We start from the raw sequence: 68530 nt of genomic DNA on the forward strand, positions 1-68530 counted from the left end.
TTATTAGTACGTAAGTTGTACCACACTAGCTAAGAGTCGCACTTGAAGACGACAACATTGATGGAGAAAAGGTCAACAAATTCTGGATGAGGAAATGTCTGATACAAGTGATCAAGAGAAACTCCAGCAGTTGACTCCACACCCTAGCGTTGTAGTCTTGCAATATGTGGAGTTCGATTTGTCTAGCACGAATTGGACAATTCCATAAGGTGTACATGATAGCAATAGTGCCCTAGAAGTGAAAGAACTTGTAACCATTTGGGGTCGAGGTCGTGAGGGGAAACGCCACCTTTGTCCACCCTTCAGCACCAATATAATATGGAATGCCAAAATTCCAGCATTCCAAAGAGACCAGTGTAGATGTCCCTTTGCTAAAACTCTAAGCTGCATCTAAATGTGTTAAGTGTTGAAGGACAAATATAGGTTTTCCAACCTTCTCCACTTCAAAATGTTGGAGTTGAAAATTTCAACGAAATAGACAATGACACTCTTGTTTTTATTATCTCGGCTTCGAACTACAGTATGGTGGTTTGGTTTAGACAATCGGACTATAGTGAATTGTAAAGGTTCAATTAAATGCATCGACATGCCCATACACTCTGTCTATAATTTAATCTTAGGCCTACTTAACATACGTAATTGATGAGTTGTAGGTTTGAATACATAAAATTTGGTGTCTCTAAAATGCTCTTCACACAAACAAATAATACCTTGACTAGAAGATGCCATGATCCGAACACCATTTGGGCAGAAGTCCAAATTTGGAGTAGGAATTGGTGGAATGTGAGTAGGAATTGGAGAAGGAAGTATACAGTTCATCAAAGTGTTGGGTCTGAATCACGTAGCCCAGAAATGCTTTGTTTTTCAGAACAAAATCGGTTATGAATGAACTTTCATAACCGAGCGACTCCCGATCATTGGATACAAATTTGGATTTCTGAAGCAATTGGAGTGGACCATGTGCAAGTATCTTTTGGCATAATTCAGGGGGGATGTAGAGGCTCTAGTTGGCGTCTTCTTCTTCTTCTCCAAGAGATAGTGCCATTGTGTGAGAAAAAAGTTTCAGTCTATCTTAGTAATGAAAAGGTTTTCAATTAATTGCCTTTGTGTGAGAAAAACGTTTCAGTCTATCTTAGTAATGCAATGCATTGGTAACTAAGATTAGTAATGCATTGGTAACTGAAAAGGTTTTCAGTTAATTACCCGTCCCACCCAATTCCCATAGTGTGAGGAAAAAGTTTCAGTCTATCTTAGTAATGCATTAGTAACTGAAAAGGTTTTCAGTTTTACTAGGCCTTCAGTTAATGTTAATGGAGATAGTGCCATTGGCAACTGAAAAGGTTTTTAGTTATTATTTTGAAATTTCAATGTGCAATTTCAACTGTATTTCGATATATAATCACATAAATATTGTGGATAGGTGGAAACATTGTGGACTGTTGTAATGTACTGTAGGTGCAATGTGGTGTACGTGAATACAAGTTTGTAGAACAGCTTATATAGTGTCTGGGACAGCTTATATAGTGTCGTTCATAACTTTCTAATTTACACTTATTAACTTGTTAGTAAGCACTTGATATAAAACACTCGATAAGCTCTAAACGACACCATATAAGCTGAGAACGACACTATAAGTGTGCTTCAAAATATATTGCAACAACACATATAGGCTCAAAATACTACCAAATAGATTACATCTTCACAGTCCCCACTTTACACATCACAAACCTACATATTCACATCACTTACAATGTCCTACTAGGGCATCAAAGAATGCATCCACGATACAACAAAATATACACAATAACATGCGGCTTGGCCTACCACCGTACCAAAACTTCAATCCACCACTAGTAGTGGTTTTCCAATTCCACTCTTCCACAGGGGAGCGTATAAATTATGGAGCGCTTCTTTGGCATTGGAGGATACTAGACGCCTTGGACGATTTCTAGTCTTCGTCTTTTTGTAAGCAAAAAAGCATCAAATTTTATCTCCTCGAAAATGCTCATCTCTGAATCCATGTCAGAGTGTTTTCGTTTCATCGACTGTAACAAGTAACAACAAACAATACGACTAATTCATACCAAATGTAATCAAATTACAACCATACATTATATAGAAGCTCCCGACACTATAAACTGACAAGGACATAAAAATTACCATCAATCCAGTACGAGGTGGTGGGGAATATGGTTGTGGTGTAACCTCTCGATAGGGTGCATACAAAGAAAATTCTTCTGGTGTATCGAATCCACCTAGAAAGCTAAATGCTGAAATAAAAGCGGGAGAGCGAAGAAACATCACTGTCATATGTCATAGTCATTTTGATATTTTTGGCCGCACAGAATAACTCAACTCTAACAGGATCAGTTTCTTTTCCAAGTCCACTAGCATGACATTTACCGAACAGACAATCTGTTAGAATTTGTACCCATCGCAACTTTTGTATTGTCATAGACTTGTGCTTACTTTCAAACTTCGCAAAACCAACAGAAAACTTTCCAAAAAGTACATTTAGGCTCTAAATGTTCTTTTCAATACAATATAAGTATACAAGTCCAAAACTTCTTCACAATCACATACCATTTCCCAAAGATATTTAACCATGAAATTGACGTAAAAACCCCAGGACCTCAACAAATCTATTTCCACAACCAGATTGTAAAAGTATTTACTAACTACTGTTTTCGTGTCTAGCTTGAACTTGTGCAGCATATTCACAGCCACAATGAAAATCTCCCACAAATGAGCCAGAGTATCAATATCCGGACACTTTGGTGACTGGGAATGCCATTTCAAGGAATCCTTAAAAGCAGGACCATTCACAATAGGCAGGAGCGCAACCGAACTCTTTCCCACTATCCAGTATTCATCAAAAGTCCCTTCCTCTATATGTCATTTCCACCACTTGTTCGCCTTCTCTCTTCTATAAAAAACCCTCACAGATCTCTTCTCTTCATGGCCCTCACGAGAATCATAAAATTTCATGAATATACTGATACTGGTGATTTGACAGAATATAATACGGCACTATACTGGAATTATAAGATACTAAATTGGGCTGGAAGTGTGGGGATAAGGGTTTCTCCTGCTCCAAGAACAAGTGTTCCAAAGAAACAGAAGGAAATATAGGGAATATTTGGCGGGAAAGACAGGGAAAAGAGAGAGAAATGTGTTTTATTGGAGTGCGTGGAAGAGGGAGAAGAAGATCAGGGCAAGTCCTCTTTTGAAACAAACTGCAGAAAATGGGTAGAGAAAAAAGAATATGAGGTCCTAATTTGGAAGAGGCTAATAAAGTAATTACGCATGATTCAACACAAGGGTAAAATAGTATTAACACTAGAGGGGAAGATAGGAAATTCACATTTGTTTAATGACATTAGCAAGTGGGTCGGATAGGACGACATGGAATTGTAGGGCCTACAGATGTACACAAGGGCTTTGAGTAAGGATGACTCAAAATACAAGTTGTGTAATATCTAAAAATGTAGTTGCCCCAGTGGCACTCCTAACTAAACCCAAATTCTTTTAATTTTTTGTTATTTAACCTAACCCTAGTTAGTAATCAACAAAAACTATGTAAAACAGAAAAAGGCGAGCTGCTGCTGGACCAAAGAAAGAATCTCTCTTTCTCTCTCATCAGAAGACAAAGGCGGACAACTTTCTTCATTTCTTCTTCTTCTTCTCCCAATTCCGTCTTGTCTTCAATTTTGGATGCAATCTGAATTCCCTATCCTATTATCAAACTTTTTATTCTTATCTACTAAATATGGGAATTCTCCAATTGGGCTACTATTATTATCGTTTAGTGTTATAATGATGTTGATTCTGTTAGTCATGATGGAATTCAAATCATCTGGATCATGATCTCGGGTGTAAATTTCTTCATCAACTGTTGTACTATTAGTATTATTGACGGTGATGTTGTTACTGGTGAATTTTAATTATAATAATAATAATTAGTTATGGATGATCCTGGGACTAGTAGTATTTTGGGTAATAAAGAGGATGACCCTGGAATTGGGAAGAATTTGGGATGGAAGCCAAGTCTGAAATCAGCTTTCGGTTTGTATACTAAAATTAATAATAATAATAATATTCAACCTTCATCGTCAATTGGAGCTGCTCAGAAGTCTAGCATTCTACATGTTGTTGTCAGAAGACCGGTGAGTTTCTTATTTTTATTTTTTATTTTAAATATTTTGTGAGCTTTACATTGTTAATTCTTGCATTGAACTAGAAAGCTTTGTTTTTTTTTTTGTTTTTGTTTTGGCATTATCTGCATTTTAGTTTCATGGTAATTTACGGTGTAGAATCTGTTAACATTAAGAAGAGTCTTCTTTTTGGACCAGAAAACTTCATCTGATGAGTTAGCCACCTCATTAGTGAACAGTATATAGAGTTGTAGTTTTTGAATTCTAATAGTTTCAGAAGGTTTCTACTACGCGAGGAAAATTGTTTTTCAGTGTTTTGAGAAGGATTCTGAGATTATCTATGTAAGGACTTAAGGAGCTCTTCATTATTCTTGATCAAAATTTATGAAGTTGTTCTCAAACTTATCTCCTTCAAGTTCTATTGAACTATTCTATAGCTAACGATATGTCAATAAGAAGGGGTTTAGAATATACCAAATATACTTCGGTTCATTTTGCATATTGATAATTGTACGCTTAGGGTTGGAGCAACTAAGCTCCAATACATGTTAGGCATAGAGAGATAATTCCACATCCTAATTACTTTTTAATTGGAGAAAGAAAGTGAACAGTAACTGTTCTTCACTCTAACCCATTGTGCCCTTTGATCATATAGAAAATTACCACATAGCCATCAACACTATACCATATCTTGAGACTTGATTCCATGCTCCCTACCTCTCTATAATTATGTAGTAACTCTTCTTAAAGTTTTATTATGTTTTATAAGAATTGTTATTATGCGGAAGTCAGCTATGATGTAGCGCTCAGCATTTTTCATGTTGTGATTTGCATTGCGATTTTCTTTATTTTTGTTGCTTACTTTAGTTGGCAATGTTCAACTTTTTACTGCTTATCATTGTGATCAATGCGATTGCTATTATATCGAATGAGAAGAGGGCAGGACATTGAGTTACATTTCATCAATTCAAGTGGCTCATTTCAAACAAGTAAATTAGAATATATTTCTTTGATGTAAAAATGAAGGCATAGTTCCATCATGTAACCAATATTAGAAGGATGAACTGTGTAAGAATGCCTTTGTTTTTAAAAGTAAAAACATGCCCCTGGCTAGCAGGTGAGCTGGCAAGACCCTTGGAGGTTGTTCCTAGAGATCTTTAGTCGAGCTTTAGTCCCTACCAACAAAACATCGGGTGGGGAGGGTTTTGTTGGTAGGAATTTTGGAAACAATGAAACATGCACCCAAAAAAGAAACAATAACAAAATGCCCATTGTTAGTAACAAGTCAGACCAGTGGATGCTTGGCTAGGATTTGAAATTCTGTGCCCAATTCCTCTTATGTTCTATTTGCAATAAAATTTATTTACGTGTATAAACAATTGAGGAAGAAAGGGAAATCCCTTTGTTGCCGTGTAACGATAAGAGCTACTTGCACTACTAGATTGCACCGTTTAATAGCCTTGTAATTTGTTCAAGTAGGACGGGCCCTGTGCTGACCACCAATTTTCACCTCTTGCAGCTGGCTGTAAGACTTACTAAAGATATAGTGGAAATTTACCAGACATGTAATCCTGCTTTCAAGTATTCTGAAGCATTGAATCCAAAGCGTTTCCTTACTAGCCCGTCAGCTGGAGTTCTGAATGATGGTCATGATAATGCGAACTCGGATCTTATCTTGGCTGTGAATTATGTTTTGGTCAATGGAGAATCACAGAGAAGGTTTGTAATAGGATAAAAATATTTAATGAAGTTCTGTGTGTGTGTGTTTATATATGTGTACATGTGTGTGTGTTTGTAGATATCCCTACTAATTGCAGGGTGATTATACTGATCTATCTTATTGTGTTCCCCTTACATATGTTGAGAGGTATCCTCTTACAATATTACTCATGAAAACAACTTTTTTTATTGGCAAAATGGGTCTATATATATATGTATGATCATAATATCAATACAAGTACAAGAGGATGGGGTATCCCACAGAAATACAACAAGAGGGAACTACAAAACTAAAAGAAATACAAGAAGAGTACTCGTAAAAACATCTCAGGTGTGTTTTTACATGGGAAACCCATTTTTCATTTAAAAAATCTTATGAAATAGGAAACATGCATGGAAGATCTTGTGAAATGCAGGTCACTTATGTGGGATTGGGTGTCGTATTTACCGATTTGCAGGGGATTAAAATTGGATGATCTTCTATTTAGATGGGATGCTGTGATTGAGGATTAGCCTTTTTGTATGCTTGTACCTTTTGTAGTGTGAACCTCTCACACTACATCACTATTATATTGCTACAATCCTTGCAAGATGCAAACCAACTTATCAAATGCATTGGAGGAGCTATGAAAATATGAAGCTGTCATCATTACGTTGAAACATAGAAAAAAATTGCTAAACACATTCGTTGTTAAATATAAGTGATGAAAGAATGATGGGTGATGAGGTGATAGTTAAACTCTTTCGTAACGATCCTTGCCTTTTGACATAAAACCCCTTTTGTTTGCCCCTTTTGTTTGGGCCTGAATATCTAAGATTTATCTAAGACATCAAATATCTGGAGAAAACCAATCCCGAAGGACATTGAATTTTGGAGATGAAATGGTGTTTGAAAATGATTTCAAAACTCTTTGATCAACACTATAATTTGATACAATTCATCATATAAGACGAAACTCCACAGTTGATTAATTGATGCATTATTTAAATTCTAAATTTAAAACACTAGAACTGCTTGTACAAACTATTAGCACCATTATGTGATGTAGTGGCTCTTATCCAGTGGCCTTCTGGTCAAAACTTGGGAAGTTGGGCCAGGTCTTAGGTTCGATTTCCACCTTCACTGGGGGTAAAATGGTTATTTAAGTGATATTTAAGGGTTATGGGGTTCAAAATTCTAACTATCCAAAGAAAAAAAAGGCTCTTATCCAAAGTTAATAACACTATGTGTTAGGCGTAATAACATTTGTGCATCTGTTATCGTTGTGACTGTTTTACTGCAATAATTTTATGTCAATTTTACTCAATCAATTTGCTTTTGTGTTTCCATATGAGAACTAGAGTCATGTATGTTCTTTTGAGATGCAAACTCCTCCACTCTTAGATTGTTTACTTGAGTGAAACAATCTTAGTGTATGGCAACCTTTCTGGTATGAGGCCATATCACTGTATGATAAATACTATAATAATTTATCAGTATTGTCTGAAACATAATAAATCAATGGAACAGCAAGGCACAGTATTTTCTTGTTTTTGTGCTTGACGGAAGTATGCCATCCAATATAGTTGGGCATATGTTGCAAAAAACTTGAAATTTCCCTTTTTAACTTGTGAATAATTTTGTTCTTTTGCACGTGGAAGGTACATTGTCAAAGATCTTCTAGGTCACGGAACATTTGGGCAGGTAGCTAAGTGCTTGATTTCAGAAACTAGCAGTTATGTTGCGGTTAAGATTATTAAAAATCAACCTGCGTACTACCAGCAGGCACTGGTTGAAGTCTCCATCCTTGCAACGGTAACTTCCACTCTCTTAATGTTGTCAATATGACCATTCAAGGGAAAGAAAGTTTTTAATCTGGAATTTTCTTGTACATGTCTAGAGGAGCTTTATGTGATTATTGATTTTTGCAGTTGAATAAGAAGTTTGATCCTGAGGATAAGCACCATATAGTCCGCATCCTTGATTACTTTGTATTCCAACGTCATTTGTGCATATCCTTTGAACTGCTCGACACAAATTTGTGAGTTATTCTATAGTATTTGATTGATATACTTGATGTATAGAAATTGCTAAACCAGTTTTGTTGGTGAGTTGTTATGCGATTCACATAGATCACGTGTTGGGCACATAATGCATTATAAAGTCTTTTGATTTTTATTTCTATTTCATGGAGATTTCCTTCTTAGGAAATATAATATATATATGCGAGTAAAGGGATGGATAAGGTCTTTGGGTAAAAACGTGGTTGGATGACTAATAATGGTGCAGAAGGTGAAACGCCAAGCACCCATACCATTTGTAAAGATCCACGTCATCCGAATACATCGATATGGTTCCCACTTAACAACTGCGGAAATCCGGCAATGTGGGTTCCATACCCCGACGGGACTTTCCACTAGGTCACCCATCATGACACTGCTCCCGCCCTTAGTCACACAAAGCGTGGTCCACCACCCCTTTCGCTCCCATTCTACATCCGCGGTTTGAGAGCAAAACTGTCATGAAACTGCACTCTGTTTTCAATCCACGCTTAGTGATTTTGTTGCAAAATCGTGTTTGAATTTCCTTTATTACAGCTGGTTCAAATTACAAAGTTATGTGTAGATTATTGAACCAATGAACCTGCAAAGCTCTGAGTTGAATTTGTGGCTTAAATGAGAAAAACAATAACATAACTACATTGTTGCTAGGTTGTAAACTAAGATAGATCTACCAGAGTACCAGTAAAGACTAAAAAGTCGAGCCTTAACAAAGTTGTTGATGCTGCAATCTGCTTCGGAATCATTTGATCAATTGAAATCAAAGACAATTTGTGTGAGATGAGTTATTTTATAGGTTTTCTTTAGTTATGTAGGATATTATGTAAGGGTGTCTAGGTACTTGCACTAGTGGTTTAGGTCTTTGGTATTATAATATATAGAAAGTGTTGTAATGGTTAGGTTATCGTTGTTTATTGAATAATAAAAACCTTTTCATGGTGTCGGAGCAGGTAACAATGTAGACAAAATGGATGAATTGTTTCCGGTGGCAGTGGTCTCCTTTTTGCATTGTTGCCGGAGTTGTCTGTGTATATATTGCTTCCGTTGAAATGGGCTTGGTCCTTGTACCCGCAAGATTGTAGTTTTCGATTGCTGGTTTTTCAATTAATTGTTAATCGTAGCATCGACTTGTCTCCCCTTTCTCTGTTCTTTAGTCGTTTTTTTTCTCCTTTGGTCTCAAATTTGCACATGTTCCGCACTAAAGGTAACTTTGATTGTTCGTTGGTTACATCTTTTGCACAAATTTGGCGGGTTCTCTGTTTGTCCATACTTGTTCTGCACTTCGCTTGTTTATAATGTGTTTCGAACTTGATTAATTGTTATGAAGAATGGGGTGAATGAGTTATGTTTAGCATTTAATGAATTTTGGCTGGTGGTGTGAAGTGGTTTAATGCAGGCTGTCTTTTGATTGTTTGGGTTGAAGGTGGATTACATTAGGCCATCAAGGTGGTTGATCTAAGTTCTAAGGGACCTAGTAGTGCTTATGACCTTGTGCTTGGGGCATGCAGTACTATTGTTTGTTGATCATTGTAGGAGGTTGTTTGCACGGTGGTTTGTGGGCATGAAAACCACTTGTTGTATGGTTAATTGGGGCCTTTGAATGGAAGTGGCTATGGTGCATGGTGTTGTATCAAACTTTCTGTTCGTTTTTGGTTTGCTAAGATTGTCGATGGTGGATGCTTTGGAGGGATGGAGTTCTGAACTTGGGTTGTGCATAGACTTACATTTAGTTGAATTTTTAGGAAGTTCAAATCTGTTATGAGGTGTCACTTGGTATAGGAAGTGAGTTGAAAATTTACAGCTTTGAATTGTTTGATAAAATGTTTGGTTGAAGTTCCTTCCTGTTATGCATAGGTTAGTTTGGGTGCTGGCTTGTTCAAGCTGAGCGTTACAAATGTATTTGGCAGTTGGTTGTGATATAGTAGTCAGTAGTATATATTGCAATGGCAAGGTAGAAATAGTAGTATTGACTTTGGCAATGGCAGTGACTATAGCGTCGATTGGTGCTAACTGTTGATAAGTAATGGTGACCAATGCTGGGTTTTGAATATGTGCTTGTTCAAGTTGAGTATTCATATGCTCAACTTGAGTGGTGGAGATGGTGATGGAATTAGCATTGGTAGCACATGGAATCGGTTTGCCATTATGGCATTGGCACTGGTATTCAGTAATGGTAGATCGTTTGTTTGCATTGGTTGGTTTGGTATGTGAAGCGTTAACATTGTGGCAATGGATTGTGTCTATATATGGATTGCATCTTCTTCTCATTGCAGCCGGTACTTAGTGTACGACATTTGGATTGCAACTGGTATGTGTGTACGACATTCTCTTGTTTGCATCCACTAGAGTGTTGGGCATCTGGATTGGCATCTTCTTCTATATGAAACTGGTACTTGATGTACGGCCTTTGTCTCTTCCCCCTTCATACAGTCGGTATTTGATAACTCTTCGTTGCACAATGGTATCGTTTGACTTTGAAAACCACATTGCAGTATGGAGGCTTCATAGTTGCAAGGAATGGACATCTTCACTTGTTACGTGATTGGCAAACTCTTGATACTACTCATCATGAGTTTGAGTGGGAGTGTTAGATATATAGGATATTGAGTAAGGGTATCTAGGTACTTGCACTAGTGGTTTAGGTCTGGTATTAGAATATACAGAAAGTGTTGTAATAGTTAGGTTATCGTTGTTTATTGAATAATAGAAACCTTTCCAGTTTTAAAAGAAACCCTAGATTGAAATTGTTAATGCATATTGTGTCCGTGTGTTCGGCACGGTTGTCTGTGTCTCCGTGTTACCAATCACAAAAAAAGAAAAAGAAAGAGAAGAACCCTAGTTTGTCTCCTTTCATGATTGTCGAAGGGATGTCTTCGTCAACATTGTTGGATCTTGCCCCTGTGCTTCAGCTAGTGATTTTTCTACTCGTATTACCTCCATCGATGAGGATGTTCACAAATGTTTATTGAAAGCATATGCCTTCTATAAGCTCATGCCAGTAAAAAGTGGCGCCATATTTTTTTTCCAGTGGGTGATGTGATTATGGCTCATTAGAGAAAAAGGAACATCAACAAGGAAAAGCAAGCAAGCTTAATATGCACCATTTTCCCTTCGTCAAATGTATTGGTCCCAATGCGTATACACTTCAGACATGTCCAATCGCACTGAAATGATTTTTGATGTTACCTCTACTACTATCAGGCAGGTAACTTGTAGCCATTATTAAATAGGATGAATGCCCCAAGTTATATTTGGTTTAAGAATAAAATTTCGGATTTTTGCTCAGTTGCTTGTGAGGTTATGGATTTCAAACCTAGTTCTCAGTTTTTAGTGCAAATGTAGAAGACCTCTGTTTCCACATCTCAATTTGTCCCAAGTTGTCATTAGTAAGTCACTGCTTTTAAATATTTTGGTCTTTGCTGACCGATACGGTGATTTGGTCCTTCAGGTATGAGCTCATAAAGTTGAACCAGTTTAGAGGGTTATCAATGAACATTGTCCAACTCTTTTCAAAACAGGTGACTTCTGTTTGATTTGCTCCTATTGAATGTCTTATTTTTATGTTGCTTATCTCTTTGTGGTTGGTATTGTTTTCCAAGTGAATGCTGTTCGTCTTTTGTTCCTTATGATGTTCAATTTTTTTATATGCAATCCCCAGATCTTGAGTGCTTTGATTCTTATGAAGGATGCTAGTATAATCCATTGTGATCTCAAGCCAGAGAACATTCTTTTATGCACGAGGTTAGTTATTTATTTAACCACTTGACATTCCAAGTTGTATAAACCTCTTCTTGTGAACTACAAATTAAGTATCCTTTCAATGACAGTGTGAAGCCAGCAGCTATTAAAGTTATTGATTTCGGATCAGCTTGTATGGAGGATCGAACTGTTTACTCTTATATCCAGGTTTTCACTTCATATCCACTTTTTAACTTTTTATATCACAGTGGTCATTGTAAATATTAACGTTCTGATTGAATCAAAGAAACACCAGTTATCTTAGAGTTAACTCCAATTATTCTTCTATGCTGCAGAGCCGTTATTACAGGTCTCCAGAAGTTCTTCTTGGGTACCAGTATCCTAATAAAGGAAATGACGAGCCACCTGACTCTGAAAGCATATTTTATTTATCTATTTGCTGTTTATTAATTTGGGGGAGGGGGATTAGTTGTTTCCTTGGTCATCTGAGGAGGACAATTGGTGTAGCAGAAGCGAATGAAAAGAACCTTGACTAACCCAATGAATGGTTTAAGCCTTGAAACAAGAAAGTCTAAACTAAGACAAACTAGAACAAAGTGTAATGCAAGACAAAATAAACTACTTCCTGAGATGAAATTTTTCTAGAAGTAGAACAACCTATGGGAACATCTCTTAATAGCGCATCAGGTGATATTTCGCTAGAAGTATAACCTACTTCCTGAGATGTAAACTACTTCCTAAAGTGAAATAGATACCTTTCCTAGTATGAACATCTCAAAAATAGATACGACACTAGAAGTGGAAGTTATGAACAACAAACTACCTTCTTGATACTGCATCAGATGCTATTTCACGTAGATTTCTTGTTTTGTTTTTTTTTCATGAGTCACGTGTTATGAGTGGGTCATACTCATATCAGATTGCGAATTTGCAACCATGGTGTTATTTTGTGAATGTGTGCTTTGTGTTTATAGTGTTTCCTTATTCATTGCATTTCAGTCCTGTTTTTAAGATGTTGTTCTAGTTTTGTCCTTGACACATCTTCCAGGTATAGTACAGCTATTGATATGTGGTCATTTGGGTGCATCATTGCCGAGTTGTTCTTGGGGCTTCCACTTTTTCCAGGATCATCAGAGTTTGATCTTCTTAGGCGGATGCTAAAAATACTTGGGTATTTTTCATATTCTCATAGTATATGCTGAGTTCTCTTCACAATATAGAACATATGACATGATAGGCACTTGGCAGATTAGGATAGTATTACAAATGCTTGTCCTTTTTTTTGTGGGTTTGATGATATTAGTAGGCATACAGCAGGCATTTTGTTTGTTTGTGATGTGTAATGTGTTGCTTTGTTTGGGTCATATCTGAGATGTTGTTGATCATGATTTATTAACATAATATCAGGTACTGTTTCCCCCCTTATTTGTTGTAGGATCTATATTGTTTATATGACCAGTAACTAATCATTCTATGGCAATCTTTTTGACATATATGGTTGATGATTATGTCACCTGTTTATAGGTATAAAGATGGAGAAAGAAATAAAATTTTAATCTGCATCCAAGAAGCTAGCATATTTGAACCTTCAAAATTAGTCTATCGTAATTATTTGGAAGAGAGATTCAAGTGCAATAGTAAAGCTTATGAGAATGTCGGTAATTACTGTGAACTAGTGGGTTAAATGTATAATCAACGTCCTTAGGTTTTGTTTTGAAGACATGTCTTTTGATTGATCCTACCAAACACTTGGTTTTTTATCTTGACTGTTCATTCAAATTGATCCTACAGCTAACTCATTGTCTTCCTCCTCTAGCTAAAGCATTTGCACTCTATGTTTATTCCTTCAATAACATTTTTAAATTTGGCAAAGGAATGGGTGGTCTACTGAGCTTGAGAACCTAGCTATGAGATCAAATACGTGGCAAATTAAGAAATAATCTCACATGACAAATTAAAAAAAGTCGTTAAAAACTCGATACCATTATCAGTGAGGTACCAGTAACAAGGAGATATAAGTCGTATACCATTTTAACCACAAAAGAAATGATGTTAGTGTGGAAATTTAATGGAACAATTGAGTATGGAACATTTGGGTAGTTTTCTAAAACACAGAAATTTTATTAGTGTTCTCCCACCACTGTATTTAAACAAATTAGTACCCCCGACTTTAAAATCACAAGAATTGGTAATGGTAACATCAAGGGGATGGTTTATGCCGTTGGATTAAGGTGATAGGATGGGGACTTAGGAACTCAAGTGGGCATTAGGAAGTCCCCCTTTGGTCTTAGGAAGTCAAGTTGGTATTTGGGTAATTTTTAGTTCCAGAAGGGTACTTAGGACATTTCACATTACTCAAACACTAAAATCACAGTCAAACCTTGTTGACTTGGTCGTGCTGTGAGTCGGGGAGGGGGATGAGGTCTAAAAGACGAAGAACTGTGGGTGGGGATTCATTTTGGCAAACTTAGTTGGGGGGAGGGGATTTCATGGTGTTGTGGTGGAATGGGATGATTATGTAATGAAATATATGTGTTGAAAACTTGTTTTCCAATGTATGGACTTCGTTTATTACATTTTTGTCTACCAACATTGCATTTAGCACCATATTTTTTATTATTTTTGGTCATTGTTAAATAAGTGTGGTCTAGGAAACCTTTTGGCACGGGAACCGTGGATTTTTGGGTCTTTCTTCTTCTTTAATATTCCTTCATTTTCTTTTGCTTAGTTTGTCACTCATTTGGATCTCAGTTTTCATATTTTCTATGCAAGGTTTTAACTATTCTCTTCAAGTTATACCATAAGTAAGTTCTACTGCTGAAGACATGGTTATCTGATGTATGCCTTTGTCATTGTTTAGAGGACAGCCTCCTGATCATGTACTAAAGGATGCAAAAAACACAAGTAAGTTCTTTAAACGTGTTGGGAGTACCCATTGCTTTGAGAACAATGAAGCCTCCACAGGTGGAAGTTCTTACCAAGCATTAACCGAAGAGGAATATGAAGCTGTAAGTGTTATATTTTGTTTCCTTAACATGGGAGAAAGAAAAATGAAAACCATATATGTTGCTTTTGAAGTTTTTTTGTTTTTTGATTTGACACATAATATTAATTGAAGTACATTCATTTGCTATAAGCTTAATTTATGTTTTCCAAAATAGCAAATTACCTAAATATGTAATTTATTTTATTTTGCATTCCTTTTTTGATTATTTTCTGGCTGTGGGTTACCATCCAGAGGGAGCTGAAAAAACCGTTAATAGGAAAAGAATATTTCAATCATATGAAGCTCGAAGAAATCATTACAAGCTACCCTCCTCGGAAGAACTTATCCGAAGAAGAACTTGTTAGAGGTTTGCAACTTTCTTTGAATCTGTATTGTGGAGTAAATGAGTAATCATCTTTATGAATAATTGAAAAATCTTTCTTGTTGTATTGATGACACAGAATACCAAAACCGAACAGCAATGCATGATTTTTTGAGGGGCCTTTTCCACTTTGATCCAGCAAAACGGTGGTCTCCTTTACAGGTTTACAAATGGATCAGCTCTTTTTTGTCTCTGTTGGTGTCTGCTGTTTTGAAATTGAAGCATCTAATATTCTGATATAAATTCTTATGTTTCACAGGCCTCAAGACATCCTTTTGTGACAGGGGAACCATTTGTATGCCCGTATAAACCTCTTGCAGAGACCCCTCGGATGGTGAGTATACACCCTGAACATATTGAATTTTTCCCTAGCGCCCAATATTAAATCTAACAGAAAGTCTCATTATATTGTGAAACGCTTCGTATCCTTCCAAGCATGCACCGCTGCTACCTGACTGCATTAAATCCACTTATACTTTATTTTTGGTCTTGCATGTGCGACTTTAGCTGTGTCTTATAGAGAACTCCGAATTTGGCACTAAGGACTTCTGTATTTCTTTTAAAGATGGCAAATGATGGTCCCGTAATGACCATGATATGAATTTGAAACTGAATTCCCAAAGCCTACGTTGATTTTAGGGTTCGACAACCTTGTTCCTCACGAAGAACACTCACACTTACACAAGAATTCACACAAAGAAACCCTTTCTCTAAACTCAAATTTTATTATTCATCACTATGGACAAAGGCCTACAGCTCAATTTATAACTCTCTACAACTTTGAAAAATAGAAACCTATTCTAAAAAACAATTCTAATGGAAATAAATACATGAAATTCGTATTAATAAATACCCTGAAAATAGAAATAGCGTAGAACACCCAAAAACACTAATTATACTCAATTCCTAAAAATTCCATAAAATACTAATATTAATAACAACTAATTTGGGATGATCTCGGGGTTGTAAACCCTAAGATACATCAACTATCCCCCAGTTTGAATAAACGTTCGTCCTCAAACTTAAGGCGTCACATGCACATGCTTCGAGTTCCTTCTTGATCTTTGAATCATCTGCCTGGTGTTGTAGTAAAATCAACCTTGAATTTTGTTCAATTGGGCACACTGATCAACATCACCTGTACCAAATATATGTAAGAACCAGAATCACATCCTCCATCAAGAAAAAGCACATTAAAAGATGTGATAAATCCAAAGAATACAGTTTAAGGCCGACCCCCTTGTCTTCTAGCTTCTTCCTTGAAATCATTGTCTGAGATGCTAATTCTAGCTCTTCCCTTGATAACAAAACCGAAATTTAGCAAGAGAATACTCCCTGCAGTACCATCAAAAACTGTATTCTTTATGCGGTTTATTATATTCCACGCCTATGTCACACAGCATGTTCTTCTGAACTAAAAGGCGACCATATCACACTAAACACTAGCCACATAATGCCCAATCGAGAAAACAACAATTTACTTGCATTTCCAATCTCAGTTTTTCATCAAAAATTCTAGAAGAAATCAGATTCATGTTGATTCCTAATATCCCTTACGAATCACAAAGGTACATATTGTCCACCAATGGAGGAAGTCTATTGGAAGCTTTAATTCATGAGTCCGATCTTTTTACCAATTTTCCAACCAACTATTGTCAAGCATTCCAATCATAATTTCTCAAGAACAGAGAAATCTGACACATTTCTTCCGCTATAAATTTCAAAACACATATTTTCCATCAGGAGAATAAATTGATTGCCAAAAGCCAATCTTTGTACAATTTTGCCACTTCTTTTGTTCCAAAATTGACGGGTGGGTGCAAACGATTGAAAAGAAAAAATAATGTCTAGAAGATGGGAATGTATATTGTTTATTTTTATGTGTTTGCCCTGTTTGGGTTATAACTAAATGCGGTGCTGGTGGCTGATGTGGACAATGGCAGAAGAAGACCAACACAAGTTGGATATTTTTTCTGGAGTTTCACGCTGTGCTACAACTTCTAGAAGTCAGAGGTCCCAAGTGAAATCTGCCTCTCTACCCCTTGATATTTTTAAGAGTTAAAACTTATTACATTTCAATAATAAGTTGTAACTCCTATAAAGTAGAGACTTGAGAGCTGTTCAGTTAAAATTGGTGTTTGCCGATCAATTTCTACGTTGATTACAGTCTTCGGTTTGATTCCCATCTTCACTGAGGAAAAGTAAATTCTAGGGATTAGGAAACATAGTTCTAAAATGTAACTACCAAATGAAATTTTGTTGTGACAATCTTCTCTTCTTATTTCTCCCCGCACCCCCTCCCCCCCCCCCAAATATATTTCCCTTAACTTTCTGCTGTCCTTGCTTATTGTTTATGCTTCTTTTTTCTCCCCTTCTCTCTTCTTTTCTCTGTTCTACACTCTAGTTTTCTTTCTTTGGTCTCCTTCTTCCCTTTATTTCTCTTCTCTTCTATAACCCATTGTTTGTTTTTCTTTGGTTTGCCTTTTTCTTTTGTTCCTAACCTGTTTCTGTGAGCAACCATGAATTTCAAATTTTGAAATTAACAGAAAAATAATTGTTTTTCTTCCCCCCAGAATTTTTGTAGTAGATGCCTTCCTGTGTATTCTTTTTTCAAAATTTAATTATATAGGTGAATGTGGCTTTGTATGTTCTTATTTGAAGGTTTGTAAGCAGTAAGCCAAAGGCTTTTGCTTAGTACCTTCATCACTGAAGTACTTGTGTTGTTAACTTATTTTGCTAATGTGATTATGTTAGTGTTTTGTTGGTATATGTTACTTGAATTTATAAGATATATATGAAAATGTTAGTTTTTGTGTTAGATTAATCCGGTTGACCGACTAATCCCTAATTGCCCGTAGCTCGATTATTTCCAAAAGAAAAAGATCTTTAACTCCGTAGCTTGAGAGAAGAAAATGATATTAAACTCTGGACATCAGTGATAAAACTTTTTTTCGTATTTAATGCTGGAACATAAAACGGCTATCGGAAGTTGCGTTAGTGAGACGGCCTTAAACCAATGCGCTACATAGCCTAAAAGTAACAAAGTTTCGTATCTTTGAATACCTTTATTTTTTTTTAAAGAAACAAATAATAATAATAATAATAATAAATGTATGCAGTGCACAAGTTTAGTCTCACATTTGTGGGCTTTGTAGGTCACATGATTACTTTTTGTTTATGTTTATTCCTTTAGATCTCAGACTTCAAGCTACTGTAGAAAATGATCAAAGAGGAGTTTGTACTGGAGGATTTCATATTAATACAGGTTGAGGTCTTCCATAACCTCTAATTACTTCAAAAAATAAAATGATAAATGATAAATGATAAAAATTGTGGGTTTAGAACCCTAGATTGGATCAGCAAACAGTTGCTTTATATTAAAATGTTAAATGATCGTGGACTTGTGGTTGACACTTAGATTTAGCCATTTAGAGCATGTCCATTAATATTTTGTGGTGGATCAACCAGTTAACTGTGGTGTACTTAAATTTATGTTTCATGTAGCCTGTTGCTCAAAATGTTAAGGTGGACCACCACCCCGGCGGAGGTCACTGGTTTGCGGCTGGCCTCTCCCCTCAGGTATCCTTACTCTACTGGCCATGCTACTATCACTTATTCAGAAGTTATTGATTTTCCCATCATATGTGAAGTTTATTCCTTTTCGGTCTTGACTTTCTCTGTATAATATTTATTTAATGTTGTTGTTGTTGTTGTTTTTTTTTTTTTTTTTCAATTTTTAGGTTTTAGGCATGAACAGAGGTGCACCGTACAATAGTCCGCATTTCCAGATGGTCCCATACTCTCATGCAGGTAGTTATGGAAGCTTAGGAAGTCATGGTAGCTATACAGATGGTGCTGGTCTTGGAAGCAGTTACGGAAGCTATGGGGATGATAATTGTATGTATGCATATTATTCACCGGTTGGTCCATCTGGCTTAAACATCCATGCTCAGGGTGGAATATCAATCCTTGGAGCGAGTCCTGATGCTAGGCGAAGGACAACACAATTTTCTCATGGAAATGGACTTGGTGTCAGTCCATCTGCAGGAAATTTGGGACCGATGTCCCTTGGTGTGAGTCCCTCACAATTTACTCCTCCAAACTCCCATATTCAGGTATCTGCAGGATCTCCCGGAAAGTATGGCCCAACCTCTCCGGCAAGAGGAACTGGTGTGCATGGATCACCATTAGGCAAAGGTGCTGCTGTTAGCCAATTTAATAAAAGAAGAAATTGGGGATATCCAGGAACTGCCTCTGTGCAACCTCATGAGAATTCATCGTCTCCACAGAGGCAAGTGCAACTCTATGATGGTGGCAGCTGTAGTTATCCTGAGGGAAATTCTCATGGACATAGTTGTTCTCCCCGCAATGTGCAATCAACATCTACTGCGCCAAGCTGGAGGCCGCAAAGAGGAGCCATTAGATCCACAACAGGGTCATCTTCTAGTAAACAATCCTTTGTTCCTAGCTCAACCATGCCAGTATCTTTGGCTTCAGATTCTACTTTTGACAAGTCTGAAAGTAGTTCACTGCCTGATCCTGGAGATTGGGATCCCAATTATAGGTAAGTCTTGGAAATTTCTAAAACTACAATCTTAATATTCATGGTGTATGTGTTGAATTTTCTGTATATCATTCCGTACTACCTGTGTCAGTATGTTGGTAATGCATTTCAAGCCTTGAGCATCAGTTTATGGTTATATACTTTCTCTATCCACTGTTCAAGGGGTCCACGGGGAGATGAGCTGTTGTTTGATTTTTTGACATCATCCTCGCCAAAAATCAGTTATGTTTTGACATTTTGGACCTTGTCAAAAGAGCTGGCATATGTTTCCTTTCGTGGCAGTCTACTTCATAATTTAGTTGTCACTTTAATGTTAAATATACCAAAGCAAGCTGAATTTTTGTACCAAAAGTAAGCATCAATAGTCTCCATCTGAATCCCGCGAAAGAGTGTCAAAATGACATCATACCTTTTCTTTCTTTCTAATTTGTCTTATTGTATTGATCTGGCTTTCTTTTGTCGGGGAAGGAAGAAGGTTCAATATCATGAATCAAAGGATGGCATAGAGGTATCTAGTTCTTGATAGTGTTTATGTAATGTGACTATCATTCAACACATTTTATTTTCCTTGATTAAACAGTGTGGAGACATTTGGTGTAAAAAGATGCTTAGATACACATTATATTGTATTGATGATTCCACATTGAACCATTACGAAATTAAGGGCTAGATCTTCTGTAAGTTGAGGATCAACATCTCCAAGAGCATAATTGGAGGCACTGATAGAGCAGCTCGACTTGCTAGTGCATTGGGGGTGTTCTTCCGGTACTATCCGTCGTTGACGCATTGTATCTCCGTTTACCTTTAGGAGCTGGATATAGATCCAAATCCATTTGGGACCCATCGTGAGATTTGAGCGTAAGCTACCTTCTTGGAAAGGGATGTACCTTTCAAGAGGTTGTAGGGAGGTTGTTATTAAGATTTATGTAGCTTGTCTTCCGATTTATTTTATGTCCTTGTTTCATGCTCCTGAGTGTGTTACTAAGCGAGTTGATAACATTGTGAGGGACTCTTTGTGGGGTGATTCTGACGTGGTCCACAATTATTGCCTAATTTGTTGGAAAGACTGTGTATGCCTAAAGATCGTGGTGGTCCTGGACATAAAAAATTCCCACTCAATGAACCACTCTCTAGCAAGTGGTTGTGAAGGTTTTGAGTTGAGCGTGAGAGACCGTGGAGGAGAATCATTTTTTTCTAGGCATGGGTTGAATACTTGAATCTTGGGGGGTTGGAAAAGTCGAGATGTCATTCCCTATAGTTGTGGGGTTTGGAAGGAGATTATGGGGGAAAGTGGTTGACTTCAAGAAAAGTATTTCCTTCAAAATCCAAAGGAGATAGAGTTACGTTTTATGGGGATGACTGGAATGGGGATAGATTTTGTACCATGTATTGATCTCAGGCATGCTTTCAATGATTAAGAGTTTGATGATTTAGCTACCTTGTTGGTGAGATAGGAACTGCACATATTCTTAATCTGCAAGATGATCAACAGGTTTGGGTCCATGATGCCAAAGGTGATTTTGCTGTCGGATCCTGGTATAATGTGATTCTTATTTCCCTCCCTAATAAACCCCCAGGTTTACTTCATCCTCTCTCTTTTTTAAAAATATTTAGAGGATTAGGCAGACCTCAACCTGTATTGGTTGAATTCCTAAGTTCCTCTCTAGTCCTCTTCTATGATAGCATTAAGCCTAAGGTCAAGAAGAGGAATGAAATGATACAGATTTCCTCCTAGACAACCTTAGGAAAAGAGAATGATCATTGTCAAACTTTTGTATCTTTTGTTATGCATCTGGGGAATCGGATGCCTCATATTCTTATTAATTCTTCCTTCTCCTATGCCATTTGGTGTTATATCCTTTGCTCAGCTGGTACACCGTCCTAAGTTGGTGTTGTGATCTCTTGTTAATGTGGTTCAATCTATGGTCACCTACACGGAATAAGAGGAAGATGTGGAGCATTACCTTGTGGCATTTGGCTGGAGCATAACTGGATACATTTTGAGGCGAAGGGATCATAACATTCAGCAAATGATTCTTGATATTAAAGGATGAGTAGGATTGCTTTGCCTTTGGTGTAAGAGGAGGAAGGAATTCAAGGAGATACCATTTGGGGTTTCTGCATTTGCTTGGGCTTGTGTATGTGGATGGTGTCTTGTCTTGTGTATTTTCTTTTGTTGTTTTTTTCTTTGTTAGTAGGAAAGCTCATCCTACATTGTGCTTTCCACTTTTTCTAACATTATCATCCATCACTATTGCATCTATTTTGGTTTTTTAAAGTTTAATAATGGAGGGAAGGAAGCATGATGCTTGGGTAAATTAGGTGGTACATATTTTTTGTTGGTTTCAAGTTACATAATTTTGTTGCAGTAATTTTTTGAGTTGGATGCATTGGTGTAGCTTGGATTTGCTATTCGTTGTTCTAGTTATTTGACTAGAGATAATCGGATCTTAATTTAACTATTTTGCTTATCTCTTCAACTATTACTCAACGTATTCATTGTTTTTAGCTCTATTAAAAGGTGACTCTTGGTTAGCATGTATGTATAGTGCATACGAATTCCCCTTCTGTTTGAACTCTGATGGACTTGCCTTGATACTTTTTTGGGAGGACCTGTTAAACTCCAATGTGTTTTGATAACTGCAATTTGCTTTGGGTTATGTGCTGACTATTTTTTGTATCTAGTGATGAACTTCTTTTGGAAGAAGACGGTTCTGATATGATTGCAATGACGTCTGAATTCACACATGGGATACAGCTTAATCATGCTTTTAGTTCTTCAATTCCAACCGTGGGTGTTGGAAGGCACAACCGTACAAGTTACCAGGCACAAACAAATTCACATGTGCCCAACCAAAGGTTAGTCGTCATTCATTTTTCCTTATCTTATAGAGATTTCTTTAATTTGAGTCAGTCGGGAGATTATTAGGCAGGAAACTTTATGACTATTGTTTGTTCCAAATCTTGCATGCCTACACAGCAATTGTTGTTGGATAGAAATGTATTAAAATTGTAATGTTACACACTTAACTGTTGTTGTCCTTGGTGAGTTCTGGAATATGTAGTAGATTTTTTTGTTATAATGGAGATTGGTTTAGCATTCTTTCTTTTTTAATAATTCAGATCAAATGGATCGCTTCACTCGGGCTCACATGTCGAGGTTGGCAGTCCTCCCTCAAATCACGATATGTATTCTGGTTATGCTCATCCCATGTCGAAGGCGCCACATTTTGTGCCTCATTTTCCACCAAATTCTCCAAGCCGCTTTGCGCAGCCACCCGTTCAACGTTCCAACGCTGGGCAACCATCATTTTCTCGTAGTGAGTGGAATTATCCAAAGGTTCAGCCCCCTCTGCCCAACCGCAACGCTGTGGGTCCTCGTTCTCCCAGAAGTAATACATTCACCAACGGCTCTTCTTGGGGTACTTACTTTAACATGATGTGATTTGACTATGATTTAAGAGTTTGTTTTTATTTTTATTTTTTTTGTCTGTCTCTCTTCAGTTCAACCTTAAGGTACAAAGTCCTACTTTGTATCTCTGGGTATTTATGGGACTTGAAGAGAAGAAGTACCTGTACTTTTGTAAGATAACCTGCTCTGTATTGTAGGAAGAAGGGGCGGACATGCCATCACCCCCAGTCCACCAATGGCCCATACAAGAAAGGAGTACTAAGGGATCGTCTGCTCCCGAAGATCAGTTCAGCTACAGTTAGACGGATTGACTATTCATATTTTGTTGAGGAATCTGTACGGAATGATGTATTTGCCTTCTGAACTTTTTCAATTGTTGGACCATGCTGATACTTGATCCACAGGAAATGTCCTGGATCATGTTAATCCATGTTCTTTCATAATTATAATCTAAATTATTTCATTTGTCTTCTTCGAATTGTGTATGGCCTCTCTCTCTCTCTTTCTTTTTTCTAGCAATCTAACCTCTGCTGAGATATTTTGCAGCCGGACCGATTATTGTAAGGTGAAATTCCTCTGATGTTTTGCAGATATTTAGTACCTTCAGCTCTGGCGGCTGAACTCAAAGTCTATCCTAGTTTCTGTTGGCTGCTTAAATAATTATCATTATTTGTAGTGAGTAAAGTTCGATGAAATTGCATTGTCTGGCTTTTATGCGGAAGAGTATTTGAGCCCAAATGTAATGTTCTTTATGGGCAGTAAACGTTTTTATTATAGTTTTCGCGAGATCCTTGTTATATATAGTCAATAGTGCCTGCTACTTTATACGTTTTTATTTGGCTAAATCTACCGTGCGCGAGATGTACCGAAAGTTTTGATGCGCATGATTTCTAGCCACACAATGGGAGGGTAGAACCGGAAGAAAAAGATTTTACAAGATAGTCTCATAATTTTGTCGACAATGTAAACGAAAAATGGGTTTCCATTTCTAAAACTGAACCTAAACGAATCAAAGAAACTATTCCAAACTGCTGCTGCTTCTTCTTCTTCACTTTCAAACTGGTTTTTCAATATCTAATGAGGTTTTTGGACCAAAGGGTGGTTCTTCTTCTTCAAAGAATAACTCTGCAACTGGGATTTTCGACTCTATTTTTGCACACCCATCAATGGTACTCTTGAACAAATGATTCTTTTTTCTAGGGAGTGTTTGCTAGTTTTTGTTTTTATCATACATTTTGTTACTGGGTTGTTGATTGATTATGTTATTTGATTGGTTGTTTTGATGAGAAAATGGTAACTTAGACTATATTTTACTTTTTTGGTTAGTTCTGTTATTATTTGAGTTGAACTTTACACCATGGAAACTAAAAAGAACTAGAGTTGGATCCTTTTTTTTTTTTCCTTTTGTCATGTGTCTTTGGGTTTCGGTGATTGGGTCATGGAGAAAGCAGGATTCAGGGAATCAGGGGTGTAGCAAACAAGATTTGACAGGTTTGTGAATCTTAGGTAGCTAATGGCTAGTGGTAAAAAATGGTACTTAATTATATACATTCATATTTATGAAATATGATTCTATGACAACATTTAAATAGAAGATCATGTGTATTGATTTTAATTGATGTTAATGTAGCATGAGATTGTATTTATGTTTGTCGGAATCTCGTTCTTCAAATTTCTATGTCTATAATCTATGAAAACCGAAGCCAAGTACAGACAATAATAATCATAAGAGGAATTAAAATAACTATTAGAGTGAGTACTTGTGGTGCTAGAAAAAACTCTTGCTCAAGCTCCCCCAATGATTTCTTCTGTTTCTCAATGCTACAATATGGCATGATGTTACTGTCAAAAATCTCATCTTCTTTTACCTGACCTGAAAATAATATCCACAGTCGAAGTAAATATATCGAATTACCGAGATGATATATTATATATACTAGACAACATAAGAAACTAACCTTGTTGTTGCTCAGTGGCTTTAGGGGAAATAATGAAAACCCGATGCCGAGGTGATAGTTTGTGATTAATAAGTTGGACAAATGGATTGAAGTGAATATTTGAACAAGTTGGTGAAGAATAAGATGATGATGAAAGGGAGAAAAGGGTTTGGAGGGAGGAGAAAAGAGTAAACGATGAGAAGTGAGTGCAACCCCGAACTGGGTCACCATGTTTGAGTGAAGTAATTAGACAAGGGGTTGAAGGAGAATTAATTGGTGCAAACATTATAAAAGTGAGAGAAGAGTGAGACGGAAATAGAGGAAAGATAAGGCAATGAGAATGTGCGGAGGGAAGGAATTCAATAACTTGGATTGGACTGTTTTTCTTGACAAGATATCACTAAGAATTTGCCAAGTTGACTTGCTCTTCTATAAAAGAAATTAGGACACTGGAGCGGTCTTTATGAATTCTTCAAAGTGATATTTCGTAGCATTTCTCAATCATCATTTTGTTTTTTGTTTTTTTTTTGCTACTTCATTGATATGCACACCGTATTGAAACTTTAGTTGAAGAATAATGTGTTCTTAAGTCTAACAATATTTTTTTACCTATATATAATGCTAAATCCATGGTGCGCGAGATGTACCGAAAGTTTTTTGGTGCGCACGATTCCTAACCACACAATGGGAGGGGTAGAACTGGGAGAAGAGGAGGGTAGAACTAGAAGAAAAAGATTTTAAAAGATAACATCATAATTTTGTCGACAATGTAAACGAAAAATGGGTTTCCACCTCCTCTAAAACTGAACCTGAACGAATCAAAGAAACTACTCCAACTCCACAATATTGTAAAACAAGAAGAAGAAGAAGAATCGATCACTCTTTGAATGGCACAACAATGGTAGAATTATGTCAGTCTCTGAGAAACTCACTAAAAATACCTTCTTGCATATTCCAAACATCAGGTAATTCATTCTGATGAACTGTAAGAAGTAACTGTCTATAGAGTTGCATAGAGACCACCTTATTGAAAATGAAGATCTTTGCCTATCATTACAATTTAGTTCTTGGTATTCGAATACAGAGTTGTCTTCTACTGGAGTGGTCTTTATGAATTCTTCAAAGTGATATGCACAATTGCACACCTTATTGAAACTTTAGTTGAAGGATATTGTGTTCTTAAGTTTGACAATTAATATTTTTTTTGCCCATATATAATAGTGTGGTTTGTCTTAAAGTTCCTCTTTACAAATTAGTATAACTAATTTTCTCCTGTGCAACAGCTCTGCCTTGCCACCAATAATTGACCTTAGTTCGTTCAAATTATTAGTAGGAGGCATGGTGTCCAGTTGATGGGTGTTGCTGAATGATAGATTGCAGCACATCCCTTCATGTAGTAACTTTACAAACTCAAACCGTCAAAACCATAGTGAATGTCGAAAAGATTGCACAATAGAGAATACATTTTTTGATTGAGTGCCTACATCAATGAAGTGAAAGTTGGCTCCTAAGCTTTGAACTATTTACTCCTAAGCACCTACTAGCACATTAAAGTTTTAACATGGTTCTTCAGAATATTTGAATTTTTCATTGTCCAAGAGAAACTAACCAGTACTAGTATATAAGAAAGATATGTGAGGACACCACCTATATTATTATTGAAGTCAATTGGCATCAACTCTTATAGGCACTTTCTTTTATGGCATTTAGGAATTTAATGTTTTCACAGAATCAGTTCATTTTGACATGAATATTATCAGAAACCATTAAAGAATGGATTGTTGACTACTTCCTTCGTCAACCTTTCACATGGTTGATTGGCCCTTCAGAATCACTCTTACATTAGTCTCATGGTATTTTTTGTGATGCCAGCGGTACACAACAACCAAATGGCACTGAAGGAGAAGAAAGCGTTATAGTTTGCCATCAACCCATTCTAGCGACAATCCTCACAAACCCATATCTATGCCGCCACGACCCCACCACCCGATTGTCGTCTCCTTTCACAACTTCTACCACCACCTTCCACGGTCTCCTCTATGATTTTGGCAACAAAACTGATAGTGACCAAATCAAGTCTTTTTCGTACCTGACGAATATCGTAAGCTTGGATCTTTTGCCATCAATATAATAGTCTTCCTTTTATTTGACAAACTTGCTTCATTGAATCGGGTGAAGTAAAATCTAAAATATTTTATAGTCATAAATTTTGGTTGTGGGTTAGAGAATGCGACAATATTCTTTAGGAATTCAATCAAGATCGAGGAGTGAAGTTTAGCTGAAAAGGAGTTGTGATTACTATTAAGATATTTACTTTCGGATTTTTATGCTTATGTTGTAAATTATTTTTGTTACTCTTTGGTTGTCAATTTTAATGTTAGTATCAGTAATGAGATAATTGAACCTGTACCAGTTGACCAGTTACTTAGGGAACATTATGATTGTTTCCAACTTATTTTCGAATGCATTTAAGGATTGAACTCTCACAAGTTGGTAAATGCGTAAGAATGTTGTTTGAGGCATTCAATGTTATACATAACATGGTGAAGTTCTCTTTAGGATTTTATTTACATAATCTTGTTTGGTGTTTGATTGTTTACATTTCCCTACCATGTTTGTTTGTTTAGTCTTGATGGATTGTAGTTGGGTTGAGAAAGAAGTCTTGATGAATTGTATTTGGATTCAAATCAAGTGTTGGGGATGCTAAACTTGAGGGGATGAAAGGTTGTGGCAATTGGCAATCATGCTAGTATTGAGCTATAGAAAGTGTGTTTACTCTTTTTCGTTAGCTATAGCATTTGCTCGTTATAGTGTCATTCGTTTTATGCCTTAAATGGATCTCGGCTCAACGATAAAATACTCTGTCTATTCTTTAAATGGTTTTAGTTCACCTTCTTTGTTGAAAAGTTAGGTGTGCAAGTTTTTGTTGGGGAAAGAAGACAACCTGTCCTATTCTAGAAAGTTTTCCGAAATCTGATATTAACTACTTGTTAAAATTTTACTTAAGTTTGTCACTTTACAATATACAATCTATACTGACATGTGTTCTCTTGTGGGAGAGCTCAGAAAACTTTTTTTTTTCGTAGATGAGAAGGATTGTGGTAAGAATTTGGACGAAGAATAACTCATGTTAGGTCTTTTATCTCAACCTTTATAAAAGAATAACCAGATACGTCATAAACTGATATAGTGATTGTCTAGTTGCTAGAGTACTTGAGGATAGGGAAGGTTTAATGTAATCTCCAAAATGGGTGTGCATAGGTCAGGTCGGTTTGGTTCGGTTTTGGGCTGAAACCAATATCCGAACCAACCTTATCGGTTTAGGTGTTACGAAAACCAAACTAAACCGTCACCCTAAAGTTAACCGACCCAAAACCAAACCATCCTATTTCTGCATAGCCAAAAACCAATCCAAACCATTATTTTGTCGGCTAACCGACCTTAACTGTAACCGAACCGAAAATTATTGATGAATAATAGAGTAGGTTATAAGTAAAAATATCTACTTTAGTAATATTGGTAATAATAAGGTTTGGTTCGGTTATATATAATTTCTTATTCTGAAAACCACTAACCGAACCAACTCTGTTGGTTTTGTATTTAATTAAACCGAACCAAACAATCACCCTATGATAACCGACCCAACTCACGTGGTTCGTTTCGCTTCGGTCGGTTTATATGGTTTTATGCACACCCATAATCTCTAAGACTCTAACTCATATATACCATAACCAATAATTCAAAGATTCTCCTTGATACACCATCTAAGTTTACCTTAAATTGTCGTTGGGCTGGAGGCAACTAGGGCAGGGAATTAGGTTGGGTAGACCCGAACCCGATGAATTCGGGTCGGGTTTGGGTCTATTTTCATATTCGATTTTGTATTAGAGTCAGATACGTATACGGGATTCTCGGATAAGGGTTTTGGGTAAATTTTCAAATTTTTAGTGTTATCCAATCAGTTATCCGTTTCGGATTCGGGTTCGAATTTGGATAGAATTTTTTTGAAACATTTGGATTCGGATTCGGATTCGATTCGGATTCGGATACGGATTCAAAGATAGCTATATCCGACCCAATCCCGATTATTCCCTGCCCTAGAGGCAACCAGTAATAATGTTTTGAGCCTAGGTGCTCTACTAGCTCTCCAAAAGCCGTGACACAACTCGGTGTTTAAGAAAGTTGTAGGATGCCCCTTAACTACAAAAAACTCAGTTGAAGATTAATTCTTAATTTTGAATAACTGAATCCTTATGCTGCCATAGCACCACATTTTAATGAAAGACATCTTCTTCTCATAGTTGTTCAGTGAATAGACTTCGTCGTTTAGTTCTAGGTATATAGCCTCATAAATATTGCATGATCCTTAACCAATTCATTAGTCATTCTCTCATTTCACTAGCAAATTTGCACTCCCACTAGAGGCTCCATATATTGCTGGCAACAAGGCCATCTCAGCTCAATGCTAATGTAACATCTCCGCTTTTAGCAACTAGGTTTTCATGTTGTCGCTGAGTTTGGATTTCCTTCTTGTAGTAGTAAATTTATGATGGATGTGCTGGTTCCACATTTTGTTCCACCATCGAACTTTATGTTTGAGCTTCCCACATTTTGGACAAATTGTGGCAAGAGTGTTGCTACAAAACTTCGTCTCATAGAGTGGCATCAATATGAGCAGAGCCTCTACATAAAAAACAAAGTCTTCTAGTATATACTGATGCTTTATCTTCCGTGGTGCTCACAAAACCTTGTGAGATCAAGGCTTGCTTATGGGGTAGTTAATTGAGATGATGTACCAAAGTTTAAAAGTGTTAGGGCATCACCAATGCAGACCTTCAAAATAGAGGGCCACGTCAGCTTTTTCAAGGTGTGTTTAGAGGAGACAAGAAACATAGAGGACCCTTATATTTTAGTTTATACAATGCAAACCTTTATATTGAATGGTAAATCTGGCATAAGCTTTCAGTTGATGTGAAACTGGTATGGTGGAAGTGTGTTTAACCTGTGAATTGCACGTTCTTGGTTGGAGTCTAGAGGTAGCAATCCTCCCAAATTCATTTTCCCTCCTTTTTTTTTTAAAAAAACTTGAAATACTAAAAAAGTTGGTGGCGTGGGGGTTTGAACATGGACTGCTTCAACTGAAATCTTTACGGGCTATATTTGCGAAACGGACCGGATCCTTTAAAATTGTGATAGAAATAAAGATATCTTTCCAGGATGATAACTATAAAGGCCCATATAGGGGCTGCATTGGAAGCCCAGTTTGACATTGGTCCCTCAAATTTAAAGATAGAGAGGCTTATAAAGGCCCCATTGGTGATGCCCTTACACATTTAAAAAAGATAATATCGCAATCTTTAGGTACAAATGCGTTTGCGGATCGTGTCTATTTTTTTAATGACATTACTAATATACGTAGGTTATCTCAGTTGATAGTGGAACTGGAACTGGAACTGGAACTGGAACTGGTGGTGTCAATCCAAACATGACTCATTTTACAATACCCATGGATATCATGAGCCATCCAAAACCACATCCCATACTTCTGAAGAAGCCATTGTGCACCACTGTTACATAATGCAAAAGGGTCGGCTAAAATACCGTATGATGATTCTTATAACAAGAGCATCAGATTATTGGTATGCATTTCATTCATTCATTAGTGGTACTTTATAGCCAGGTCTAAGCTGTGTCTACAATGCCTTTGATAGTAGTATCATACTTTTTCAATATTTTTTCACTATCCTTTTTTTTTTACAGTCTACGAATCTCTACTCTATTCCGCATGGCTTCGGCTACCCACTGGAGTCGACTCAGCAGCTAGAAAGGTTCATTGGACAGTTTACTCTCTTTCTTGTGCTCTTTTTGTTATTTGGTCTTAATCTAATGTTCTAGATGTTTATTAAAGAAGTCATAGAACTCGTGGAGCTAAACTCACTGAGGGGAACACTAGTAGGGTTGCCTGGAGTCAGTGGGCTCTCAACTGAGCAGAGTAAGTGACTTACCATTGCAGTTGAGCTAGTCGCCAATCCCTCTATTACTTTCATGGACGAACCAACCTCTGGACTCGATGCGAGAGCAACTGCTATAGTGAGGAACATAGTGGATACAGGGAAAACTGTGGTGTGTACCATTCACCAACCTATCATTGACATATTTGAGGCGTTTGACGAGGTATGAGATTCTCAAGAGTTGAGCTAAACTCATTTTCTTGTCCTTTTTCCACTATAACTTGGCTGATATTTTAGTCTTATATGCATAATTGCAGCTCTTCCTAATGAAGCGAGGAGAAGAAATATATGTTGGCCCACTGGGACACAATTCTTGCCATCTAATTAAGTACTTTGAAGTGAGTCCTAACCCAAATCTGATCATGTGACTTTTTCCTCTCACAAATCTGTACTGAAAACTAGATATTGCTATTTCAAGGGTATAAAAGGAGTCCCAAAGATGCGAGACAAATATAACCCAACGACATGGATGTTGGAGGTGACTACTGCAGCCCAGGAAGAGAATCTCGGAATTAGATTTGCTGAAACATATAAGGGTTCAGATCTCTTTCACTGAGTAGAGGAAAGTTTCTGCTTGAGATTAACATCAATTCTTCTGGTTCTAACCTGTCTATAAAATATCTTTTCAGGAGAAACAAGCTCTTGATAAAGGAACTTAGTGTCCCTCCTCCAAGTTCCAAGGATCTCTACTTTAGCACTCAATACTCCCAGCCCATACTTACCCAGTGCATGGCTTGCTTGTGGAAACAACACTTGTCCTACTGGCGTGATCCAGCATATACTGCAGTACAAATATTCTTCACAATTGTTGTTGCCTTAATGTTTGGGTCAATATTCTGGAAGCAAGGTTCTCAAACGTAAGTTAATCTCTAACTTACAAACTTTCAAGTCCTTCACCACAACATGTGTATACATCTATTCTTCTTGGGAAACTTGCAGGTTCAGGAAGCAAGTTCAGTGCAATGGGTTCCATCTTTACAACAGTTCTGTTATTGGGACTCAAAATGCTTCAACCGTGCAACCAGTTGTGGTTGTGTAACTGACTGTCTTTTACAGAGAAAGAGCTGCTGGGATGTATTCTGCTTTACCATATGTGTTTGCACAAGTAAGCATTTTCTGCTGGGATGTATTCACGCCAGGTTTTTGTGGAATTTGACTAGTTTAGCTATCATGTTAACACATAGAAACCACGACAATCTTTTTCTCTGACATGTATGTATATAATTCAACTATTTGTTAATGATATTTCTTCTTTTTTCAATTTTTTTTTTTGTGGAGACTCATTTTTTTCGTGGGAAAGTTGGGGTGTGCCCCCCACCAATTTTTTTCCCTCTATATCCGCAGCCAGACCGGAATTAAAAAAAGCATACCCGGGGGCCGAAGAAGGAAGAAAACTAAAGCGCGTTAGCTTTCGCGCATTGGGCGCTCATCCCTTGCTTCTTTCTTCATACTCTTACTTGTCTTGTGGATTCTCCTCCTGCTGCTCAACCAGCTGACCTTACTGATAGCGAGTCGGGTCGATGCGAATCGGTCTTTGATGAAGACTTTACCCTCTCTCAGGTAGAAGCCGCAGCAGTCCGAACCCTAAACGAGTAGGTTAAGCCGGGGAAGAATATTAGCAGTTGGGAAAGTAAGCGGCTTGTTCCTGCTTTTGATCTCTTGTTTAAGATGAATAAAGTAGTCTGCCTGCTCTTGCTTGACTGAGTGGTTGGCCCCCTGCACTATGCCTGCTGCCTGCTCGTCGAAGTTCAGGATATATATGGAGAGAAGAGGCGGGTGCTGCCATAATTCCAGAGTGAGTGGCTGAACGTGGTGATTGCTCTTGCCTTCCGAACTGTTGTTGAATATTTCTATCTGTCTTTTTAGAATAAGAAAACTTGCTTATATTCATACTTTAAGCAATAGACCAATTATTTCTATTTGTAAGTAGGTGCTACCGGGTTCCTGCTAGAGTGGGGAATGCGTCTTTTCCTCAAACTCTAGAGAAGGTGTAAAATAAAAGCAGCCCCCCCTTCCACAACAGGTGGGCAAGGAGCACTTTTGGCGGGGGATGTTGTGAGACATAGGAGGAATTGCATTGAAAGGTGAGCAACCCTAACCCCCATATCTTGGAATCAGATCGACCCGTAAAAGAAGAAAGAGTCTTCAGGCTCGCAACGAGGCCTCTTCCTGCCTATGCTGCCTTCCTATTAGGCTATGGTATGCCGGAAGAGACGTGCTAGTTTCTTGCTACTTCTGCACGTGGTACAACCAGATTGCCTTTATTGTTCACCTCAAGAGCGTAGATCACCCCTCCGAGAGTCATGGTGGAATGCGGGCAATGTATCTTTCCATCCCGTAGAAAAAGCAGGCTCGCTCATCTGTTGGCTCTCTTTCTGGGGCATTTCTTTTTATAAGATCAGAGAGGGAATACCGGGAGGGTAACTACCTTAGCGGGTCACTCAAGTGGTTGGTTGGCTGCTCAATTCGGTCTTTCATGTGGAGCGGTGAACTCTGCCTTAGCGGGTGCTCTTGTCCAATCCCGAATCCTATGCTTGCTGAATATGTAGTTCGAAGGCGGTTCAAGGCGGAAGTTGGCTCTACCGACCAATAGGCGGAGGTAGAACGTGCCTAAGGATGCAACTTAAGACAAAGCGTGCTTCGGGCCGGAGTTGTTGGCTGACCGGACTCCAGTCCATCTCTATGCCTCAAATTCATCTTTGAGGGAGAAGGAAATGCTTGCTTTGAACGACCACTTTGTAAAAAGCAAGTTTCTGCAGTGGAAGTCTGCCTCTCGGATCGGAGTGGGTTGGCTATTTGGTAGTCCCCCCTTTTCGTCGAAGAAGGTTGCGCCCGAAGCCTCTTTGAAGGTCAGCTAGGACTGGTTGGACCAATTGCTTGCTTCGTCTCAAATATCACTTGATTGAACTTACCGCCACTCACTCGAATTATGGAAGCACCCACGGGGATACTGAGGGAGGGACGGTGAAAGAACCCAGACGGGAAAAATCTTTAGGAGGGAATGCTAAAGTGGGGAGGTTTTCTCTTTGCAGGGGATGGGAAAGCAAAGACCGCGACCTTAAAGTGTAACCCTTTTGGGGAAAGAAAGAAGTATGGGAGACTCATTTGCAGGTGAGAAATCTTAATTCAGCATTGTTACTAGGGCATTTGACTCAGCAGAAAGAGCAGCAGACGATCTTGCAGATGATGTTGAAGACTACTTCACCGGCTCAGCTATCCAGAAATTCAGGCAGCAAAGCAGGACCTGCGAAGTCAATTAGTGGGGAAGCAGAGCAGAAGATATGATATTAGTGAGTGAGGCACTTTGAGCTCTAGCTCGCCCCTTACCGAAATACCAGACCGGATTGAATGGAGCCAAGCTAAGGCCCCGTCTCAAATAGGACAGTTCAAACAGTTGCTTCAAATCATAACTAGGATGTTCCCAATGTGGATAACAGTTCAAGAGATCTAATCTCATTCATAGCTGCCTGCAAGTTGTAGAGTAGTCTAGTAGTAGGCACTTCTAGGCCCCTTCCCCTTTACCACACGCCGAGCACTCACTCTTTGAGTAAGGCTTGATAAACAAGGGCTACGGCTTCTTGCAGCTCTTACGCTTTAGTTTCACCAATAGGATCGAAGAATATCGACCAAGAATGAGAGCTTCAATGCCTTCATTCATTAGATTATAAAGGCTTGGTTGCAACGGGTAAGGGTTTACTCCCCTACTTATCAAGTCCACCGCTTTGTTAGTTACGGGCTTCTTCGAACCCTTCCCGGCTTGGGAAGAAAGCAAGACGCACCCGCCGTCAACAAGTCAACTTCTAGGGGGACCGAGGGAGAGACTTCTTTGCAAGAGAGGAGGGGGTCCGTAAAGTGGAGATCCATCGGGACTACACCGACTTTGTTCAAAAGGCCGTGACTTCATATCGCGAAAAGACTACACCACGGAAAGGCACCGCGGCGGTGAACAAGGAAATAGGCTCGCCGCTCCGTTCTTCAAGCAAGTCAAGCGTAGAAGAAAAGCAATGGCGTCTCACTCAACGATAGCTGGATTTCATCTAGGCACGCACCCGCTTAGTTGAAACCTGCGGGGCACTCGATTATGAGGCGAGAGGGAGAGCTGAAACCACTCTCCGTAAAGGCGGCTTATTCATTTCTTGGGAAGAAGCCCTAACCGGATAAGAGGGAATTCACCGTAGAGGAATCTTTTTCGCGAGGGAGTATTCTTCCTTAGCACAAGTGCTAAGCGATAATAATTCCTTCATTTTTCTATTTCTTATTTCAGATTTCAGCCTATCTATCGATAGCGGATAAAACACTTTTAAAACAAAAATCAGACTAAATACCGCCTTCTTGACGTAACAAGAATTTTGGTATTAGTCCCGCAACTTCAATGACTCATATACACTAAAATCGGGCGCATTACGAAGACCTAAGTCTTAGCCATTTGTGGATGGAACTTCAACAAAGCAGCTAGGTCTAGAGGGAAGTTGTGTTCATGCATAACTTCCATACCAAGGTTAGCTGTTGATGATATCTGCCAAGTGTTAATTACACGACCTTGACTATCAACTACTGATTGGTTGAAATTAAAACCATTTAGGTTGAAAGCCATGGTGCTAATACCTAAAGCAAGAAACCAAATACCTACTACAAAAGCAACTAAGAAGAAGTGTAAAAACGAGAATTGTTGAAACTAGCATATTGGAAGATAAATCGCCAAAATAACCATGAACAAACTACGATATTAAAAGTTTATTCCTCTTAACCGAATCAGAACCTTCATTAGCGATTCATTTTCTCGTGGTTTCCTAATCAAACTAGAGGTTACCAAGGAACCATGCATAGCAATAATAGGAGCCGCCCGAATACACCATTTACGCCTAACATGTGAAATGGGTGCATAAGAAGGATGTTGTGCTCACCGAATACAATCATGAAATTGAAAGTACTAGAGATTCCTAGAGGCATACCATCGAGAAGCTTCCTTGACCAATTGTGTAGATCAAGAAAACAAATGGTAGCAAAAAAGCCCGCGGGGAGTTGAATATGCAACAGCAATCCAAGGGCGCATACCTAAACGGAAACTAAGTCCCCACTCACAACCTATGTAACAAGCTACACCAAGTAAGAAGTGTAGAACAATTAGTTCATAAGGACCGCCATTGTATAACCATTCACCAACGGACGCTGCCTCCCATATTGGGTAAAAGTGCAACCCTATAGCTGCAGAAGTAGGAATAATAGCACCGGAAATGATATTGTTTCCATAAAGTAGAGACCCATAACCGGGTAAGGTTATGGATTCACGAATACCATCAATATCTACTGGAGGAGCAGCAATGAAGGCAATAATAAATATAGAAGTTGCGGTCAATAAAGTAGGTTCATCAAAACACCGAACCATCCAATGTAAAGACGGTGATATTCTCATAACGGAAATTTAAAATAGTCTCATTCCCAGTAACCGAGTCTGACCTCGGATTACTCACATTAGGAGCATAGAGAACGGTTGGCGAATCTGACATATCAACAAAGATCAACAGCGGTGCATATATGTTTAGGTATAAGTGGGGTACCTATCTCCCTTAAAGCGAACAAAGAAGATGCCACTCAGTTGAAGTCTCTTCCAGTATCGACACCTCAGGCTCTGGGGAGTGAGAAGGAAGAGCAGAATAAAAAGAACAAGGTAAATCTCTAACGAAGAACTCTCATGAATATTTTCTCTCTGGCTATTTACTTTATAATTGCACTTCAGAGGTATAGCAGGGGCACGTTTAGCTTATTAGGAAAAGCACCTCCATGAGGTCGCGGATTCAGGTCCCTACTACACAGCAGTTAGAAACACATAGAGCAACCATGAGCACACAGGATACTAACATGAAATTTTGACAAGAAAGAAGGGCATTCTCAGTTTTTAGAAAGATAGAGCAAAAAGCTGTTTGATAGAAAGTCGGATACGTTTGATAGTATGAAACCTTTAACCGAATAGGGCACCAAGCCAGCTTCCACTTGTGTCTCCTGGGCCAGTTGACCCTTTACCAAACCAAATAGGACAAGTCCTAACTAAAAGGCAAGTGGGGTGTATCTATAGTCAGCTATTCTTTTTTCTCTAAAAGAAGCTTCGCAAAGTGCACTCTCAGTCCCCTTCGTACGACAGGGCCCCTGCCATTCTTCCCTCTATGGAACCAGGCCGAATCCCCAACTACATTATAAAATCTGCCCAATATCGTATAAAGCTACTGCTACTTCGTCCCCTTCGTTGACTACTTCAATCAGTCGTATTTCTGCTCGTGAAAACGGAAACGTACTTTATTAAGTAAGGCTGATGCCCATGCCCTGCCGAGTGAAGGAGAGATTGTCGTACTGAATACGAGATATCATTTAGTATCTATTGATCTGAAATGAAAGCGGTAACTCTAATTCCGTTTATTTCCCGTCGGTTCTTTCAGCGGACAGACTGATCAATGAGTACGTGTGAGTATGCCCCTCCCTTCCAGTGCTTTCTAGTAAACTCTTCTCTGAAAGTACTTTCCTTTTCCTTCTCTTTTGTCAAGCAAGGAATAACCAGCCTGAGGGAAGTATTCGTTAAGCAAATAGGAAAAGCAGTGAAATAGGGGCATAACGGGAATAGAAGCAGGCAAGCACCTCTCATAAGAGGTCTTCCCGGTCGAGATGTCTGAGGGAAACTGTATAGGTATCAACAACTGTCGCAACGGTCCTGTAAGTTTCAATCACTTGAATCGGTTTATTAGTTATCATAGAGGATTATAACTGTAGCAAACGTTCGGTAGTACAGGGTAGGTGGGTGCAAAAGAAAGATAAGCTTGAGATGCTACAATAGCTTCAGCTTGATTGATCTGCCTTTAGTATTGGCCTTTTCTTTTTAGTGAAAAGGAAACTTAAAAAGAGCTTATAAGGTAAGCCCTTGGTTTAGGAGTCTGCTATTCCTTTCCTCTAATTAAATATCCCCCTTTCCCTCTATATAGTACTTGCTTAAGCCTCAGGGAGTAAATAGGAGCCTCGCTTTGGAGAATTCTTTTCTAATCCGTAGTTTCCTTTCTGACTTGAGAAAGGCTGGTAACTCATTCCACTTCTTCCGGGCGGTGCACGTGGGAGCGAGAGAAGAAAGGGTGTCTGGTCTCCGTAATTGAGAGTTGATTTCTATTAGCCATTTCTCCTTAGACTTTGATTACGTTTTAGGAGTCTAACTTGATATTGGTCATTTCAGGTAAAAAAACGTGCTCTTGTCTAAAGAAAACAGTTATTGAGTATTTGAGTGAAACAATGTGTAGCTTCTTAAGTGAGCAAAGTACAGGGGACAGAGCGCTAAAGAGAGAAAGCAAAGAAAAGAAAAAGGGATCTGAATGTTGAGAGATTGTCCTCGGGCTGAGGAGTGTCCTGGGGAGCTGGCCAATCTTGGACAATGGGCGAAAGCCCGATCCATTCCGCCTCTGTTACACATGGCAATGACAATACAACACTACAAAATTTTGAAAGCCATTGGTAGTATTGGGTATTTGGTATACTAGTGGGGTGGGGGTATTAATTGGATTACTTTGGTGGTGAATTGTTTGACTTAAGAATTTTATTGGTTAAAAACATAAAACCTAGCACATATGTAGTGTTCTTATTTCTATTACTATACTCGGAGTTGGTTTGGAGTGCTTATTAATTAGTTTTGGTTCTTTTTTATTTTGAGGATTATGGTTACATAAGAAAATTCACTTATAATGTAGTTTATTCTATGTTCATGGATCAGAAAATAAAGAATTGAGTTGTTTAGATTAGAAAACCAATTAAAAGTTATGTATGGATGATTGTGGGTTATTATTGCGTCATCAATATTTGAGAATTATGACTTATGAGTGTGTTTCTCGAAATTGTCAATATGTCAATTTCACCATATTAATCTCAATAATTCTCACCTAATGTTGTCTGAGCTATTTTATTTCTGAAAACAATATCTAATTTATAGTTAGAGCCAAATACCATATAAATACAGGCAAAGGAGAGTGTAGCTGAACTGGGGAAGACGAATGCCTTATTTACAAATTTGAACCAATTTTTATAGGTATTTTGAGATTAAACCATATGTTATGATGTCGTTGGTTGTGTTATTTGTGTTGGTTGAGAATTTAATATGATGGGAGGTTTGAAACTATTTGTGGTGGTGAAGTTTGGGTTGGGTTGGGTTGCGCGGGGGGGGCGACAATTTGCATGAACATGGACAATGCTTAGCATTAAAGCAGCGACACATCTTATATATTTGTACAACCTAAAATATACGCTGGCCGTGAGTTTTGAATTTTAGTTCTTAAGTTTTTCTTTGTTACCATCTCCGACCATTTGTGGTGTTTCACTGTTTAAGCCGCGGCAAGATTACACTGCCTACTGAGATCAAAATTATATGTTAGTATTTGGTATGGTTGAGTTTGTTGCTAGTGAAATAACTAGTTTGGACTTTTATTTCTGTTATAGTGTTTGCATGAACTTGCATTTTATTAGTGTTAGTTTTAAGAATGTGTCTCCATATATTTGCTACACAACACTTTTGCATTTAAATTAGCATTTGTGTATATTCGTGTAATATTAGTATGAATGTCTTTAAAATTCTTTTAATGACTTGGATTTTCTGGAGCATGGACATTTTCTACATCTTTAACGTACTAATCTCTCTTTATTAAATTGTGAATTCCAGGACTACTACCTTTAGTGAGATGATACTGAAACGCTGAAGTCGCTTAATACATAACTTTTATCTCACATGTTAATGTCAATTAGTTAAATGTGCAGGGAATGCGTTTGTATATGATTTAAATGGATAATAAATAAAATGTATCTATTTGGATCGTGCTTTACAAATGGATTTTGGTATGTGATTCGACATATACTATATTCTTAGCATGGTGTATATTAAGATTGGAACAAATTGTAACCTATGTATAACCTTTCATGTAGTTTCTATATGTAATAACGTCTTCTTGGTGAACATTGTTATCTTCTTTGTAAACTATTATGGTTTCTTTGTTGGATTGATTGGAAAATGGTTGGATTTGGATGAAAGTGCATTATGACATGTTTCCCATTCTTGAAAACGCTAAAAATACAAAGGAGGTTATGTCGAAATTTTGAAAGGAATGATTTGTTTTGAGATGTAGTATTCGTCTAATATGATTTGTTTCAAGATACTTTTTATTTATAGTTTATCTCATTCAATGAACTCTTTACTTTCTACTGATTATCCTCTCGTAAAAATCTAAAATTGAGTTAACGATGGAATAGGCTGAGTCATCAATGAATTGGCATTATCCTTTGTTCATATATAAGGTGTCATAAAGATTCACCTATTAATCCCTCAATCAATAATCAATAAAAGTTTGGAGGCTCATGAAGGCGGACCTTGGCTTCTCACTGCATGCAACTTCAATATTCATAATCATCCCTAACCAAGGGGAATTGAGGATTTCCTTAGCCTGATAATAATTATTATATAGTTGTGCGAGATACATAGGTTTATCATTACAACTAGTGGTTTTTCGTTCAAATATATGATTATATTAGGATTTATACATTTATTGGTTTTATTATTGCCTATATTTTAACCTATCAAATGAATCATATTAGCAATACAATTTGATCAAATCTAAGCACGTTGAAAATTGTCATATGATCTAAGGAAATAGAATAATGGATTGTCCGTGTGTTGTCATGCATGTGTATATAGAGGGAGAATAAAATTAATGGATTGTTTATGCAATCAAGGTTTTATTGATGCTTATATAGCTTGAAAAGGGATAAATAATCTAAATATGGTAATGGTGAAGATAACAACATCAGTCCAGTGTATATAATGTGGTTTATTGCATTTGACTTAACATTTGTGGCCATTTCTAGATAAATATTGCTTAGCTAACCCCCCATGTTTTACATACTTTATGACTAGGGAATCAAAATTCAAAGAAAACATTCACGCAAAAGTCAATGTGAGGTTATATTTATTACACTTTTGAGATGGCGTACCTAATGTATTTGTCATGTTTAATCATCTAAAAGCCACGTAATATCTTTTTATTATTATTTTTTTTTATTGGCAAGCCTGTTTTAAATGAGATCAGTAACTCTTTGATGCTGGCGGGGTTCGAGTCCCAGACCTCTAGTATCATCACCTAAAGGTTTTACTGACTTTGCTAGTCGGCACCTGCAAAAAAAAAAAGTGTAGGCAAGCCTGTTTTTAAAGAGATCAGTAACTCAATAGTATGTAGCGGGGTTCAAACCCCAGACCTTTGGTATCATCACCCAAAGGTTTTTACCAACTAAGCTAGAAGACACTTACGAAAAAATGCGTGGGCAAGACTATTTTTAAAGAGATCAGTAACTCAATAGTGTGTAGCGGGGTTCGAACTCCATACCTCTAGTATCATCACCTAAAGATTTGACCAACTAAGCTAGAAGGCACTAACAAAATATTTGGACAAGTATATTTTTAAAGAAATCAGTAACTCAATAGTGTGCAGTGGGGTTCGAACCCCAGCTCTTTAGTATCATTGCCCAAAGGTTTTATCAACTAAGCTAAAAGACACGTAATATCATTTTCATATAGACCAAGTTGGCAAAAATGTTGAGATCCGTATCAATTATAATATGGCCATCAAGTCTCTCAACTTAGCAAACCTTTGACAATCTTGAAGCTATCTTTTGCCAAATCATAACTTCTACGTAAAACTCAAAACTTCGAACAAAGTGTGAGTGTGTAGGAATACTAGCCTTAGTAGGAGTGTTGAGTGTTGTGCCCTCATACATTGTTTCCAAGAGTGGTGTGGCATGGGTCAGTTCGGTTCGGTTTTGGATTGAAATCGTTATCCGAACCGTCCTAATCGGTTTAGGTATTATAAGAACCGAACCAACCCTACACCTTATGGTTAACCGAACCGCAACCAAACCAACACATTATGGTTAACCGATCTGCAACTAAACCAATGTATTTTACAAAACCAAAAATTGACCCGAACTAATAATTTTTTGGTTAACTATCTTTAACCGTAACCAAACCAACATTATGGAAGAATAATCAAATAGCTTTTAAGTAGATATATATATCAACATTTAGTAATTTTGGTAGTAATATGGTTTAGTTTCGGTTATTTTCGATTTATAATTCTAATAGCCATTGACCGAACCAACCCTATTGGTATTCTATTTTTTTAAACCGATCCGAACCAACCCAACTCATGCGGTTCGGTTTGGTCCGTTTAAATGGTTTTGTGACACCCACTAATTGTTGCCAACTAATTTTTTCCCGCTGGTATCTCGGTGAAAAATTTAAGAATGCCGCCCAAATCAAAATTTAGAGACCATAATCCGGGAGCGTAGCGAACTCCACTTTGAAATGCCCAAAACTACCCTCACACTACCAACTTCCCAGCAAAAGTTTCATTCCTTGTGCACAAAACAGTACAAACCAAACAAACCAAACAAACTTACACAACCATCACTTGCTCTGCAGCTAACAAACCATCTTCACCTACGGAAATCAGGTACCTCATTGTAAACTGTCACTACAGAAATCCAATTGTAATAATGACTTTTCATTTAAGTAGTTAAATTTTTGTTACTGTTTTCCTTTTTTCAGTTCTACTGCGAAGATTCGAAGTGAAGTACTAACACCATTTAGATCAGTTAGAATGTTTTTTCACTTAGCATTTATAGCAAGTGCATCATTTGGAGGAATAATAGCTACTACGCAGTTAATAGCTGCAGTAACAGTACATAACCAAGCTATGGACACTATTGAAATATTAAAAGGACTTGGTATAGACTTGGGAGCAGTTTCAATTTTTGCATTTTTAACAATGCGAAAAACACGCAGATTGCTAGACTTTCAAGAGAAGAAAACTTCGGGTTGATGAGAAAAGAACTATTTCTGTTAATGCATTGAGAGGGATTGCTAGACTTGTTGTTGTTGCTGGACCGGGTTCGTTTATTATGGAGGCGTTTGAAAGGTCAAAACCTTTTACTGAGGGGTTGATTGAAAAAGGTGTGATTGTTGTTCCTTTTGCTACTGATGGGAATTTGCCAAAATTTGAAGTTGAAGAGAGTGAGGAGAGGAGGAGAGTGGTGTTGGTAGTGAAAAGAATAAGAGACCTTGGCAGCTTGTTCCTGTTAATGCTTCCGAATGGTCTAGGTATGTGCATTGTTTTTTAACTGCACAGCTACTTATTTATTGTTGCTTTTATACGTAGTACAATGCATTGTTGATGTTCATGATGATGGTGCTGTTTTTTAGATATAGAGCTTATAACCATATCATACTTAGGCTGGGCTTGATATGAACCTTAAGGTTTTGAAGCGACTTTTATTAATTTGATTAATTATCTTCAAGGTAATTGCTCGCTAAGGGGAGGTGTGTTGTCATGTTCAAGCATGTCATGATGTCCACATTTGATAAAACTTCTGTAGCTTGGTAATGGCTGATATTTTTTTAACAAAGTATTGCATTGGTTTTTAGAGGGCGTCTAGTAAGAGGAAAATTGTACCAAAGCCCTTCAAGACTTGTTCACTTGAATGTTTCCAAAAATCTTTTGTTTATGCCAAGCTCAACTGTGAACATCTTAAATCTATCCTGCGCTATATTTCCAGACTACTTATTAGTACTATTGCAAGATTAGAATTTTAGTTTGAGACATGTAACTTTTGGACATAGTCCAATTGCTTCAGGTGTAAGAAAGCATATGTGAACAAGGTTTTGTAGTTTGATACGAATAATCCATACTGGGAATTTTTTTTGGGCCTTTAATTATTTCTTTTAATCTTAGGATTTTATGTACTAGCAGGTGGCTAGATGAACAGAAGAAACTGGCTAATGTGTCACCAGACTCTCCTGTGTAAGTGTTTCGATCTGCCAACCTCCTCGTACGCACATATTTCTGTTTTTTACTTGTTGCTAAGTTACCGAAAAGTGTTTTTAGTCAAAAGTTCGATCTGAACAATTTTGCTTATTCTGAAGATATATCTCTTTACGCTTGGACGGTCGTGTCCGTGGAAGCGGCCTTGGTTACCCTCCTTGGAATGCTCTTGTTGCCCAATTACCACCAGTGAAGGGAATGTGGTCTGGTTTATTCGATGGATTTGATGGGAGGGTATAGAGAGAATATACTGATATCTGTGGAGAGAAATGAGGTAAATCCTCCTTCAACTTCAACTACGACATTTAACGTCATCTATTTTATGTTCTGATAATAATTGTTCCTTATCTCTATAATTTCTTTTTGTTTCGTGCTTTATAGTTGTACCCCATACTTAGCTACTCTATTGAGCTTATTATGGTGATGAAGAGACCATTACTACTGAAGTCCTTTAAATACCAGTCAGTCATGCTACATTGTCCTATATCTGAAAATTTCAGAGACAGAAGTAAAACTCCCTCTTTTTCTACCCTTCTTCCACTGGCGAATCCAATCTGTTTTAAAGCACCACTACTGAGGAATTTTAAAGAAGAAACACTCTGAATTATGTAAGTGATGTTCAATTGTGTACCTCTATACCAGGTACTGTTAAATTCAAATTAAGTTGTGGTGTCGAAGTTAAATGGATATCAGTTACTGCAGAGGTGTTGAGAAAAGAACTCTGGCTCTGTGTTCTAATCACGTCTAGCTTAAAATCCCAGGTCTCTATAAAGGGCTCCCACATGACCTGAAACCTTTTGGAAACGTTTAGATAATTATTCAATTGTAGTCTACAGAGAAGACAGCTTCTAACATGAAGTACCTTTTGAATGTTGAAGTAGTTGACCAACATGTCACTAGCAAGAGAAGCCTTCATGGCACTTCCAGTTGTGTCAGAACGCAATACTAGATTCTTCAGGAGGATCTCCAGGATAGGTCCATTGCAGCTACACTAAAAGAGCACATGACAAAATCAGCTACGGAAGGGTTAGCCTTCGACAAAGTTTAGGAAGAACATTACAGAATGCACTGTAAGTACACATCTTCATTAATATTTCAATAATTATAAAACTGTGACAAAAGAATAAGATGAACCAACAAATCCAATAGGTCAAGAGAAATGTGCAATTTCAGTTTACACAATTAAGAAAGTCTTATGGGTTAAATCAAAATTGCTATGTAGAAAGAACATATAAGCTTGTGAACATTAACAAGCAGGCCTAGGGAAAAGTTAAAAATTAACCCAACATGAACTTCAAAAGTTGAAGAAACAAAAACAAAATGCATAAATTGCAATAGCTACAAATTAACCCATAGCAGCACATGCAGAGCCACAGCCACTCACATATTACCTTTAATTTTCTCGTCGCATTAAGCTTTTATTTATGAACTATATGATTGAGTGGCAGAGTAAATCATAACAGCAAATTGAAGATACAAAAATCTATATCTTATTGGCACACAAGAAGTTGATTTCACTGAAAAGATTATCTCAATGTTTCGTGCCTACTAACACTACCAAGGATGTAACAATTATCCAAACAGGATCACTTTCTATACTGCACCCTGCAATACAATGACTAAGCATGCCCATAATTGTGACTCTACCAAAATAAACCACCACTCAAGATTTTGACACTAACCACTTTAGTTTTGAAATCCCCAATGTCAATATAGAATACTCCACCAAATCACCATCGTTATAAACAAAAGTTGACAATCTTTAATGTGCTTTTAAGATGCTACACTGATGAAAGTATCCCCAACAGACACTTGTTAACAATAGTATATTATAAATAAGAAGTTCAACATACAATTTGTGGTGCTTTGTGTACACATGATCTCATCTAGAGTTCCACCGGAGTTCAATTGCTTAAAGGAATAGCATACTGTTCATCCTTCTGAATTTAGGAGTTCAACTTCTCCCCAAAAATAGAAGTCTTAACGTAAGATCTATGTGCTACCCCTTGATGGAAAGCTTGATCCCGAAGCCTTTACAGGTTGTCTCAATGACGCGACTGAAAAACCAAGGGATACAGACTAGTTTGGTTGACGGAGCTAAATTTGCATCTTGTCAATTGCAAATAAAAAAAATGTTTTTACTTTTTAGCCAACAATTGTTTTTAGCCAAGTGATTATGCATCAATGGTCAACAAATGTTTTTAGCCAAGTGATTATGTTTAGTGCAAGTTTTACAATGAATGACCTAAATACCTAATAAGCGCCAATTGAATTCAAAAGGCAAAAGTACAAACACCCAAACCGGCAAACAAATCTAATCTAGAATTCTCTTAGAATCCAGTTACACAGCTGAACATATTGAATTTTAAGTTTCAAATGAGCATTCATAACATCATTAAAGAAAAACATATCGTCCCATCTGTTAGAAGCAGAGAAGCCTTCTTTAATTGAACTTTCAGATCCATAACACTAGCTAAATATTGGAAAGTCCCAGAGTCAGGATTTTGATATCCAAGGATATTCCAAGTGTAGAATAGCTGATGTAATATAGACATATCCAAACTGTCAACTTGAATGTTGACGCTGGTATGCTGCTTCTGCTCATATTTTTTGAACGTTCAAAATAACTTGAACTTGCAGGTGAAAGAGGTGATTCTTTCATTCTATATTTTGATGGAACAGGGTAGAGCTACGAGAGAAGTATGAAACCTTTGTTTCACCCTCTTTGTTTTCATTTTCAATTTAGAATATGTGATTATGGGTTGGTTGGAAGTATGCTAATTTGAGAGTTATGTTAATGTGACACATATGATCTTGACCAGCATTGTGAAGACTTAAGAATGGGCGAGTTTGGTGAGAAATATGACTTTGATGTTGATGATGCAGTACAAACGTTGGAGAAACTAGGCATTGTTGCTCGGGTGCGTGTTACTTTGACATCTCATATTGATTAAGTTACTGGGTTGATGGGTGTTTTAGATAAATTTTTTTTTGCCACAATAGAAAAGGGAATTTTGTTTATAACCACCATTTTATGTTTTCAAATATATTCACAGATAACAAACTGTAACCAGTAGATAACCTGCAATCTGATTTTACTAGATTTAAAAGTTAAAAAAGACTTAAAAGAATATATTCACAAACTGGTAAGAAGTCTTTTCACCGACAATGCTAATAGTCAACCTTTACTATATATTTTCCATTAGGGGGTGAGGAAGTATAAATTGTACTATTCCTAGGAGCTTTTTAGATTTATATAAATGTACATGATAATTTGAAATAATTGATGTAAGTTTAGGAAAAATAGTATCATTACAGTGCCAAATATGATGGTTGGCAAGGATTCTTGTTGGGCTTTTAAGATGAGAGGAGGAAAAAATATTTAATTTTCCTCTTGATTGTGATTGTATTGTTAGTTAATCATCTCTTGCGTGGTCTTTGTCTTTGGGTTCTCATGTCTTAATATGTGATAGTATACTATTGGAAGATATTGTGTAAGTTTGAAGTGTGCCATTGAAATCATAGGCACAACCACCGAGGAGATGGTGTTAAAGGCTAAACAAGATGCTACTATTGCTTAGCCTTCACATGTAATTTTCTCGACTCTGCTATTTTATTGGGATGCAATAGGTGTGTTTATGAGCTTGTTGAAACTTGGCATCTGTAACACTCCATTTTTTTTAGTAACTCTGTAAATTTATTTGTTGTATGTGTCCTTATACTCTTTCATGGCGTCTTGGCAAAGTTATGGATGTACAGGTAAGAATTTAATTTCGAGTACAAAATTTTCTTTAAGGAGGTAGACTGTTTTGGTCTAGAATTTAGGTAAGGGGGGTTGACCCTTGCTTATCTTTTTTGGAGAGAGAGAGAACTAGAGAGGGAAAAGAGAGACCAAACTAATTGGAGAGAAAAAGAGTAAGAGAGAGTGAGAGATCAGAGATTAATTAGAAGAAAGGAAAAGAGAGAAGATGGAAGGCCACCAAACTGTTTTCGACTTCGAAAGTTCAAAGCTTACGAACGCGAGATTTGAATTCGCTTGTAGGAATTGGTTTACTTTTTTATTCAAGGTGTGTAATAGTTTACTTTCCTTGTGAAATCTTGGTGTATGGTAAATGTTTGTTGAATCATATGATATGGAGTTGTTAAAATTTTAGTTAAATAGACTTCTTTTAGAAAATCCTATTCGATTTGTATGCAATCTCTTATTGAAATTGGTGATTAAGTTGGAAGTTCAATAGTTTATATTAGGAGATGATTTATAATATAAAAGCCTATCAATTTTGTGTGGGTCATTTAATTGGAGCCTTTGATTAAATTGGACATTGTTATTTTTTGATTTATTGTCTTTTTTTTGTTGTAAATATATAGTGGATTAAGGTGAGAAGACTTCAAAACAGTTTCGTATTATAAATTTGGATTTCCTTGTTTGGGGTCTTATGTATGGATTTTAATATAAGAGGTTTCATCTTGGTAAATGCCTGATACTAATTTGTTCATGTCTTGAGGAATTGAAGTTGATGGATATTTCAAATACTTTTGTTCTGATTTAGAGGTAAGATAGCTACTACCTCCTGTTTGATATGGCTTATGCCTAAACATAAATAGATAGGTTCAATGAGACTTCAGTCCAATGCAGCAAGTCCTATACTATTTGAACGTGTATGTGAAAGATTAGGCAGTCGATAAGATACACTGTAAGAAATCTGTTGTTTGAAAATCAAGATGTTTGTCAGTTTTGGAGCCACGTTTTCGCATAGTTTGGCGATTCAAACCCATACTAAAACATGAAAAATTAAGACCCGTGTGTATGCTTTCCAACCCTTTTGACCTCAACACATTCAGAGTCCTGTGGAGATAGATACGGTCTCTAAAAGTTTGGTTAGTAGAAAACAGTGCGTCAGGAATCAATTTCTGTACAGTGTGTTTGAGTCCTAGTTTTAACATATTTAGAACGAGATTGAGAATTTTTGTAAAACATAAAGAAGTAAGGTCTATGTTATCTTTACAGCGTAAAAAATCTTATTGCTTTTGGATATCTATGGAAAGAGTTGTGCTATCCTGAAGATAGCTCGTTAGAAATCTAATTTGTTGAAAATCAGAATTTTTAGGTTGGGACTTCGAGTTCTACATGAAAAAACAAGTTTACATATCCTAGTTTCTAAATAATCAAGTCATGTCTCATTTGGATAAATGTAGAAAAAACGATAGCATTGACAAGTTGGCTAGAAAACCTATCGTGTTATCTTTTTATGTGCATGAACTTGTTTTGGAAAATATGTCTAGTAATGAACAAAGAGTTTTTTAAACTTTTCTTGGGTGTTTTATATAACGTTTGCAGTATACTTTTAGATGGTGGTTTTGTTTGGAACTGACATAAATCTTTAGATAGTTTTTGGAGGCCCGAAAGTATAGTAAAATCAGTTTTTGAGCAATTATGACTTATAGGTTTATTGTGCATCACTAGGGCTGAAACTTTATATATATATATATATATATATTTGTGGGGATATTTGGAACTTGTTGTACCTATTTTTAAATGATTTAAGCAGTTGATTTCCTTATTTGTAAACATAATGAGATTTATACATTATTGTTTTTGGATTTGCTTTATTGTTGGAGGAATTTTATGCTTGGATGTCGTGGAGACTGTTTTGTGCTCTAGAGTTCTAAGGTGAGTTCTAGATAAGTTCTCTTACTGAAATGGGACAATTATATCATAACGAATATTAGTTGAACTTGTTGGAAATGTTTTCATTGTGCTAGTGTTGGATATGCCCTGGGGATTATATATGATGTTTTGAATATGAACATTATCTAAAGTGAGAATAATGATTATTTTGAGCACGGTTCTGTAGGGCAATTATGCTTTTGGTTAAGAGCTATGTAAGGCTTGATTATAATCTTGAAAGATTGGATACGTAGGCAACTTTATGTAAATGTGTAGTTGCTATAGTATATATTATATATTTAGTTTTTGCGACCAATATATGTGTGCAATGGATGTAGTATCCGTAAATAAATTTGTGTTTTATGTACGAGTCAAGAAACTATATGTTTCTACTTAAACGAGAAACTATCCTGTGATTCTCGGAAAGTAAGAGGAACTATTGGTCTTGATGTAGGGTTAAATAGTATTGTTGTATGTTTTTGAACTGTTTAAACTAAACGGTGGTCATGTGGTATTATATTTATATGTGATGGCGATCACGTTTGGATTTTGTGGAAATTTAATATTTATTAGTGGTGGTGTTACCACAGGAACCTAAGGGTTCCAAGATACGAAAATTGAAATAGATAAAGCTTATATGGATATTGAACAATGGGTACTGAATGGTATACCATAATGAAACTTGTATTATTTGATATTGATTATTGGGTATTAAACGATATACCCTGTTGGATCTTGTAGTGATATTGGTTTCACTTTAGTTTTATTTTGATATGATTCATTGGTTCCTTGAGAATAATTGTATGCTTGTAAAGTCATGTAATGACTGATTTTATTGTATGAAAATTCCTCAGGTGAATCTCGGGTGTAGTGAGTGGTAAAATTCCTAGTTTGCTTGATCACCAAGGTGTGTAGGGATTAGGAAATTCCTTGGTTGTATTTCCCGAGGTGTGATTATATATATTAGCTTAAGTGTGGTTGTTAGCCCAAGAGTGGCTGTTGTGATATTTATGATATGATTTAGTGCGCGAATGCATAAATCCAGCTCTCTTAGCGATCTGTGAGCCTGAGTTGATATCCCGACTGAGATGGTTGCCTGTTATTGAGAGTGGGAGCTGGTTATGTGAGAAGACACAGATGGATATATGTGTCAGTCACAGCAGTGTGTAGAGGTGACTATCGTGGTTGTGACTAGGGATATTTGTGTGTAATATTATAATGAATTTAGATATGTAGTTAAGTGTGAATTATTATATGATGCATGAGCATGTATTAATTAATAATTAGTAGTTTATATTTTATTTGGTTTCCTAATTCAATTAGGATTAAGATTTAGGATGGTTTCCTATTTGGTTTCCAATTAGATTTAGTAGTTGTTTTCTTATATAAAGGCATCTAGGGTTCATTGTTAGATAGTTATTATTGATTATTAATTCTTTGTGAATTGTTCTTCATGTTTGAAGGTTTAAACCCTAGATTTAGGTGTTTGTTTTATTAAATCTTATTGATGTTCATCCATTGTTGAAGCTTCCGCCAACAAGATATATCAAATTTGGTATTAGAGCCAGGTTAATTTTTGGGATTTTTTTTTACGAAAACACTGTTCATGAGTATTGTTCACAAAACACTATTCACTGCAGGGTATGAGGGAATGTCAAATCTCTTCCATGGCTTGCAGAGATGAAGTTTGAACCATCAGACACATCATATGCTCGAGATGCTTGTCTAAGTATCTCCAAAACTATTCTACATTCGTTGTTTGATAAAATGGCAGGACAAGTTCGTTCTTGTGACAAGGAGTTTGTAGAAGATGTTTATGTCGACTCTTTTCTTTCCAACTTAGAGGAGGTTGTTGTTTGCCAAACAGTTAAGTGCATGCTATGTGAATTGCAACCATTCAAATATTTCTCTGATGGAGTACTAGAAACATTGTGGTGCATTCTGATTTCTGCAAGTCAGTATAAAGCCAAAATTCGAGGTCGACTTCCTTTGAACCATGGGAGGGTCACGTACATGGCATGTGGAGCTTTTATGCAATGGTGGATTTTTAAGACAACAAACTCGAAGACAAGTTTATTTCAAGCGGGGGAGTATGATGCATGAGCATGTATTAATTAATAATTAGTAGTTTATATTTTATTTGGTTTTCTAATTCAATTAGGATTAAGATTTAAGATGATTTTCTATTTGGTTTTCAATTAGATTTAATAATTGTTTTCTTATATAAATGCATCTAGGCCTTCATTGTTAGATAGTTATTATTGATTATTAATTCTTTATGAATTGTTCTTTATGTTTGAAGGTTTAAACCCTAGATTTAGGTGTTTGTTTTATTAAATCTTATTGATGTTTATCCATTGTTGAAGCTTCCGTCAACAAGATACATCAAATTTGGTATTAGAGCCAGGTTAATTTTTGAATTTTTTTTTTTACGAAAATACTGTTCACGACTACTGTTTACTGGAACACTGTTCATCATGGATTACTGTTCACTTTGAACACTATTCACTGCGGGGTATGGGGGAATGTCAAATCTCCTCCATGGCTTGCAGAGATGAAGTTTGAACCATCAGACATATCATATGCTCGAGATGCTTGTCTAAGTATCTCCAAAACTATTCTACATTCGTTGTTTGATAAAATGCCAGGACAAGTTCGTTCTTGTGACAAGGAGTTTGTAGAAGATGTTTATGTCGACTCTTTTCTTTCCAACTTAGAGGAGGTTGTTGTTTGCCAAACAGTTAAGTGCATGCTATGTGAATTGCAACCACCTAAATATTTCTCTGATGGAGTACTAGAAACATTGTGGTGCATTCTGATTTACGCAAGTCGATTATAAAGCCAAAATTCGAGAATTAGACTTCCTTTGAACCACGGGAGGGTCACGTACATGGCTATGTGGAGCTTTTATGCAATGGTGGATTTTCAAGACAACAAACTCGAGGACGAGTTTCTTTCAAGTGGGGGAGTATGATGCATGAGCATGTATTAATTAATAATTAGTAGTTTATATTTTATTTGATTTCCTAATTCAATTAGGATTAGGATTTAAGATGGTTTCCAATTTAGATTTAGTAGTTGTTTTCTTATATAAATGCATCTAGGCTTTCATTGTTAGATAGTTATTATTGATTATTAATTCTTTGTGAATTGTTCTTCATGTTTGAAGGTTTAAACTCTAGATTTAAGTGTTTGTTTTATTAAATTTTATTGATGTTCATTTATTGTTGAAGCTTCCGCCAACAAGATACATCATTATAAATGTTAACTAGTTTCACTCGTTTAAAATATGTTTTGCAGAATGGTAAGTATACTAACCTTCTTGTAGGGGTGTACCATATAAAGATTTTTGAACAAGATAAATCTATTTTATTTGCTAATTAATTTTGAAAAAAAAGGACGCCTCATACTGTATAGAGGAACTAACTGTCCTGATGTAATTTATATAATGTTTTTAGTAGATTTTAGATGTGCTAGAGAAACTAATGCCTTCCGAGGGAAAGAACTAAATTGTTTTGAGGCGTAAGAGTTACTTAACTGTTCTGGCATTTGTTGAGACGGTTAAGTAGCTAGGTTGAGCAATGAAATATATATTGTTATGATTTCCAGGTTATTAGCAAGATTTAAGTTTGTGAAATGTCGAAAATACAGAGGAGATTTTGTTGAAATTTTTGTAGGATTTTTATGTTTTTGTATAGTTTGGGTTTTGTTTGGTTGTCCTGTATTATGTTCTGAGTTTCGTAATGATTGTAGATGTCATTTGTCTTTGGTATTCAGGCATTACAAAATTTGGGGCGTGACAGATTCCTATCTAAGATGGCTTGTAATTCATTGCGATTTTTTTTCTCTCTAGTTCTTTGTTTTTCTGCAACTAACTTCACTCTTTTTTCAACTTATGTTTTTGGAAGACTACATGAGGCATTGCTAATCACAATGATTGAAATACAAAAAAGATAAATGAAAATTTGAGCATTGAAATATGAGGGCTAATCTTTTTCCTTATAGTGGGGAGGGCTAATCAAAAGGGGGGTGTCTAAATTTAACCCAAAAAAATATTGAGCTAAAGCTTCTTATGATATTGTGGTAGTACTTTCTCGGGTTGCTTATTTCAATTATAATTGTAGCAGAAGCAGTTTATTATATTGTTAAATGCGTCATACAATAATGGTATATATGTGACTATTCATAGTTTTTGATAATCTTGAATCATACAAGAAACTTCTTATGTCATTACATAAGACATACTTACGTTTACGACACAATACTTGTTAAATTGTTATATATATTGATTTGGCATGAGGATTATTTATTGGTTGCAAATATCAAGGCATCATGCTTTTGTTGATGAACGTATGTTAACTCTCGGGGCTAGTCGAGTTGTTGGCAGGTTAAATTTCTTAGCTTGCATCTTCATCACTAGAAGCTCAAGATCTGATGGTCTTTTGCGTTCTTCTTCCTTGTAAATTAAATATAACACTTTATAGATTGTGCTATTGATTTTTAGTTGACGATTTTAAAAATTAGAGACGCGTTGTTCTTTTTCATCTTTTTACAGTTTAATTTGGTGTGTTTTTTCTTATAGCAGTTTGAGACATCTAATGTTAGTACATGTTATGAACACATTTTTATCAATAGTACATTTTGTATAGTATCTTTAATTACTGTTTTGTTGTGGTGATTAATTTGGTTATTTTAGATCTTTGTGTTTATACTCAACTACCTTTTATTGAACACAATTACTCCTTTACTCTTGATGATGTTAGTTCAAATACTTGTATAACTATATTATAAGGATTTTATTTACAAGTTCGTTATGGATTGAAGTTGCATACCTTAATAATTATTATGATTGGTATCCAACAGTCATGTTTCTTCGTCTTTAAAAAAAAATAAAAAAAATAAATCTCGTAGCCGTTGGATTTTGCAACCGGGGGGAGGGGGAAAGGGTGGGTTTGGGTTGGGTTTAACACTAATTGCAACTAGTAGTGGGGGGTAAGTCTAACTAACCCTTAAAAGAATGTGGATTGGCTATTTAGAGTTTCGATGTTAGGCTGGGTAACTTATTTGGTTTAATTGTGTATCTCGATGTGGTGGAGGTGGATTTGGCTTTATTTGCAAATATAAGGATTTAACTATTGTGAGTGTTTCAGTAATTGGGTGAGGACAAGTGGCGTATTTCGAGGTTGACTTACTGCGGAGAAAGCTGCAAAAGAAGAGTTGCACAAGATTGATGATAGAAGTAGACTCAACATGCTACAATTACATCTTTCAATGTGTAATTAAACCTAGATGGGGCAAGAACTAGGAAACTAATGCCCCTTAAGCTCACGTTTGGAGTGAAGACGATTCCTCTTAATGTGTTATTAAATGTGTTATATGGTGGTTATGACAGAGTATGTAACATACATCGGTGTAGTTTTTAATCATACATGCCTAAATTCTAATGTCATTTCATATGACATACTTAAGTTTATGAGAAAATAACTAGTATAACTTAAAGTATGATGAATATATTGTCATAAGTTTTGATATTGCTACATGAGCAACATTACAGCTAAAACCGATATAGATATGTAATGTGATATTTATAATCCCAGTATTATCAATTGTACTTGGATTGATTTTTTTTTGGTAAAACAATTTATTTATTATGCGTCATATAACAATAAGGGCAGTTGACATTAGAATATGCCCATTTTTGTTGCATTATACATTTCTTTTTTGCTAAAGGAAACTTGATGTGGCATTAAAAATAGGAAGGAAAAGTTAGGGTGTTGAGGATCAACATCCGAAAAAGTAACACCAAAATAATGTTAGCGTCTTGTTTTTTCAATTTAGTGTCATGAGACCAAACTAGGTATGACATTAACAAAGGTTATACTTATGTGATTACAAATTGTGTATTATAAGTATGTGTCATTCCAAATGATATATAGGTACTTAGCGTTTTTAGGTGGAGGCAAATACATGTATTTGCTTTTACCAATGGGTTTGCCTTTACCAATTCGGAATTTACCAAAATTCCATATCTAGGTGGAGGCAAATCTAGCCTCAAACCACTCTATTCCCATCCATATTCGCAGATTTGACATTTCATTTGCGGATACGGCATGACTTTGGCAATGTCGTGTGGATATTTTTTTGACTTTTCAACTTATAGGGGCGATTTTGGGATTGTTGCGAGGGTTTTCTTTCAACAAACCATTGCCACTTTTTTGGCCAAAAGAATTTTTAAATAATTAAAAAACTAACTTGGGGCCCATTTTTAATAAAAAATAATTTTAAAATAAAATTGGGTCCCACTCTTTATTTGATTTGGTTGCTACTATCTGGAGTTGGGGACGGTTTGTGAGTGACTATTCATATTGGTGGAAGCAGACTGTGGGGATTTGCCTCCACCACCTAGAAATTCTCTTATGTTATTACAAATTACGTAATATAGGTCTATGTCGTACCCAATGATATACGGGAACTTATGTCATTACAATTGCGTAGTATAGGTCCATATCATTCCAAATAACATATGAGTTCTTATGTCATTACAACCGGAGTAATATATATATATATATATATATATATATATATATATATATATATATATATATATATATATATATATATATATATATATATATATATATATATATATATATATATATTGAAAGAGCCCAAAACCGTAGTTTTAACCCAGAATAGCAGATCATACTTTTTAGACCAATTATGTGAGTAATAATTAAGAGTTAACACTTATTATGTGTTTTATGCATTTCGGGGCTTTAAAGTCCATTATGTGCGAAATGTGTCACTTTAGCGAGATAAAGAAGCAAAGGTCGGTTACTAAGGAGTTACGTGATTAAAGGCCAAGATTCAAGAAGACAAAGCCTTTCTAAAAGCCCTGGTCAAAAGCTGAAAAGTCGACGAACATAAACAAAGACACACAAAGTCAGTGAAACTTCCTCCGCGTCATATCTTTGGACTCGGACCTCTCGGGGGGCCTACCTTATGTCAAAACGACCCGGCTCGGAAAGAGCTTTCCAATGGTCTAAGCCTTAATCCAATCAGAGGAGCGAAGTGGACGAAAAGTCTGTTGAAGCCAACTGCGGTTGAAGAGGCCTTTTGATTTGAAAAGAATTGGGTTTTGGGCCTGATTCTCTGGCCCAAAACATGGCTCCAAGCCCATGCACGATTTTTGGATTTGAAAACATATAAAAACAAAAGCTTGACTCTTTGTTAATGGTAGCTAGTTAGACCTAAAACTATAGATAATTCTAGATCTAGATTTAATTGTTTTTAATTTAGTTTAGCTTCAATTCAATTCTTGTTTTAGATTAAACTCTTAGAATCATTGTTCTTAATTAGTTTGATAAATAAAATAGCTATTTGTCAATTTCGATTCTTGTCATTTACAATTGTTTAGATCTAAATTCCCTTATTACGTAGATAGTTAGACCTAGATTAGTTAGATTATTAATTTAGTATTTGAATCATTGTTTTATTATTTATTAGATTAATAAAATAGTGTTCTCCATAATCTTGTTTCATTTCCATTGATTGTTTAGTTTCAATTCGTAGTTTCAATTATTTGTCAGTATCAGTTTAATTCAATTATTGCATGAGTAGTTTTGAATTGAGTTAAACAAGTAAAGTTCAAATCTTTATATCATGTCTTGTTTGAATTCCATTGGGAATGATAGCGTGATGATTCTCGGCTAAACCTCCATTTGAGGGGGTTGAGAAGCCTTGATGAAAGCTTGATCCCGATTATCGTTGAGTCGTCGTAATTTCCTTTCCACTCTAGAAATGATTAGTTCACCATGAGAATGGGTGTAATCGTTCATGCTAGTTATGAATTGGTAGAAATGCCATGTGTAATTAGGGATTAGGAGTAACCCAGTTGTTCTGCGGCGATTCAATTTGGATTCTGACGATTAAATCGTCGATAGGATTAAGTCGAGTTAAGGTGGAATCAATCCCCCTCAATTCCTTATCATAGAATCGACGTAGCATTCCCATAGTTGTTCTAATAGTCGACTAGTTGCATCTTGTGGGTAGTTGTATCATAGTCTAGTTGCCATTTCGTAAATATCTCATTAGACTTTAGTTAAGAGTAATTATACGTAGAGAGCACAGCATGCGGAAGGACTAGGAGTGGAACGAATCATCTACTCCACTATATCTCATAGGATTGAGAGTAGAAATCTTTGATAAATCTTAGGTACATAATATAGTTTTAGTTTAGTTACGTTTTGAGTTTCATCGTTCATTTCGTAGGTAAACTATCATTTTTATGTTATATATATATATATATATATATATATGTATATATGTATGTCATTCCAAATGATATATTAGTACTAATGTCATTACAAATGGCATAATATACGATCATTCCAAATAATATATAAATTAGACTTAGTGCTGGAGAAAAGCCTACATATGTTACTTTAAGAAGGAAAGCACCAATATGACATTGAAAATGACATACAAACCATCGCCACTTTTTTGGCCAAATTAATTTTTAATTAAATAATTAAAAAACTAACTTGGGGCCCACTTTTAACAAAAAATAATTTAAAAATAAAATTGGGTCCCACTATTTACTTGATTTGGTTGCTACTACCTAAAGTTGGAGACGATTTGTGAGTAACTATTCACATTGGTGGAGGCAAACTATGAGGATTTGCCTCCACCATCTAGAGATGCTCTTATGTTATTAAAAATGACGTAATATAGGTCTATGTCATTCCAAATGATATATGGGTACTTATGTCATTACAACTGCATAGTATATGTTCATATCATTCTAAATAATACATGAGTTCTTATGTCATTACAAATAGAATAATATATATATATATATATATTTATATATATATATATATATATATATATATATATATATATCTTTTATCTCACACTTCTTATCTCACACTTCTTCTCAGTCGTCCGATCCCACCTCAAGATCTGATGATCTAATTCACCCAAAAAATCCGATATTTCAAAATTTCGTGTTATTTCAAAATCCAAAAAACACGAAATTTTACAAAAACGCGAAATTGGAGAACTGTCTCTCTCTCTCTCGGCTTCTTCTTCTCCACTCCCAACCAAGCTTCTGGATTAAGGTTTGATTTTCGTTTAATTAGTGTGGGTTTTGTTTAATGTCGTATTCTTCAATAATATTTGATAAATCTTCATCAATTCGTTTGGGTTTAAAGACAAGATTGAAGTTTGAATGGTGTTTAATAATCATCGTATAAATCATGTTGTATACAAGTAGGCCATCATTTCGTTTGGGTTTTGTTTCATGCTTTGGCAGTCTAAATTTTGTTATACATTAAGGTAGTACTTGATGAAGTTGATATTACTTTTGATCTGTGGAAACATGAGTAGAATTGAACATTTTTTGTAATATACAGTTCTTAGGTTTGTTGAAGTTACTTGTATTTACAAATAGTCATCTTATACTGCCTTAATAGTTTTTAGTAATCCCACTCTTCTGGATTTCAATTATTTGCGTGATGCTTATTGTTATCTCTGTTCATATGATTAATATTCTCGTTTAAAGACGGCGACAATCCAAGTTTTGAACTAACATATTCGGTGAACTCTGTCAGAGTTCGGTGCTAGCATATTCGGTGAACTCTGTCAGAGTTCGGTGAAGTAGCATATTCGGTGAACTCTGTCAGAGTTTTGAACTAGCATATTCGGTGAACTCTGTCAGAGTTCGGTGAACTAGCATATTCGGTGAACTCTGTCAGAGTTTTGAACTAGCATATTCAGTGAACTCTGTCAGAGTTTTGAATTAGCATATTCAGTGAACTCTGTCAAAGTTTTGAACTAGCATATTCGGTGAACTCTGTCAGAGTTTTGAACTCTATAAGAGTTTTGAACTAGAATATTCATTATGGCTTGCATCCATTATTGTATTTAGTATATGTCCACATTGTGTGATCTGTGAATTATTGTATATGTCCACATTGTGTGATCTATGGAGGTAGCGGGAGAGTGGACTGCCGATATTGTCAAGGCAAAGGTCAGTTCTGTTTTTTTTCCTGCACATTCACAAGGCTCATGCTTGATTCGCCAGATTCGGCTGACTTTGAAGATTTTAGTTTTGAAGATTGCAATTTTGACAGATTAGCAGCTTTGAAGATTGTAGTTTGAGACCGAGTTATTTGTTTACGTGTTGATGTCACCTCAGTCTTTGCAAGAGCTTTTGTACACTAAAATAGATGGTATAATATATGCTCTTCTCGAATGTTATAGAGGCTTTTCCTTTTTGCCTTTTTGTGACAATAATTATGTAACGAAACTCAATGACATGTTTCTCCGTAGACTTAAACAACAATGAGTAGAGTGTATGAGATTTTGATCAATTTTGTGGTTAGGATGTTGTTTTAAAGTTCCTTTTTCAAGTTATTTCTTGGCGGGTTCATACTTTAAAATTTTGGTTTCTACTGCGGTTAGGTAAAATATGCTTTGACGAGGTACCGCAAAAAAAAAAAACAATGAAATCCCACTGCTTGGGTCTTCATCGATTAGCTTTTCGGTGCTCCATTGACATTAAGCAGTAACATCCTTTTGTTTTTTAAGCTGATGTGGTGAAAAAATAGTAGTTCTAACTTTACAGTTTCTAACTTCTGAGCAGGTAGCCAGCTCAAGACTTTGTGTAAACTTTGTTGAGTGCTGACTTGAATGTGTGACAATATGTCTCGTTGTCTCTGTAGTCAAGAGCATACATTTACCTTTTTAAATACACATTGCTGGAAGATTTTTAAATTTTGTCACCATTTTGTCATGTTGAACAAAGAACAATCAACACAATTCATTTAAAAGCAATTTGATACATCATACAGACATAGAGTTGTGATCCAATTGAAACTGAAAATCCCATTTTGCGTTACTGGTTTAACCATTTTCTTGGTTATACACATTTGTCTTCAACTTTTCATTATCTCAAAAAAAAAATTTATAACCTAGCTACGTGGAACAAAGAAATATATTTGTCAGAATTGCTGCAAGTTCAGCAATTCAGCTCCCTTAACCGCATCCAGCTTCAACAGTTTGAACAACTGAATTACATAGACTATCCACACAAGACACTAATGACGCTGATCCAGAGCTTTGAGGATTATAAAACTCGAGCTGGATCTGCAACACACAAAATACACTTTCCTTAATACCAACAACAATAACACAATAAAAATTGGAAAAAAAAAATGTGGTTAATGGAAAGAAAACTTAACACCAAGTCCACTGGATTTGGGGCAACCTTGACAACACTCTTTAACAGACATCCTCTTCAGTCTAAGAAAGCTTCAATGCCAACACTCTGCAGCGAATGCCAACACTCTGTAGCGAATGCCTCCAGCTTGAGCAATGTGATGGAAACGAGAGACATCATCAGGGCCCATTCCTTGAGGACAACTAACGTAGAAATATGACTCGAACCCATGAACGTTGCAGCAGACGCTATGCCCTAACAATATATAAAACAGAACACTTAAATTTCCCAACATTATCCAAAAATACATCTCTTTTACGTTCTCAATATCTCTGAACTGAATATCTAGTTTTTCTTTTACTCATTTAAAAAGGACTTGACGTCATGTGATGTTAATTATGTGATGTTGAAAGGACTCGACTCGACATATACAATAGTTCAACGAATATTCTAGTTCAAAACTCTGACAGAGTTCACCGAATATGCTCGTTCAAAACTCTGACAGAGTTCACCGAATATTCTAGTTTAAAACTCTGACACAGTTCACCGAATATGCTAGTTCAAAACTCTGACAGAGTTCACCGAATATGCTAGTTCAAAACTCTGACAGAGTTCACCGAATATGCTACTTCACCGAACTCTGACAGAGTTCACGAACTCGACGAAATTCAAAACTCTGACAGAGTTCACCGAATATGCTAGTTCAAAACTCTGACAGAGTTCACCGAATATGCTAGTTCAAAACTTGGATTGTCGCCGTCTTTAAACGAGGATATCAATCATATGAACAGAGATAACAATAAGCATCACACAAATAATTGAAATCCATAAGAGTGGGATTACTAAAAACTATTAAGGCAGTATAAGATGACTATTTGTAAATACAAGCAACTTCAACAAACCTAAGAACCGTAGCTCGTATATTACAAAAAATGTTCAATTCTACTCATGTTTCCACAGATCAAAAGTAATATCAGCTTCATCAAGTACATTTAAATGCTCAGATAAGAAAGAAAGTTGATACAGATGAATCAAATTTCTGTTTATTAGATGAAGGAGGAAGTGATTGTAGAGAATCAAATAACATATGCAACTTGTATTGTATCAGATTAAGGACAGTAGCGAGTGTAGAGAATCAAATTTTTTCTAATCAAATAACATATGCTTCTCATGTGTTTGAACAGATTTTAAGAGGCAAGCAAGATCGTTTCTGCTAAAATCAAGATTCAGAAAGAGGGACTCTATTTCAAGGACCTACAGCAATGTGGAGTCTTTTAGTTATAATATTGTGTAGTTATATGTTGTTACGGACAAGAATAAATGTATACAACATGATGGCCTACTTGTATACAACATGATTTATACGATGATTATTAAACACCATTCAAACTTCAATCTTGTCTTTAAACCCAAACGAATTGATGAAGATTTATCAAATATTATTGAAGAATACGACATTAAACAAAAACCAAACTAATTAAACGAAAATCAAACGAATTAAAAGTGGTTGCTACCTTAATCCAGAAGCTTGGTACGGTTTGGAGAGAGAGAGAGAGAGAGAGAGAGAGAGAGAGAGAGAGAGAGAGAGAGAGAGAGAGAGAGAGAGAGAGAGAGAGAGAGAGAGAGAGAGAGCCCAATTTCGCGTTTTTGGTGATTTTGGTTTTTTGGATTTTGAAATAATGCGAAATTTTGAAATATCGAATTTTTTCAGTAAATTAGATCATCAGATCTTGAGGTGGGATCGGACGGCTGAGAAGAAGTGTGCAGATTTAGAGTGGCAGTATAGCCAAACTGTATATATATATATATATATATATATATATATATATATATATATATATATATACATATATATATATAAATTAGACTTGGTGCTGGAGAAAAACCTACATATGTTACTTTAAGAAGTAAAGTTTCTAACCTCATGGGGACAGTGTTAGAAGCGATAGGTTGTGAGATAACATAGGTTACTGTTTTGATCTGGTGCTCCAATTCTTACCAAAAATAGAGAAAAAACTGATCTTTCGTAGGTTTCTTATCTAGTTTTGCTGGTTTTGCATTCTACTAATAGTAAAATCCTCCATTGCTAAACAGTGGTAGTTTATTAGTGGAAGATATTAGTTTATAGCCTCAAAGGTAAAATCCTCCGCTATTTATAGTGTGAGTTCACCGAGGCAATATAAAGTGTTGGTTTTCTTTCTCCTTGGGCAAGCTTAAGCTAAGCTTGTTCTCATGGCTTCTGCGGCGATTGCAAATGGGCAAAATTTGTTCCTCAAACCATACAGGAGGTCCCTGTTTGGTCGGTCCGGGTCATCTGAATCCACGGTAGCTTTTAAGTTCTTCTCCCGATCTATGTTGATGGAGTGGCTGAGTTTCCGTCGGATTTATTGGAGCAAGGTATAAAGGAGTGGGATGAGTATTTGGTTGGTTATTTTCTGGATAAAAGACTGTCATTTCTGATGGTAAAGGAAGTGTTGCAGAGAAAGTGGAAATTGAAGGGGTCCTTTGATATCACCACAGATAAAGAGCTTTTCTATATGAGTTTTACGAGCTCAGAGGATCGCCAAATGATCTTAGATGAAGGTCCTATTTTTATTGCGGGCAGAGTGTTTGTAGTAAAGCCATAGACAGTGGAGGTTGATAATTACAAGAACAAGGTGGCCTCCATACCTCTATGGGTAAAGCTGATGGATGTTCCGAAAGAAATGTGGGCTTTCGTACCTCGCAAGCTTAGTGGGTGGCACATCTATGTTTATGGATGATGCAACAGCTAAAAGGAAAAGACTATCTTTTGCTAGATTCTGTATTGAGTTCCCAGTGAACTATGATTACAAGGAAGTAATAACAGTGAAAGCAGGGAACCGAGAGGTTGTTATACCTCTGGAATATCCATGGAAACCGAAGTCTTGTACAACCTATAATAAATTTGGGCACTCAGCAGACCAATGCTCTGGTAGACCAACTAGGATATGGAGACAAAGGGCAGTTTCGCGTAATGGTGGAGAAACCATAAGAGCCTCCAGAACAAGAGGAGTTACTAACAGCCAAGAGGGGATTGTTATCGAAACTGACCAAGAGATCCAAGAAGGAGCAGGATCGCAAACAGCTGCTGTGGTGATTTCGAATTCAAGTAGCAATGAGGAACTTGGGCAGCACCCTGCTATGGCTGAAGCAGTAGTGGATATTCAGGCTGTTGGACCAATGTTAGAGGTAGATGTGGGGGACCTAACTGTAGGTGTAAATGCGGCTGTCAGTAGACAAAATGAAGGTGCTAACTGTAAAACCCAAAGAGGCGCATCTCCACAGGGTGAAACAAGGCATGATAACCAATTGATGGTTGTAGGAGTTTCTAATTGCAATGGTAGTGCTGATGAGTTACAAGAGGTAGAGCTTAGCTGCAAGGTGGTGAGGGTACAGAGTGGGGATGAAGATAGGCCGTTACATCACTTGCTACCAGATAACACTCTTGCTCAACAGTTTCTTAGTGAAGGGGGTATGTTTGAATGCCTTGCAGCAGGCGAAGACCTTGAGGACGACATTTCTGATGCAGAACCGGAGCTTTTTGGTGATAGGACTCCTCCACCTATACCAGCTACTCTGTCAGTACAGACTCGAAGCCAAAAGAAGAATAGAAACCAGAATTAACACCACGCACAGGCAGTTTCTAGTAATAGAGGAAAAGAGAGAGGCCGAGGGCATGGAAAGAGAAAGGCTCACTGATTCTCATTATGATAAGAGTGTGTAGCTGGAATGTGCGAGGGTTAAATGACCACACAAAAGCTAGACAGCTTAATTTGTTTAGTAAAAAAAAGAACATTAGTTGTATGGGAATTTTGGAAACAAAGGTGAAAAGAGAGAAATTCCTCGCTATATCTGGAATAGTTTGTCCCTCGTGGGAACGAATGCATAACTATGCAAGCGATGATAGTGGTAGAGTTTGGATTGTATGGAATCCGAAAATTATGGAGATTACGAAAAGAAGAGTTGGAGAGACGGCGCAATTTATTCACTGTAAGGTGTCTATCTTACAATATGATTTCCAGTTTACCTTGACAGTTATATATGCTAGTAATAACAATGCAGAGAGACTGATTCTCTGGGAGGAGCTGAAGTTACTCAGTTATGGCATTCAAGGTCCGTGGTGTGTTATAGGTGACTTGAACAATGTACTCTTCTCGCACGAAAGAATTGGGGATGTGGCAGTCCACCAGAGGGAAACAACTCCACTAGCAAACTGCTTAAATGCTTCTGGGCTTTTTGATCATACCGTAACAGGATGCTTCTATACTTGGAACAATGGGGGTGAGGTTGTCAGGAAATGGTCAAAGCTAGATCGGTGTCTGGTGAATTCTTCCTGGGCGTCCTTACAGTTGGCTACGAGCGTGGAATTTCTAACTCAGGAGTTTTCTGACCACTGCCCAATAGTTATGTCTTTTCTGAATAAAATAAGAAGTCGACCACCGTTTCGGTTTTGCAATTTTTGGCGACTTCATGAGGATTTTGCTCCCACCCTTGCTCAATGTTGGAACATTCAAGACCATGGTAACCCACCGTACATGCTATCATGCAAACTGAAAGCGTTAAAGGCTGTTCTTAAGGGCTGGGCTCGCTCCTTTTGTTATGATGCCCACAGGCTAGTGGAGGAAACAAGAGAAGAGCTGAGACAACTTCAAGTGAGACTACAGGTGAACCCTCTAGATTCTTCTCTATGTTGTCAAGAGAGTGCCACAAGGTGCAAACTTTGTCTTTTTATCAAGATGGAGGAGGCGGACCTTTTTCAGAAGACTACTATTGAGTGGCTTTGTTTCGGGGAAAAAGGCAATTCTTTTTTCTTTAATGCTATAAAGGAGAAGAAGTCTAGGAGCGTGGTATGGTGTATAAAAGACAAGGAGGGATATCTCAGAGAGGGCCAGATGGAGGTGAAATATGCTTTTATTGAGTACTACAAGGACCTTCTGGGTGTCACCTCACCTGCTACTTGTGACCGTGCAGTCTTTAATGATCTTAGTATCGCTGAAGTGGATAATTGCACAAGTTTACAGCTGGCTTCCCCTATCACGGATGCAGAGATAAAAGAAGCTCTTTTTGATATGAATGATAATAAAGCTCCGGGCCCTGATGGGTTTAACGCTTTCTTTTTCAAGAAGTGTTGGGATGTTGTTGGCAATGACGTAATAAGAGCCATCCAGCACATTTTCAAGCACAAGCAGATGCCGAGAGGTATAAATTCCACAATCCTCAGTCTTCTTCCGAAGAATAGAATGTCTTCTTGTGTTGATTCTTTTAGACCTATTGCATGTTGCAATATTATTTATAAATGTGTATCTAAAGTTCTCACAAACAGAATGAAATTATGTATTTCTCCTTTGATTTCTTGTGCACAATCGGCTTTTGTTCCTGGGAGGACTATACAGGATAACTTATTGCTTGCTCATGAACTTTTGCGAGGTTATGGCCGAAAGAGAGGACCAAAAAGGTGTTCAATAAAGCTGGACATCAAGAAGGCCTACGACTCTATAAGCTGGAATTCCCTCTTGGTGATCCTACAGAGATTTAAGTTCCCCTCGTTGTTTGTTGAATGGCTGAAGATGTGCTTCTCGTCCCCGTTTTACTCCGTTCTAGTTAATGGGACACCTGAAGGATATTTTGAAGGAAAGCGAGGGCTAAGGCAAGGCGACCCGGTCTCTCCGTATCTTTTTGTTCTTGTGATGGAGGTGTTAAGTGCTATGCTGCAACAAGGGCTTAGGTCTAAGTCTATCCATGCTCACTCCAAGTGTAAAAAGATTGGTATCTCGCATCTTTGTTTTGCCGATGATGTAATGCTTTTCTGTAAAGGTGATATGGAGTCTCTTCTGGCGATAAAAGATATTTTGGCCGCATTTTCCAATGCAATAGGGCTACAGCTCAGTAATGCAAAAACTACCCTCCTCACGGGTAGCATGTCTGAGGAAGAAGGGCTACAACTTGCAGATGTTCTAGGAATCTCCTTGGTTATTCCTCCAGTCTCCTACCTAGGCCTACCTCTCACGGCAGCCAGATTGGGTATTAAGGAATGCCTCCCACTCATTGAGAAAATAACGGGGATAATTTCAAATCGGAAAAATGCATCTCTTAGCCGAGCAGGAAGGGTGCAGCTTGTTCAGTCGGTCCTATCCTCCTTCCAAACGTATTGGGCGAAAACCTTTGTTTTGCCGAAAACGGTGCTAGACAAGGTGGCAAAGCTATGTAACAGGTTTATATGGGCTGGACCTTCCATGGAGAGAAAGATGCATCATGCGAGTCATGAAACTATGAGAGTGGCTAAAAATCAAGGTGGGCTTGGGCTGCTCGATCCTAGAACTTGGAATAAAGCGGCGTACTGTGGGCTTGTTGTCAAGATTGCTCAGAAATATGATTGCTTGTGGGTGAAATGGACATGGGAGCATCAAATAAAAGGGGGACATTTCTGGACTATGAAAGAACCCAAGGACTGTTCCTGGGTGTGGAGAGGCATCCTTAGGCACAGGGAGGCTACCTAGAAGAGTGTGAGATACAGTATTGCTGATGGTTGGAAAACGAGCTTCTGGCATGATCCGTGGTGTTCTGGTCCTTTGATCTTCAACGCCCAAGCTAGAGAACTGCTAGCGACTTCTATTCCTGATGATGCTTGTGTTGGATCGATTATTGAAAATGGGAGTTGGTCAAATGTCATTTGTCAATTACCAAGCTGCGAACTGAAAAAGTGTATCATGGAAACAGAGGTAAACAGCTTCTTGACAGAGGATCGAGTCATCTGGACACCAACAAGCACTGGTCGCTTCTCCCTTGCATCGGCGTATCTCTCGCTCAAGAAAATTTGAGGAAAAGTAAAATGGTTCAAGCTTGTTTGGGGTAAGTTATCGGTGCCCAAACACTCTTTTACTGTATGGCAGCTCTTCTCTGGATCCTTGCCCACCCAAAATCGACTTATGTTTAAGAAAGTCATAAATGTATCCAGCTGTTGTCTATGCACTGGTCACGCGGAATGTTCTTCGCATCTTTTTTTTTACTGACTGTGCGTACTCAACGCAAGTTTGGGCGAGGATAAAGCTAGCTATGGGCTTGTCTGGGCAGGTGCAGCGATCACATGAAGAGTGGTACTTCTTAATGAGACTATGCAGAGCGAACTCAATGCAAAATGAAATTCTGCGGGCATTCACTTGTGCAACAGTCCATGCGATATGGAATGAGCGGAACTGGCGTCTAAAGAAAGGCAGGAAAAGACTACCGAGTATCTTGAGTATGCAGATTCTGAATGATATGAAAGTGTATCTTGGAAAAACACTGCAGTCTATTAAGGAGAGTCATGCGATGCGGGTGTTGCTGCAAAGACTAGGTATAGAAAGAAACTACAAGCCAGTTGAGGAATAGTGGGTGCGCTGGTCAAAGCCGAATGATCAGGTACCGGTGCTGAATACTGATGGTTCGCTGAAACTCGGCAAGGCAGGGTATGGTGGGCTAATGAGAAACTCAGATGGCAGGGTCCTCTTTGGGTTTACTGGATCGTCAAAATCTCCCTCGATTCGCCGTCGACCGCTGCTAGGAGTCATGAAAGGCCTACAAGGAGCTGCCCAGCTGGGCGTAAAGAGACTGCATGTACAATCTGACTCCATGAGGGTTGTACATATTCTGAACTTGAAGGAGGAGCCACCTTGGACGGAGAGGAATAACATATCATAGATAAAGCGCATTATTGTTGAGTTTGAATTGGTGGACTTTGAACATGTTTACAGAGAAGGGAACCAGGCTGCAGATTATTTATCTAAGCTTAGTGATTCTATAGATGATAGTGTTTTGTATTTCATTCCCCCTTTAGACCAAAGACTGCATGT

At 37.0% G+C, this 68530-nt stretch overlaps 2 protein-coding genes, 3 long non-coding RNA genes and 1 pseudogene across 13 annotated transcripts; 4 read left to right on the forward strand and 2 right to left on the reverse strand.

Annotated features, from left to right (window-relative positions):
* The first annotated feature begins 3453 nt into the window (after nucleotides 1–3453).
* YAK1 (YAK1-like protein 1) lies at nucleotides 3454–23428 on the forward strand. The gene is made up of 18 exons (XM_086607938.1): nucleotides 3454–4166; nucleotides 5674–5873; nucleotides 7515–7668; nucleotides 7785–7894; nucleotides 11362–11431; nucleotides 11572–11654; nucleotides 11741–11819; nucleotides 11948–11988; nucleotides 12661–12783; nucleotides 14473–14620; nucleotides 14851–14965; nucleotides 15060–15142; nucleotides 15240–15314; nucleotides 18485–18559; nucleotides 18721–19544; nucleotides 22230–22403; nucleotides 22668–22966; nucleotides 23154–23428. Exons 1-18 carry the CDS (start codon nucleotides 3966–3968, stop codon nucleotides 23216–23218), a joined length of 2919 nt encoding a protein of 972 aa, XP_086464064.1. The 5' UTR covers nucleotides 3454–3965; the 3' UTR covers nucleotides 23219–23428.
* A 428-nt stretch (nucleotides 23429–23856) lies between these two features.
* On the forward strand, nucleotides 23857–39918 carry LOC147525547 (ABC transporter G family member 39-like). 6 transcript variants are annotated; one of them, XM_086607970.1, is made up of 9 exons: nucleotides 23857–24447; nucleotides 30313–30532; nucleotides 30654–30721; nucleotides 30907–31067; nucleotides 31162–31242; nucleotides 31323–31456; nucleotides 31534–31761; nucleotides 31844–32009; nucleotides 39585–39918. In XM_086607970.1, exons 4-8 carry the CDS (start codon nucleotides 30939–30941, stop codon nucleotides 31941–31943), a joined length of 672 nt encoding a protein of 223 aa, XP_086464096.1. In that variant the 5' UTR covers nucleotides 23857–24447; nucleotides 30313–30532; nucleotides 30654–30721; nucleotides 30907–30938; the 3' UTR covers nucleotides 31944–32009; nucleotides 39585–39918. The 6 variants fall into 6 exon arrangements, 5 of the variants coding, with proteins under 5 accessions (XP_086464096.1, XP_086464105.1, XP_086464073.1 ...); XM_086607979.1 differs by having other exon boundaries at nucleotides 23858–24125; nucleotides 30802–31067; XM_086607947.1 differs by having other exon boundaries at nucleotides 23858–24447; nucleotides 30654–31067.
* LOC147525548 (uncharacterized) lies at nucleotides 24746–30314 on the reverse strand. Its single transcript, XR_015221928.1, has 2 exons — nucleotides 24915–30314; nucleotides 24746–24829 (listed from the first exon to the last, which is right to left on the reverse strand). It is a non-coding gene; the product is annotated as an uncharacterized LOC147525548 (long non-coding RNA).
* Nucleotides 39919–40705: 787 nt separating the features above from the next.
* Nucleotides 40706–45781, reverse strand: LOC147525549 (uncharacterized). 2 transcript variants are annotated; one of them, XR_015221960.1, is made up of 3 exons: nucleotides 45642–45781; nucleotides 44651–44779; nucleotides 40706–41084 (listed from the first exon to the last, which is right to left on the reverse strand). It is a non-coding gene; the product is annotated as an uncharacterized LOC147525549 (long non-coding RNA). The 2 variants fall into 2 exon arrangements; XR_015221952.1 differs by lacking the exon at nucleotides 40706–41084 and adding an exon at nucleotides 44170–44575.
* LOC147525550 (protein LOW PSII ACCUMULATION 1, chloroplastic-like) lies at nucleotides 42293–44159 on the forward strand (annotated as a pseudogene). The gene is made up of 4 exons (XR_015221934.1): nucleotides 42293–42420; nucleotides 42516–43067; nucleotides 43717–43767; nucleotides 43890–44159. The product of XR_015221934.1 is annotated as a protein LOW PSII ACCUMULATION 1, chloroplastic-like (transcript).
* On the forward strand, nucleotides 44728–51807 carry LOC147525551 (uncharacterized). Of its 2 annotated transcripts, XR_015221942.1 has the most exons (4): nucleotides 44728–44858; nucleotides 46429–46488; nucleotides 46611–46709; nucleotides 51097–51807. It is a non-coding gene; the product is annotated as an uncharacterized LOC147525551 (long non-coding RNA). The 2 variants fall into 2 exon arrangements; XR_015221935.1 differs by lacking the exons at nucleotides 44728–44858; nucleotides 51097–51807 and adding an exon at nucleotides 47314–47947.
* The last annotated feature ends 16723 nt before the right edge of the window (nucleotides 51808–68530 follow it).

Source organism: Coptis chinensis, chromosome 1 (assembly GCF_015680905.1).
Source record: "Coptis chinensis isolate HL-2020 chromosome 1, ASM1568090v1, whole genome shotgun sequence".
Taxonomy (NCBI): domain Eukaryota; kingdom Viridiplantae; phylum Streptophyta; class Magnoliopsida; order Ranunculales; family Ranunculaceae; genus Coptis; species Coptis chinensis.

Excerpts from the sequence above, each read along its gene's own strand:
- YAK1 (XM_086607938.1), top strand. The coding sequence starts at position 3,966 with ATGGATGATCCTGGGACTAGTAGTATTTTGGGTAATAAAGAGGATGAC. Across the intron at positions 7,669-7,784 it reads AAGTCTCCATCCTTGCAACG|TTGAATAAGAAGTTTGATCC; the intron begins GTAACTTCCACT and ends TGATTTTTGCAG. Across the intron at positions 19,545-22,229 it reads GATTGGGATCCCAATTATAG|TGATGAACTTCTTTTGGAAG; the intron begins GTAAGTCTTGGA and ends TTTTGTATCTAG.
- LOC147525547 (XM_086607970.1), top strand. The coding sequence starts at position 30,939 with ATGGACGAACCAACCTCTGGACTCGATGCGAGAGCAACTGCTATAGTG. Across the intron at positions 31,243-31,322 it reads ATCTAATTAAGTACTTTGAA|GGTATAAAAGGAGTCCCAAA; the intron begins GTGAGTCCTAAC and ends TGCTATTTCAAG. Across the intron at positions 31,457-31,533 it reads AAGGGTTCAGATCTCTTTCA|GAGAAACAAGCTCTTGATAA; the intron begins CTGAGTAGAGGA and ends ATATCTTTTCAG.